We start from the raw sequence: 58,418 nt of genomic DNA, 5'->3' as shown, positions 1-58,418 counted from the left end.
GGATCATTCTGCAAAGTGCACTGAAATGCTCGAAACAATAATACCTGCTTCCTCTGACAAAATTACCATCAGTGTCGAAGAGGTCAGAAAAAAAATTCAGTGCACCAACACCAAGACAGCGGCTGGGCCATATGGGTGCAGCGGTTTGTCTGCTGAAAACCTTTTTCTCTTAATGCATTGCATAAAGATCGGATCGGGAAAAATCGGTATCGGCAGATTGTCAAAATCAAATGATCGGAATCGGATCGGGAGCAAAAAAAGGTGATCGGGACATCCCTACTGATAACAATAGGCGCTTTCACACCGCAGTACTTTTCCCACAAAGGTTCATGAGAACTTAGTTCATCAGAACTCTTTAGTTCTGATGAACTAAGTACAGATCGCGTTCACACCGGAATAAGACCCTGGGGGTGGATTAGGCAAATGAAGCCGCTGACGTCACTTCTTCTTTTTCTGCTTTGGGTTTACTGGCAGGCCGCAAACCACTTCACGGCGTATACTGCCGCCCAAAATCCCCGGCCGGAAGTCCCCGGAGTTGGGGACTGGCCTTCCGAGTAAATCACCAGAACGCCGACACCTCCTCATCTCCACCGTTCCCATGTTTTATTTTGTATTACCATAAGTTAGTCTCTCTGCGTTTCTGCGCTGGGCTAATGCTAATGCTAATAATGCTAATGCGAGGATAATAAAATGGTTGCTTCACAACACCTTTTTTGAGTTTTACGGGGCGTGGTTTGCAATCCGCCCAGCCAATCAGAAATATAGCTCTTTTGTCACAAGAGAGCCGCATGAGAGTCCCTGCTCTCTAGCAGGGATGGAAAAGGGGGTAAAAAGGTTCTCATTAATTAATTTTAGTTCCGGCTCTTTTTGGTGTGAACGCGACATTTCGGAACTATATTGGAACTAAAGTGGGAAAAGTACTCCGGTGTGAACGCGGCTATTGCTCTTGAGATCAACACCAAGAAAACTGAGGAAATCATTTTTGGCTCACCATCTGACTCCCATAAAGTCCCAATTGTCATCCATACAGATGAAATCAAGCAGGGAGTTTCATACAAATAGGTGGGTGTAATGATTGACCATCCACTGTCATGGAAGGATCACATTGAATATCTGTGCAAAAGGACAAAACAAAGAATTTATTTTCTCCGCCGTCTTAGGTCTTTTGGGGCGAGCAGAGAAATTCTTCTGTTGTTCTTTACATCTGTGATATTGTCTATTCTGCAGTACTGCAATACTACCTGGTACAAATGTTTGTCAACAGCTTTAAAATCAAAACTGCTCCACCTGTTAAAAATCTGCTCAAAGATTGTTGGTCAACCCTGTCAGAGACTCTATGACTCAGCCTATCATAACAACCTAGTGAGGCTGTCCAACAACATCATCTCTGACCCAAACCGTGTTCTGAAGAAAGTCAGACTGAAGCACTCCTTTGTGCATCAGACAATTCTCACAGTAAATACAGAGCTAAATCCCAGATCAAATGCACGCTGAAGGTTCTTTGAGCATGTTTTCTCTCACTGATTGTGCTGTTATGTTAAATGTTTGTTTTTGTGTTTCATGTATTGTGTCTGGATACTTGTCTGTTGATGTTGGACATGGAGCTGCTGTGACGCAAGTCAAATTTCAGACTTGATCTGACAAATAAAGTAATATTGTATCGTATCGTATGTCAGTGTTTAATTTATGTTGTTTCTTGATTATTTTGTATGTTGCATTTTACTGCTGTACATGTTCAAAGTTGCGCTTGTATAAATGATTATAGATGAGGGAACCTGCTAAATATTAAAAAGTGTGTGTGTTTTCTATATACAGTACAGTACCAGTCAAACGTTTGGACACCTTCTCATTCAATGTTTTTTGTTTGTTTTAATTGGTTTCAGTGTTTACCCTATATACAAATAGTGGCGGCGCAGCTATATAATATGTACGATGTAGCACCAGAGGAAAGAATACACTGGACCGAGTGTATTCTAACCTGAAGCATGCCTACAGAGCGGTACCACTCCCCCATTTAGGTCTATCTGACCACCTCTCACTGCTTCTCATCCCAGCTTACACCCCCCTCAGAAGTAACACCAAGCCGGTGGTCAAATATATCAGAACCTGGCCCGAGGGGGCACTCTAACAACTGCAAGACTGCTGCGAACACACAGCGTGGGACATATTTGAACAGACAGACTTGGAGGAACACACAGAGCCCTTCTTATCCTACATCAAGTTCTGCACAGATACTGTAACTGTGGAAGAACGCATACGGGTCTACCTAAACCAAAAGCCATGGATGACAAGAGCAGTGCAGTCTCTCCTGAGTTCCCGTGACACAGCCTTCAGGACGGCTTGGCAAGGGAGAATCTGAGGAGAAGCATCAAGGCTGCAAAGGAGGACTACAAGGAAAACGTGGAGGAGAATCTTGCTCATAAAAACTAGGCTAGCAGACCCCCCCACTTTTATACTCTGCCCCTGCCCCTGCAAACTACCAGCTCCATACCACCTCCCACTCTCAAAGAACATCAGGTGACGCTGAGGTCTGTGAATCCTGGAAAAGCCGCAGGACCCGATGGAGTACTCGGCAAAGTACTCAAAGCTTGTGCTGACCAGGATATTCAACCTGTCCCTGTCACAAGCTTGCATTCCATCCTGTCTGAAAACGGCTATTATTCCTGTCCCCAAAAAGACACCAGTCAGAGAGCTCAATGACTACAGGCCCATAGCCCTAACAGTGCATGACATTAAGGATTTTGGGATTTGGGCCCTGTGGGCCATCTCAGCTAATTTACAGTTGGCCCTGAGCCCAATAGAGATTGCCCTGAAAAATGCGTGCGGACGAAATGCCACGAAGGGTTTGGGGGTCCTCCCACTAGAGCATTTCGATTTTTGCAGGTCTTAGATCTATGCCGTCTAGTGCATTCTCTAGACTGAATTATAAGATGAACCAGCACAATATTATATTGTACAATTTTATTCTTCATTTCACTTGTTTGTTCTTGTTTGTGTTTGCTCGCTTGCATGCCCTGCATAGCTATAAGAAATACTTAAGTTGTTGGTCAAGACACTTTCCATCTGATGAAGGCAAATGCCTTCATCAGATGTAAAAAAGTAGAAAACATTACATTCAGTTGTAACTGCCAAAACAAACATTATTTACACTATTATGGCCCCTGTTCAAAATGTTTGTAATGTTATCTACTGTAAGTTGGTCGAACGAATACCTCCTCATCCGGAAGCTGACCGAGCAGCAGTCGAGAGGAGCCGAGCGCATCTGCGAAGCATACAAAATGGCGACGTCAGAGTTCCCGGGTTATGGCCAGAAAGGATCCGTCTAGTGTAAATATGACGTCACGTTCTCGTTGTAACTCTCGTTGTAATCGGAGCGGCTTGGAAACACATCTACAGCAGTAACATGATGCAACATACACATTAATGCAGCAGCAATATTAATAGAGAAACATCAGACTTAATAGTAAAACACTGCAAGGGAACATTGTATTGCACCAGGGGCTATCTTGGGACTTTTACTGCGACAACGTTGACTTGCCTGTGAATAAAAAATAAACCATAGTGTTGGTGATCTACAGTGTTGTCATTCTTCTTTGAACACCAACAAGACCGCTAACACCCTATTTCAACAATCACACTCCCTGTCATTGGCATAATTAATAGATAGTTTAGCTTCTCACCATCATTTGCTGTGGCCAACTGATGTTAACGATCGTAACTGAAAGGCTGCCTGCCAAACGTAAACATTCAGCCACGTGACATTCAGCCAAACTCTCGCGAGAGTTTTACACAAGACGGATCCCTTCTAGCCATAACCGAGTTCCCGTTGGCCGGCAAAATCTAAATCTCTTCGGTCACAATAATTTCCCTTTAGCACAATACCGCTTCAGTTGCGCCACTTATGTGACAGACAAGAAGAGTATGTGACAGACAAGAATAGTCAATTCTAATGTCTAACACTTAATGTGGAGAAAGAGATGTCCTGTATGGGTTGATTGTGCGTTGATCTGTTGGTAATGCCTCGGGGTTCCGGTAGGCATGTAAACAAATGCATAATGCTGCGCTATACTTTGTGGCCTCACCCAGTTGCATAGCGACACTTATTGTTTAGGTGTCTTTTAATAAGCAGGTAGTCCCATCATTAGCTAGAACTAGCTAGATCTGATCAATATGGACATCAACGCGAGTGAAGTCTAATCTGACGGGAGAGAGAGATCAGCTGCTGCTGATGAGTCGACACGCAGTTCTGCATGATCACATGCAGCGGTGAGCGGACAAAACACACACCTCAGGTTAGAATATCACACGTAGCTATTTTAATTACCTCTCAAACTACCGTAACTAGTTATAGATATGTTTAGTTTTACTGTCGGCTCACTCATTACTGGATCGGCGAGCTGCATGATACTGGCATAATAGATTGCCCGATTGGGCAACCAGCAGGTGAGGCTTCATTGCCCGAGCTAAATACTAGATGGCCCCGGGCCATCGGGCAGCCCTTAATGTCGAGCCCTGCCTAACATCAGCGGTGATGAAATGTATCTAAAGACTGATAGCCGACTACATCAAAGCCAGCCTCGCACCCTCCCTCGACCCTCATCAGTTTGCCTATAGACTATATAAGGATGCCGTTTGTCGATTTTAGCTCAGCTTTTAACACCATCATACCTGACATACTAGTGGAAAAACTGTCAAGCCTAGGTTTCCCCTCCATCTTATGCGCATGGATTAATCATTTCTAGGGATGTCCCGATCACCTTTTTTTGCTCCCGATCCGATTCCGATCATTTGATTTTGACAATTTGCCGATACCGATTTTTCCCGATCCGATATTTATGCAATGCATTAAGAGAAAAAAAAGAAAAAAAGCATTCAAGTTGTCCCTTAAGGTTATTTTTTTATTTAAATTGGATATTCTATCCAACATGGATATAGCTTCTTTTTTTTCACAGCAGCATTGGATCAGTTCAGTTATGCAGCATTGGATCAAAACAAAATAAAGCTTATCAGTACTCGTTAGCTTACTGCTACAATTAGACACTGCGCCCTGCCCACTCTGTTGCCAGATTTGAGAGAAATAGGTCTATGAAAACAAGCCCCAAAGAAGCAACACAAACATGATGTTGTGTAATTTGAAACCAAAACTAAGGCCTCAGGATGACTTTAAGACTTGAAGATGGTCATTTTTGTTTTGTAACATTGAACACAAAATAAAAAATATATATATTAAAAAAAAAAAAAGATCCCGATCCCCGATTTTTTTTCTCCCCATTCCGATCTTTTGAAAATCACGTGATCGGCTCCGATCCCCAATCACGTGATCGGATCGGGACATCTCTAATAATTTCCTTACAGACCGTCCTCAGACAGTGAAAATAGGCCCCTCCTCCACCCGCACCCTCAGCACTGGCTCCCCGCAGGGCTGCGTGCTGAGCCCTCTACTCTACACTCTCTACACACACGACTGCTCTCCCATTCACCCCTCCAACTCCATTATCAAATTTGCAGATGACACCACTGTGGTCGGCCAAATATATAAGGGAGACGACGAGTCGGCATACAGAGGCGAGATCCTGAAGCTGTCTGGGTGGTGCTCAGCTAACAACCTACATCTGAACACAAGCAAAACAAAATAAATCATCATAGACTTCAGAAAGCACCGTCCAGAACCCGCCCCCCTTCACCTCAATGGAGAGAGAGTGGCGAGGGTCTCCACCTTTAAGTTCCTGGGGGTTCACATTTCGGAGAGCCTCAGCTGGACAGCACACACCACTGCAGCAGTTAAGAAGGCCCAGCAGTGACTACACTGCCTGAGGGTGCTTCGGAGAAACCGACTGAACAAGAAGCTGCTGATGTCCTTCTACCGGGCGACCATCGAGAGCGTGCTGTCATACTCCATCTCGGGATGATATGCAGGATGCTCAGCTGCGGACAAGAAAGCCCTGGCTGACCCCTGCCTTCTCTGGAACACATCTCCACCTCCCGCTGCCCCAACAGAGCTAACAAAATAATAAAGGACAGCTCTCACCCAGGTCACAGAGTGTTCTCTCTCCTGCCTTCTGGGAGAAGATACAGGAGCTTCAAGTCACGGACAAACAGACTCAAAAACAGTTTCTACCCCTGGGCCGTCAGGCTGCTTAACCACCACACATAATGCAATAACCGTAACCATTCTCACACATACACATCTTTTTAAATGCACTTTATATACAATTTGTATATCAATATTTGTAACTATGTATTCCCCCGTATGATTGTTTATGTTGTATGTACTATTGCCGTGTTTTTTAGTGTTATGTATGTGTTTGTATTTTTTGCTCACCGGGACAGAGTTGCAGTCTGAATCTCCTTATACTCTGTGTATAATGACAATAAAAGGCTTTAACTTTAACTTAAATATATATACAGAATATATTATAAATACATGTTGGCAATAATTGATGGATGAGATTTTACATTAATTTATATTAATGTTTTAATTACTTAATGACCTTTGTAGTAGTTCCCCTATTCTTTATCAAGTAACATTTTAGATGTGTTTAATTTATTATTGAACGTGTATTCATTGATTTCTTCATGAATTATTCTCGCGCAATTTGAATTAATCCAAAGTATTTGTTTTCATTTGCTTTTACACATTTAAAAAGAAAAGGTGAATAAAGAAGCACATTAAAACTAAAGTATCAATGTATGTCAGATTTAACCAACTAGTGCCTACATGGGTAATATTTAAATCAGTACATTAAATGGCATATTATTCAATGTATGTATTTTTATAAATATATTTATTTTGGTAGGTTTGCTCTTCCGTAATACATTTTAATTATTATAATAAAGTAGATGTGTCTAATAATACTTACATACTTTTACTTAAATAAGATATGAATGCAGTACTTTAACTTGTAATGGAGTATTTTCACAGTGTGGTGTTTGTACTTTTACTTCAGGATCTACTACCTGCAGCAAGTGCTGATAAAGGGTCTAAAGTGTTATTAATGTGATAATAAAGTGCTACTGAAGAGTGTAAAGTGTTGATTAAGGGTAAAGGGAACTGACCTGCTCTGTGTATCCGAAGCTGAGGCTGTAAAACAGCGTCCAGTAGTTTCTGGAGTCTCTTGTTGTCCTCTTTGGAAAGAGACAGCTCCTCCTCGAGATCTGCTATGGTCTTTTCAAACAGAGCATATAGCTCTTCAGCAGCAACAGTGAGTCGCTGCTTCTTCAACGACAGCAGCATTTGGACTTTACTCATGTTTCCTAGATCACCTTTTCCTGCAGACTCCGTTAAACACACCGTTTCTCTCTCCATCAAACTCTTAATCGGACTAGTGTTGCTAACGTGTTTCCAGCTAGCATGCTAAGCTAGCTCCGATAGTCCGATTTAAACGCTCCAGAAAAAAGAGCACACAGTCCATTCAGAGGTTTATCCAAACACACAGATGATGGACCAGTAGAGCTGGAGCTCACACACACTTTCTCAGGAACACAGATTGAACCGTAGAGACGAGACGCCACGTGGATCCAGGTTCAGGTTCTTCTTCTTCTTCTTCTTCTTCTTCTTCTCTTGGTTTTTGGCAGATTGCAAAAAGCTTTAAGGTGCATACCGCCACCTACTGTACAAGAGTGTGTTTCACCATATCATCCTATCACCACTTGTGGAATTATACCACTGTATTTACAAATTCTTCCAATCAATCCTGTTTCACTCAAATACTTAAGAATGGCCTTCCTGGTAGCTCTTACCCCCTCACCTTCTGTTCCCAGGGTCCCCATCAGGCTCCACTCCCTGCCTGCCTCTCTGACCCTGTCTCTTAGTGTTTCCCTCTCTGTTTTGTACATGTTGCAGTGTGATTTGTTCCACATTTTCTTTCACTCCACACCCCCTGCATTCTTCAGCTTCTCTTTTTCCCTTTAAAAACATTGTGCCGTTTAATCCTGTATGATCCAGTCCGAGTCTAGTGATTGTGATCTCCTCCCGTCTGTTTCTTTCTGTAAGGACTTTATTATGACTGATTTGTGTAACTTGTGGTATCTCCTCCCTTTTTGATCTTCCTCCCACCTTTTCTGTTATATTTCCATACCCTTCTTCTTATTGCTTTTCCTTCTCCAAGTGAAACTGGTATTGCCATTTCCTTTTGTAACGCCTCTTTTGCTAACTTATCAGCATGCTCATTCCCTTGAACCCCCTCATGTGCAGGCACCCAGCATAACTGCACATCTATTCCCCTCCTCTGAAGTCTCAGTAAGCAGTGGTTAACCCTCTGGAGTCTAATTGTTTTTTTCTCAATTTTTAGATGTTTTCTTAAATCACCTTTTAAATGTATTTCTTCGAACATTGCGCCCCATTTGTTAAATATCAAAATGTTCCGGACAATCTCTGGTATTGCTATTAATGCTGTCAAAATTATCGTGTTAACGGTGGTAATACATTTTTTGAATTATGCGTTAAAATATTTAACGCATTTAACGCATGCGCAGAATGGCCCGCCCCATACATCCCACCAGTGGCAATGCCAGGGTATGCCTGGGGTAGGCTACAGCCATATGGCTTAGCCCCACCATGAAAAATGATGTTAAAGTAAGCTAAATAAAGTCCGCCAACTCGCGCGGAGTAAATTGCACAGACAGCAGTTAGTAAGATTTATTTCAGTTGCCACTTGTCTGGAAATATCGAAGACTAGAAACGGTTTTGAAAACTTTTGTCACGTAGTGATCATCTTCTCAATAGAACATCTTTGATCATGTCTTCTGGCCAATCAGAATCAAGATAACGGCGTGGTGTTGCTGCAGGAAGACCCGACGGAAAATACTTTTGCTGTAGTCCATCTCTGCTCTATACATCGATACAACATTACGTGTTGAGTAATGAAATAAGACCCCACGGTTTGATGATTGATAGGTGCAGGGTCGGCTCCAGAACAAATCGAATGGGGGGGGGGGCAATCATTTACCACGGGGGGGGGGGCACACACCTGCTGTAAAGTCTCTTGTCTCTCACACAGTACGCTTCATTAAGCCAAGTCTCTCTCTTTCTCTCTCTCTCTCACACACACACACACACACACACACACACACACACACACACACACACACACACACACACACACACACACACACACACACCTGAAAGTGTGTTATGTAGCACTCTCTGTTGTTGTACCTATTTCCGCCAGCGGGTCATATTGACCCCACCCCTTTTCACAAAAACATGACGTGTTGCTATAGCAATGCCTTTTGTCTACTGCAGTTCCCACTACAGACTGTATTGAATGAGTGCGCTCCCGCTCACCGGAGACTGCTGGCGCTGCGCTCCGCAGCAAACAGCTGTGGGGCGATTTTAAAGTACGTTATGCTGGCCGGGGTGTCTAAATAATGCTTCCGGGCCATTGGGCCATTTATAATGTCGAGCCCTGCTCATATGAACAGCTGAGACTCCACAGATCAGGTCAGAGGGCCTGGCGAACCACTAGCAAAACAAACATCCAGTAGGTTATTAACCTTACTGTTTTTACTAACAGTAACCAACTAATAATTTTCATAAAGTGCATATTTATTCCAAACTCACAATATATATATCCTTCCAGTAATAAAACGTAATGCACAATGCAATGGTACACAGTATCCAAAGTCTTTAGGCACTGGTTAGAGGCATTCATGTAAGCAGATCTCCAGAATCCAATACTGGTAAAAACGTTACAGAGATCAAATGTTTCCTTGTCTGAAAGGAGAAACCTAATTTTAAAACAACATTTTCAGTGTGTGACTTGAAAGATAAGTTCTGATCAATAATAAAACCTAGATATTTGTATGTAGTGACCCTTTCAATGTCAATGTCAGTCCCTTGAACAGTACAAATGTTGGGGAGAAAATAAGTTAACTTTTTGCCATTTGAAAATATAATGAGTTTGGGTTTGTCTGCATTTAATACTAACTTGAGTTGAGATAAATTAGATGCAATAACATCAAAGGCAGACTGGAGGAAATCAAGACTTTGCTCTATAGAAGAGGATGAACAATAAATAACAGTATCATCTGCATAAAAATGGAAGGCAGCCTTTGATAAATTATTATAGAGATTATTTACATGGTGAAATTATTGGTCGGGTTCCATCTACTTTCAGTGTGTAAAAGGAGTCTCCTATTTCCTCCACGATAGCCTCAGTCACCACATTGCTGAGTGTACTTATGAGTTCATTTTGCATTTCGTGACAAGTGTAAGTGGCGTTTCGAGGGATTGATTTCACTACGTCAGCCAATTTGGGGTCTTTTTTTACCGTATAGTCCAGCAGGTAGAGGAAAAGGCCACTGCCCCCCTCTGACATGTTATCAAAAGCCTCTATCTTCCCTCCTAAAGGCAGCTGGTTTTCCACCAGAAATCAATAAGAGAGGATATAATACCTGTTTTTTCGTAGTTGGTCTGCGTTAACAAGTGTAGAAATCTCCTTTCCAGTGCTAGCACGTCTCTCTCGCTCCTTCCACATTGCATAGCAAGAGAGATGCTCCTTTGAATTTGCATGTTTCTGAAATCCCTTGTCTCTCTCCACCGTATTTTTCCAGTTACGGAAGCCAACAGAGATAAATGAATCCATTCTCCGGGTTTTGCGAGACTGCCGACAGCAGAAACAAAATGCAGCATCGGCCTTGACACTGTATTCAAGCCAGTCTCGGTTGTGATACCGAGCAGAGACAAACGAACGCCTCCTGCCAGTGAGGATGCTGTAAGGGTACTGTTTTAAGAAGATTTGTTTGGGCTGATCAGTTCCAATATCATCTAAGGCAGAGGTGCCCAGTACGTCGACCGCGGTCGACCGGTCGACCGCGGGGGCAATGCTGGTAGATCGCGAGTCATTCATAAAAAATAAAAAATCCAGCTCCGTTAAAATAGACAAAACAGCTTTTGATTCCTCCTCCCTTGGCCTCCCTGCCACTTAATTCAGGAGTTTACTTGATTGACAGAAAAAGCGACCTATTGCTTTCCAGTCTGTTAACCCAGAATGCAAAGCGATACAAAATCAGTCAAGTGCCGGGAGAGACAAACAACAAAATGAGTGCGGGAACGAGCAAAAAGCTAAAGACATACCACTTCCACACAGAATGGGAGGGAGAATCTTTTTTTGTGATGTCACATTCAAAGGTTATTTGCCTTATTTGTAAAGCGAGCGTCTCTCTGCCAAAGAAAGGTAACGTGGAGAGGCATTATCGGAGTGTTCACAAGGCATATGACAGCGACTTCCCTCCGAGTAGCGAGTTGAGAAAGAGAAAGGTCATGTATTATTGCTACACAAACATTATCTCTTTGTCTTAGTGTCGCCAACTCGTTTCTAACATGCAAAAAGACAAACAAATGCGTCTATGGTCGGTGTATTTTCTATCTTTCCAATCCAGAAGAGATCTCTCTCTCCCCCGTCTGTTTGCAAGGGGGCGGGGCAGTTTACACACACGCAGCTGCTACATGCAGCAACACACGGAGGAGATGGTGGAGAGAAGCGCTCCAAGGTGTGGTTACATGTTACCCGTCTTGAGGTGGACAATGCTCGTCACCAAAAGTGTTTAGCATGTAAGGGCGGTAACACGAGCAATTTGTCTAAACATTTAGCAAAAATGCACCACATTCAGACGGACGAATGCACCGGGTTCGACTGTCTTTCTCGTAGCTCTGTAGCCCCATCCACGAGTAACGTTTCCACGTCAGGTGTTATGTATGCTAGCAGCAACACACGGAGTTAACTACATTATACAAACATGGGTTAATGATTAGAGGTAACTGAGTTATTTATTTTGTTAAAGTTTCAGCTATTCTGTTTACAGTTCTGTCATCACATTATTTAATACGATTTGTTAAAACATTGTTGTTTCTTTTGATGTGAAATATTATTTATTTAATTCAAATAAAAAGCAATGTTAATTTTGTTCACAATTTGTTCAGTTAATTTAATAATATATGTATTTTTGAATCAAGTATTCATCTTTATTGTCTTCATTGTTAGTTTCCACATGCCTAAAACAACCTCAAACTAAATCTAAAAGTTGATGGCTAAATAAGAGCGTTTGAGAAATTGTGCAAGGCACACAGCAGTAGTCCGAATAGTCGATTAATCGTTTCATTAATCTATAGATTAATCGATAATCAAATTAGTCGTTTGTTGCAGCCCTATTGTAGTTATCCCATGTAAAAATAAAACGTGTTATTCAGCAACCCTTGCAATTTGGGATTTTATTTTTGGTTGGTAGACCTCGGTTAGCTGGTCATTTCAAAAGTAGCTCACCAGCCAAAAAAGTGTGGGCACCCCTGATCTAAGGGTTGTTGAATTCCAGCGCTAACTTTAGCTGCAGCAGGTGGATGGGCTTGGCTAGCAGGTTGGCTGGTTGAAGAGCACGGCTCCAGCTATTCAGAGGTGGTGCCGCCGGCGATGCTGGAGATGGGTGCATTATTCCCTTCGTTTTCAGGAGGTGGAGGAGGTGAAGGAGTTGGAGGAGGCCGTGTAGCAGCTGCACCTTGCAGCCATTTACGTATATCCATTACTTTATTACTGTCCGATAGTCCGAGCATTAGCTTCGTCTCACTGACTTGCTAATTATCAGCGCATTTTTTTAATTAATAACAACAAATCAAAGGCCGGGGTCATTGGTCAAGAAACACACCAATCACCAGTGAGCACACCTCAGGCTGTGTTATTTATTTATATTCTTTATTTCTGATTTATTTCACACAAAAAAGATTTAGTGGAAACGTTTTCACTTATAATATGATAAAAAAGAAAAGAAAAGAAACGGCAAAGTGGCAGGGCTTGCCTGGCCTGGCAGGGGGGGCACAGTGACTCATTTGGGGGGGCATGGCCCGCGAATGCCCACCCATGACGCCGACCCTGGGGTAGCATAATGGTTAAAAATCACATAATAAAACAAGGCTCTGGCAAGTGTTAGGTAAGAAAATAGAGGTCACGGGCACATGTTTCTTCTCTGGTTTAATAAATAGGATAAAACCAATGCTGTTATTTTTATAATAGAAAAGGCGTTGAAATTAATCCTAAGGGGTAGGAGAGTTTGAGGTTAGGCTTTGGGAAGGAAAAAAGGTTAGGATTGGGTAAGAGGCTGGGAAGTGGTTATGGTGAGGGAATGCTCCGGTTTTGGGACAAAATCAACAAGGGATCACTCCGATCATTGTACGTACTTCGTCTCACTGGAATATTAACGGTCAGATTGAATACAAGATCGACCCAATTTCTCTGGTCAATGACGGGAGAGTTTTGAAAGTGACAAAACACTGTTCCACACATTTAAAAACACTTAAACAATGTTTACCCAGGATTCAGGCACCTTCCCTTTCTTGTAAAATGCGCTGATGCGTCCTGGAGGTATCAGACTATTTAAAACATGTATACCCAGGATTCAATCACTTCTCCTGACTTGTAAAGTGCTGTGAAGTAGCCTGTTCTCTGGGTGCAGTCTGGGTGCAAGAGCCATGTGCTGCGAGGAGCTCTGCGCTCTGTGGGTCTCGCAGCCCGCTCCTCTCTGGCTGCGCTCTGTCTCTATTCACACCGCTTTTCCCCAGGTTTCAGACACTTTTTGCTGGGTAGAAAAGCCATGTGCTTCACCCTGGATCTCTGCATGTGTGCCTGTGAGTCTGAGACCCTAGCAGTGACTCTGCTGTTTTTACCTTCTTGTACATTTCGTGAGTCAAATATTAACGAAATGGACAGATTTCCGTCCACATCAGCGGCTGTCGAATTAAAACAGTTTAATGCACTTTTAAAGAGCAACTTGCAGGGTTTTTTTCTACATTTATGCTTAAACTTGCTTGAAAATTACAATTAAAAAAGTGAGTGCAGGATTTGATATGTTTTAGCATAAGGGCAGGAATTCAGAGGGAAAGGAGCAATTTTGAGCTCTGCTCTTCAAAACGGCTTTTTTTTTAAGGTCATACGTCAAACGCGTCATATTACATCACAAAGGGGACACATCTCCGCTCTCTGACCGCGGGAATAGTTAGTAGTTGCGTTAAGCAGTTGTGTTGAGCAGTTGTGTTTTAGTGAGCTGGTATTTTTCGGTAGTTTTACATTGTATTTCAACACTGTAGGTATGTCATGCGTGCTAGCAGCCCATAATCCACACTATATACATACAATAAATCAATGTGAATTCTGTTTCCAATTTGTTTAATTGTTCCCTTAAAATAAAAAATAAAAAATGAAAACACTGTTAAAGAACCGGATCGTAACAAGTATTTGTAAATGTTTCAATCAGGCCTCATTATTTCACAGTGGCACAGGATCATCTGCCAATACAAGCACTTCTGTTCATGTTCAATCCATAATAATATATAAAATAATATATCTTTTTGTCTCGTTATTATTAGCAGAGAAAATGTAACGTTCGTACAATTAATACATTACAATTAATTCTAACAATCTAAGTGGGAACTGGGTTAGGGAGGGCTCGCAAATATTTCCAATCACGGAAGGACAGAATACCTGCTCTGTGATCCAGGTACACTCCTACTCTGGAGGACAGAGGACCTGAGACGGGAGTTTGGATACGGTTGTAAAGAAATGAATAACTGTTTTTGTCACAATATAACGCCCAAGATTTGTCATTGTTTCCAAATCCACATTCATTCCCACCCCCTACATTGCTGATATTCCTGTATGCGACTGCTACTTCAACTTCTGCCCCTCTCCACTCCACCTCCCAGTAACAACGTCCAGTCAGACTCTCTCTACTCAGGACCTGAGGATATAAAGTGAATCTGTCTGGGTGACTAGAATAAGACTTTTGTGGTTTCATGTATGTTGCTTTTCTGCTCCCCTCAGATAATACCAGCCGTGTGTTTGCTGTGTTTGGATCCAGAGTGATCTCCTGTGAATATTTTAAGAACCCAGCTCTGGTGGTGGGCTCTGCTGCTGACGGTAAAACATCCACTTCAGTCGGTGAGAAGTTTGTCCATTCCTCTCTCAGGACGTCCTGTAGTTTGTCTCTGACTGCTGACAGGGCCGCCGTCACGTCCTCAAAGTAGCTCAGAGGACGGATGTTGATGCTAGAGGAGTGTGTAGCTTCACTGAGGGCTGACAGTGAGGGGTAGCTGTGCAGAAACTGGTTGTGATACTCTGTGTGAGACAGCAGCTTCAGCTCAGCGTCTCTCCTCTTCAGCTCCAGCATAGCAGTGATCAGCAGGAGCAGCTTGGAGTCCAGTCTTCTCCAGCTCCTCCACTAAAGCAGCTAGCATGGTGTTTTCCAGCGGGACAAGCCTCGGTGTGAAGCTCTGCCTACACTGAGGGCAGCTGTAGATCTTCTTCTCATCCTCTCCGTCCCAGAAGCCTTTAATACACTTCATGCAGTAGCTGTGTCCACAGGGAGTCGTCACCGGATCCTTCAGTAGATCCAGACAGATGGAACAAGAGAAGGTTTCCCGGTCCAGCTGAACTCCTTTCTGCGTCATCTCACCTCTCAGTGGCAGCGAGTGTCTGAGTTTCACTTCCTGAGAGCTGAAACTATGTGAGCTGTGATCTGATCAGCATGTGTGTGAGCAGTGAATGTGGCCGATCAGCTCTTGTGCTTTACCCACATGTTGGTTACACCCATCCTCCTCAGCGTGGATCTGAAGGACAGGAATTTACAAACTGAGCCTCGCTTACAACCTGCTCTACATTTGAAAACAGTCTTCAGCTGTAAAGTGTTTGTTTTAAATTCAGGCTTTTGTAGCACACGGCTCCACACTCATGGTAGCAGTGGTGTAAGAAGTATTCAGATATTCTACTAAAGCAAAAGTACAAATACTACAGGGTAAAAATACTGTTTTACAAGTAAAAGTATAAAAGCATTGGTATCAAAATATATTTAAATTACCAAAAGCATGTGTGTTTTATCACAGTTAGTAAATGTAGAGCTAATTTGAATAACCTTATGTCCTGCTGCTGGATATCTTATCCAATAAATAACTGTCAAGGTGTATTTAATAATTGATTTATATTTTTGAATGATCTAATCATCTATATCTACCTAGTAACTAAAAGCTGTGAAATTAATGCAATGGATTAAAAAGTACAATACTGTCTTCTAAAATGTAGTAAAGTAGAAGTATAAAGCAGCATAAACTGAGACGTATTGGCATCAACCACTACTTACTACTTACTACTTACTGTGCGTAATGTCCCATTTTAGAATCATATATATTGAAATACTGGATTATTTCATTTTTTATAGATTAATGTGTTTGTTACATCCCTAATAAAGTGTAGGGAAATGGAGACAGTAACACACAACAACCAATAACAGTCAGGGTGAAAGAGAACACAAGTTTATTTATTTACACCAAAGAAAATGCCCAGCTGCACAGGCAGGAAGTGATCAGCTGATTAGATGCAGTGAGGAAAAGGGGGTGAAGAGAAAAGAGCAGGAGGGAAGGTCAGTCCACCTTAAATGAGCAGTGGGTGATCAGCAGGTGAAAGGCAGGACACGGGAACTTGGTCCTGAGGAGATGTAACGATTATTAAACAAGAAATAGTCGAGTCAAGGGGTCAAAGAAATGAACTTTTCTGATTATTAGTGAATCGGTTGCCGGCGGGTGAAATGAGGCTTAGGCAGTAACGTATTACATGTAACGGCATTAGGTCATCAGGATACAAAATAGACAAATGTATTCCCTTACAGTTACAGAAGCAGCTGACGACCAACACACTTGTGTCTTTTGAAACGATTACGCCAATTAAATCTTTTGTCACAAACTCTGCAGCTCTATTTTTCCTCCCCTGTGTGGACTCTCATGTGTGACTTTAGATGTCCACTATGTGAAAAAGCTCTCTTACAGACTGAGCAGCTGTGTGGTTTCTCTCCTGTGTGGACTCTCATGTGTGTCGTTAAATGTACACTCACTGTAAAAGATTTGGTACAAACTGAGCAGCTGAATGGTTTCTCTCCTGTGTGGACTCTTATGTGTTTCTTTAAACTTCCACTCTCTGAAAAAGCTTTTTTACAGACTGAGCAGCAGTGTGGTTTCTCTCCTGTGTGGATTCTCATGTGTTTCTTTAAATTTCCACTCTGTGAAAAAGCATTCTTACAAACTGAGCAGCTAAAGGGTTTCTCTCCTGTGTGGACTCTCATGTGGTCCTTTAAATGATTACTCCGTGAACAAGCTTTCTTACAAACTGAGCAGCTGAATCGTTTCTCTCCTGTGTGGACTCTCATGTGTGTCTTTAAATGTCCACTCTGTGAAAAAGATTTTTTACAGACTGAGCAGCTGAATGGTTTATGTTCAGCACTACGTCGTGGATCACTGACAGATTCATGTCTATTTTTCAGTGAGTTTGAGCCTAATGCTGGTTCTCTGGTCTCTTTCCAATCAGCACTGTCTTCAGTGTCAGATTCCGAAGAGTCTCCAGGTTCAGGTTCAGAAGAGTCTCCAGTGTCATGTTCAGAAGAGTCTTCAGTTTCAGGTCCAGAAGAGTCTTCAGTGTCGTCCTCAGTCTTTGGTTGTAAACTGCTCTCTGGATCTGAGTTCCTGGCTGGTTCTGGTCCTCGACAGTCATCTCCATCAGCTTCTGTTTCCATGTGTTCAGTTTGTCTTTGATGAGGCTGAGAGGACTGAGGTTTCTCTTTATCATCTTCACTCTTCACAGGGTCAGGAGTGAAAGTGGACTTGGTGATATCAGCCTCCTCCAGCTCCTGAAGCTGCTCTCCCTCCTGTTCCTGCTTAATGTGTGGGGGGGGCTCTGGGTCCTCCTGGTCCAGACTGGTGCTCCTTTCCTGCTGTTCAGGGAGAAGCTCTTCTTTAACCACCACCAGCTGCTGGACGTCTGCAGGAAACAGGAAACACACAGTCAGAACAAACTGTTAAGTGTTAGCATTTACAAATCTAATCACCATTACAATTGGAGACATTTTGCAGCCCTAGTTAATGCCTTTGTTTTTATATTTTCACATTATCTTTCTTAGTCCCACCTATTGTGTATTTGTTTTGGCTCAATTCACCTCATGTAGCCCAGCCCTTTAAAAATGAAAAAGGGTTTTTTGTTCTGGCGTAGCACTAGTCACAATGTAAACAATGAATTGTATTTGAGATCGTTCACAGATACACTACGCCTACAGTATAGAATTAAAATCCTGCATTCAAACCTTATTTTACAGCACGTTCTTATGTAAAAGTAATGATGGTGCAGTAAAATGTTCCCTGTTTTGATTGGACAGATTGGGACATTTTTCAGGAAGGTTCACTAGATGAAATAACTACTGTTACCAATGACTATATCAACGTCTGTGTAGAAGTAGTTGTGCCCGCTAAAGAAATACAAATCTATCCAAATAATACATCTTATGTGACTGAGGACATTAAAACCGTTATAAATACCAGGAAAATAGCTTTCAAAACAAAGACTATGGAGCACTTAAACAGACAGAGAAAGAACTGAAAGTCAAATTGAGGGAATCAAAACTGGCACACAGAGAGCTTTTGGAAAATGCTTTTAAAGCCAAAAACCCCCAAAAGGTATGGGACACCATGAAAACCATGACAGGAATGTCATCCTCAGCTAAACCTATTGTGACGAACAATGAGTTTTGTTTTGCTAACGAACTAAACACGTTCTTTACCCGTTTCAAGTCACTGGATCATTCTGCAAAGTGCACTGAAATGCTCGAAACAATAATACCTGCTTCTTCTGACAAAATTACCATCAGTGTCGAAGAGGTAAGAAAAACATTTCAGTGCACCAACACCAAGACAGCGGCTGGGCCAGATGGGTGCAGCGGTTTGTCTGCTGAAAACCTTTTTCTCTTAATGCATTGCATAAAGATCGGATCAGGAAAAATCGGTATCGGCATATTGTCAAAATCAAATGATCGGAATCGGATCGGGAGCAAAAAAAGGTGATTGGGACATCCCTACTGATAACAATAGGCGCTTTCACACCGCAGTACTTTTCCCACAAAGGTTCATGAGAACTTAGTTCATCAGAACTAAAGTGTTCTGATGAACTAAGTACAGATCGCGTTCACACCGGAATAAGACCCTGGGGGTGGATTAGGCAAATGAAGCCGCTGACGTCACTTCTTCTTTTTCTGCTTTGGGTTTACTGGCAGGCCGCAAACCACTTCACGGCGTATACTGCCGCCCAAAATCCCCGGCCGGAAGTCCCCGGAGTTAGGGACTGGCTTTCCGAGTAAATCGCCAGAACGCCGACACCTCCTCATCTCCACCGTTCCCATGTTTTATTTTGTATTACCATAAGTTAGTCTCTCTGCGTTTCTGCGCTGGGCTAATGCTAATGCTAATAATGCTAATAATGCTAATAAAATGGTGGCTTCACAACACTTTTTGAGTTTTACGGGGCGTGGTTTGCAATCTGCCTAGCCAATCAGAAATATAGCTCTTTTCTCACAAGAGAGCCGCATGAGAGTCCCTGCTCTCTAGCCGGGACGGAAAAGGGGGTAAAAAGGTTCTCATGAATTAATTTTTGTTCCGGCTCTTTTTGGTGTGAACGCGACAATTCAGAACTATATTGGAACTAAAGAGGTGAAAGTACTCCGGTGTGAACGCGGCTATTGCTCTTGAGATCAACACCAAGAAAACTGAGGAAATCATTTTTGGCTCACTGTTGATGTTGGACATGGAGCTGCTGTGACGCAAGTCAAATTTCAGACTTGATCTGACATATAAAGTAATATTGTATCGTATCGTATGTCAGTGTTTAATTTATGTTGTTTCTTGATTATTTTGTATGTTGCATTTTACTGCTGTACATGTTAAAAGTTGCGCTTGTATAAATGATTATAGATGAGGGAACCTGCTAATATTAAAAAGTGTGTGTGTTTTCTATATACAGTATAGTATCAGTCAAACTTTTGGACACCTTCTTATTCAATGTTTTTTTTTTGTTTGAGTTGTTTTCAGTGTTTACCATATATACAAATAGTGGCGGCGCAGCTATATAATATGTACGATGTACCACCAAAGGAAAGAATACACTGGACCGGGTGTATTCTAACCTGAAGCATGCCTACAGAGTGGCACCACTCCCCCATTTAGGTCTATCTGACCACCTCTCACTGCTTCTCATCCCAGCTTATACCCCCCTCAGAAGTAACACTAAGCCGGTGGTCAAATATATCAGAACCTGGCCCGAGGGGGCACTCTAACAACTGCAAGACTGCTTCGAACACACAGCATGGGACATATTTGAACAGACAGACTTGGAGGAACACACAGAGCCTGTCTTATCCTACATCAAGTTCTGCACAGACACTGTAACTGTGGAAAAACGCATATGGGTCTACCCAAACCAAAAGCCATGGATGACAAGAGCGGTGCAGTCTCTCCTGAGTTCCCGTGACACAGCCTTCTGGACGGCTTGGCAAGGGAGAATCTGAGGAGAAGCATCAAGGCTGCAAAGGAGGACTACAAGGAAAAAGTGGAGGAGAATCTCGCTCATAAAAACTAGGCTAGCAGACCCCCCCACTTTTATACTCTGCCCCTGCAAACTACCAGCTCCATACCACCTCCCACTCTCAAAGAACATCAGGTGACGCTGAGGTCTGTGAATCCTGGAAAAGCCGCAGGACCCGATGGAGTACTCGGAAAAGTACTCAAAGCTTGTGCTAACCAGCTTTCAGGGGTCCTGACCAGGATATTCAACCTGTCCCTGTCACAAGCTTGCATTCCATCCTGTCTGAAAACCGCTACCATCCTTCCTGTCCCCAAAAAGACACCAGTCAGAGAGCTCAACGACTACAGGCCCATAGCCCAAACATCAGCGGTGATGAAATGTATCTAAAGACTGATAGCCGACTACATCAAAGCCAGCCTCGCACCCTCCCTCGACCCTCATCAGTTTGCCTATAGACTATATAAGGATGCCGTTTGTCGATTTTAGCTCAGCTTTTAACACCATCATACCTGACATACTAGTGGAAAAACTGTCAAGCCTAGGTTTCCCCTCCATCTTATGCGCCTGGATTAATAATTTCCTTACAGACCGTCCTCAGACAGTGAAAATAGGCCCCTCCTCCACCCGCACCCTCAGCACTGGCTCCCCGCAGGGCTGCATGCTGAGCCTCCTACTCTACACTCTACACACACGACTGCTCTCCCATTCACCCCTCCAACTCCATTATCAAATTTGCAGATGACACCACTGTGGTCGGCCAAATATATAAGGGAGACGACGAGTCGGCATACAGAGGCGAGATCCTGAATCTGTCTGCATGGTGTTCAGCTAACAACCTACATCTGAATACAAGCAAAACAAAATAAATCATCATAGACTTCAGAAAGCACCGTGCAGAACCCGCCCCCCTTCACCTCAATGGAGAGAGAGTGGAGAGGGTCTCCACCTTCAAGTTCCTGGTGGTTCACATTTCGGAGAGCCTCAGCTGGACAGCACACTGCAGCAGTTAAGAAGGCCCAGCAGCGACTACACTTCCTGAGGGTGCTTCGGAGAAACCGACTGAACAAGAAGCTGCTGATGTCCTTCTACCGGGCGACCATCGAGAGCGTGCTGTCATACTCCATCTCGGGGTGGTATGCAGGATGCTCAGCTGCGGACAAGAAAGCCCTGAAGAGAGTGATCAGGATGGCAGAGAAAACGATTGGCTGCCCCCTGCCTTCTCTGGAACACATCTCCACCTCCCGCTGCCCCAACAGAGCTAACAAAATAATAAAGGACAGCTCTCACCCAGGTCACAGACTGTTCTCTCTCCTGCCTTCTGGGAGAAGATACAGGAGCTTCAAGTCACGGACAAACAGACTCAAAAAAAGTTTCGACCCCTGGGCCGTCAGGCTGCTTAACCACCACACATAATGCAATAACCGTAACCATTCTCACACATACACATCTTTTTAAATGCACTTTATATACTATTTTTATATCAATATTTTTAACTATGTATTCCCCCGTATGATTGTTTTTGTTGGATGTCCTATTGCCGTGTTTTTTAGTGTTATGTATGTGTTTGTATTTTTTGCTCACCGGGACAGAGTTGCACTCTGAATCTCGTTATACTCAGTGCTTGAATTGGGCCGGTACTCACCGGTACGCAGTACCGGCACTTCTGATTTTTACCCATGTGGTACCGGCACTTCTTACTGAGTACCGGCAAGGTGCCGGTACTCAGTAAAATGCCGGTACTCAGCCGCATATAATATACGTATATATTGTAAACGCAACGCAGCGCAAATGTGCGTCTGACTGCCTCACAGAGGGTGACTGGGTGTCTACATGACGTGGCCTGCCGACATTGCCACTTTCATACAGATCATACTAATGCCCTCGATTGGTCTCTGTGTGTCATTCAAGCTCGGGAGGGTGTGTGTTGGTGTATGTGTGTGGCGCGAGCGAGCGAGAAAGCGCGCGCACCGGTTACGTGTATTGTTGTTAGCATCTGGTGCTAGCTAGCTGCGCTAACGGATATAAGGAGCTTTTTCAACAACAAGGTGGAGGGAGGGTCCTTTGCTGTCAGACTGAGAGGCTGATAACTACAGCTCTGGTGAGGTAAATTACTCTCTGAGTCTTTAGATAGTTAACTTAGTTTAAGTTATCTCAGTGGGTCTCAAACGGTTCGGTCACCATTTATGTAAACACATATTTCCATTTGAGGGGGTAGTGATTAGTAAAATATGCATGAATAATACAAACAAAATGTTAACTAGGTGAAAAAAGGTAAGATAAAGTTGTTGAGAGCTAAAACTAGTCTTTGCTGTTGCCTCAAAGAGGAGCAGGGGGGAGAGGAGGGAGACAGGAGAGGCCGATTCAGGAGCCCAGACACACTCACAACTATAAATGAACCAAAAACAAATAAATAAACAAGTTTCAATGTTTTTTCATATTGGATATTGTATGTTATTGGTTATGGCCATGTACTTATGATTTTATGATTATTTAAATGTATACACTTTTGTTTCATATGGATGTAGTCTCTTTATTTCCCCCTCAAAATGCACCAGATTGATGCATTTAAGTCCAACATTTAAAAAAAAATCTTACCGGGGGAGCATGCCCCCGGACCCCCCTATAGGAATTGAGGCCCGGCCCCACTGTTCCCAAATAGATTTGCAATTTTTTTTAAATAGTAACCCATCTCCATATGTTTCTTTTTGTGTAGTAGATTTAAACTAGAGGGCTATCACTTTGTGCAGCAACGCTATTGACAAATAAATCCAGCAAAATGGCACAAAAAACTGGTAGTGGCCTCAGGGACGAGGGCTCATTTAACCAGCCAGTAGGAGTCAAGCTTTACTTTCTTTTATATCTATAAAGAAAAAGTAAATCTGTTTACAATTGTTTCATTATGGATGTTGAGAGGTATCCATATATCTCTTCATTTTGCTCTCAAAGTGCACCAGATTGATGCATCTAACTTCAATATTTTTTTAAAAATGTTCCCGGGGGAGCATGCCCCCGGACCCCCCTAGACTAGAGGGTGTCAGGTCCACTCCCCACTTATAAAAATAGCACTTTACCACTGCACCCCCTCTAATCTCAGATGCACCCCGAGTCATTTTGTTTAAGTACAGTGAGCCTTTCTAAAATATACAGTAAAGAGACAAACCCACCAGCATTATAGGATATACTATGACTTTGTGCGAAATACTTGTTGCTGATTTAGAGTACTGGCACCTTTTTTATTCCAATTCAAGCACTGGTTATACTCTGTGTATAATGACAATAAAAGGCTTTAACTTTAACTTAAATATATATACAGAATATATTATAAATACATGTTGGCAATAATTGATGGATGAAATTTTACATTAATTTATATTAATGTTTTAATTACTTAATGACCTTTTTACTAGTTCCCCTATTCTTTATCAAGTAACATTTTAGATGTGTTTAATTTATTATTGAACATATGTATTCATTGATTTCTTCATGAATTATTCTCGCGCAATTTGAATTAATCCAAAGTATTTGTTTTCATTTGCTTTTACACATTTAAAAAGAAAAGGTAAATAAAGAAGCACCTTAAAACTAAAGTATCAATGTCTGTCAGATTTATTTAAATCAGTACATTAAATGGCATATTATTCAATGTATGTATTTTTATAAATATATTTATTTTGGTAGGTTTGCTCTTCCGTAATACATTTTAATTATTATAATAAAGTAGATGTGTCTAATAATACTTACATACTTTTACTTAAATAAGATATGAATGCAGTACTTTAACTTGTAATGGAGTATTTTCACAGTGTGGTGTTTGTACTTTTACTTCAGGATCTACTACCTGCAGCAAGTGCTGATAAAGGGTCTAAGTGTTATTAATGTGATAATAAAGTGCTACTGAAGAGTGTAAAGTGTTGATTAAGGGTAAAGGGAACTGACCTGCTCTGTGTATCCGAAGCTGAGGCTGTAAAACAGCGTCCAGTAGTTTCTGGAGTCTCTTGTTGTCCTCTTTAGAAAGAGACAGCACCTCCTCGAGATCTGCTATCTTTTTTTCAAACAGAGCAAATATCTCTTCAGCAGCAACAGTGAGTCGCTGCTTCTTCAACGACAGCAGCATTTGGACTTTACTCATGTTTCCTAGATCACCTTTTCCTGCAGACTCCGTTAAACATACCGTTTCTCTCTCCATCAAACTCTCAATCTGACTAACGTGTTTCCAGCTAGCATGCTAAGCTAGCTCCGATAGTCCGAGGTAAACGCTCCAGAAAAAAGAGCACACAGTCCATTCAGAGGTTTATCCAAACACACAGATGATGGACCAGTAGAGCTCGAACTCATACACACTTTCTAAGGAACACAGATTGAACCGTAGAGACGAGATGCCACGTGGATCCAGGTTCTTCTTCTTCTTCTTCTTCTTCTTCTCTCGGTTTTTGGCGGATTGCAAACAGCTTTAAGGTGCATACCGCCACCTACTGTACAAGAGTGTCTTTCACCATATCATCACTTGTGGAATTATACCACTGTATTTACGTTGTTTTAAATTCTTCCAATCAATCCTGTTTCACTCAAATACTTAAGAATGGCCTTCCTGGTAGCTCTTACCCCCTCACCTTCTGTTCCCAGGGTCCCCATCAGGCTCCACTCCCTGCCTGCCTCTCTGACCCTGTCTCTTAGTGTTTCCCTCTCTGTTTTGTACATGTTGCAGTGTGATGTGTTCCACATTTTCTTTCACTCCACACCCCCTGCATTCTTCAACTTCACTTTTTCCCTTTAAAAACATTGTGCCGTTTAATCCTGTATGATCCAGTCTGAGTCTAGGGATTGTGATCTCCTCCCGTCTGTTTCTTTCTGTAAGGACTTTATTATGACTGATTTGTGTAACTTGTGGTATCTCCTCCCTTTTTGATCTTCCTCCCACCTTTTCTGTTATATTTCCATACCCTTCTTCTTATTGCTTTTCCTTCTCCAAGTGAAACTGGTATTGCCATTTCCTTTTGTAACGCCTCTTTTACTAACTTATCAGCATGCTCATTCCCTTGAACCCCCTCACGAGCAGGCACCCAGCATAACTGCACATCTATTCCCCTCCTCTGAAGTCTCAGTAAGCAGTGGTTAACCCTCTGGAGTCTAATTGTATTTTCTCGATTTTTAGATGTTTTCTTATATCACCTTTTAAATGTATTTCTTCAAACATTGCACCCCATTTGTTACATATCAAAATGTTCCGGACAATCTCTGGTATTGCTATTAATGCTGTCAAAATTATCGTGTTAACGGCGGTAATTATTTTTTTGAATTATGCGTTAAAATATTTAACGCATTTAACGCATGCGCAGAATGGCCCGCCCCATACATCCCACCAGTGGCAATGCCAGGGTATGCCTGGGGTAGGCTACAGCCATATGGCTTAGCCCCACCATGAAAAATGATGTTAAAGTAAGCTAAATAAAGTCCGCCAACTCGCGCGGAGTAAATTGCACAGACAGCAGTTAGTAAGATTGATTTCAGTAGCCACTTGTCTGGAAATACCGAAGACTAGAAACGGTTTTGAAAACTTTTGTCACGTAGTGATCGTCTTCTCAATAGAACATCTTTGATAATGTCTTCTGGCCAATCAGAATCAAGATAACGGCGTGGTGTTGTTGCAGGAAGACCCGACGGAGAATACTTTTGCTGTAGTACGGTTATGGCTAGAAAGGATCCGTCTTGTGTAAAACTCTCGCGAGAGTTTGGCTGAATGTCAAGTGGCTGAATGTTTACGTTTGGCAGGCAGCCTTTCAGTTACGATCGTTAACATCAGTGGGCCACAGCAAATGATGATGATAAGCTAAACTATCTATTAATTATGTCAATTACAGGGAGTGTGATTGTTGAAATAGGGTGTTAGCGGTTATGCTGGTGTTCAAAGAAGAATGACAACACTGTAGATCACCAACACTATGGTTTATTTTTTATTCACAGGCAAATCAACGTTGTCGCAGCAAAAGTCCCAAGATAGTTCCTGGTGCAATACAATGTTCCCTTGCAGTGTTTTACTATTATTTCTGATGTTTCTCTATTAATATTGCTGCTGCATTAATGTGTATGTTGCATCATGTTACTTCTGTCGATGTGTTTCCGAGCCGCTCCGATTACAACGAGAGTTACAACGAGAACGTGACGTCATATTTACACTAGACGGATCCTTTCTAGCCATAACCCTGGAGTACATCTCTCCTCTATATACATCGATACAACATTACGTGTTGATAGAAATCAACACGTAATGAAATAAGACCCCACGGTTTGATGATTGATAGGTGTTTGGGCTGTCTTTCATTTTGACACACAGAAACATGTTATAATAAACATACATACTGTATGTTAAATGGATATTTCCGCCTTCTTTTATTTATTTGTCCATTCCCACAATAATATGCATAAAGAAATTGCATATTTTGGACATAGTTCGAATGGTGATTAATCATGATTAATTAATTTAGAAGGTGTGATTAATCTGATTAAACATTTTTAATCGTTTGACAGCCCTAATTGCTATATATGCAAATGACTCACCTTAGAGCACTGTTTGATGAGATAAGTAGCTCGAAAGCTTAACATTTGACATCCGATTTTCTGAAAATCTTCAAAACTCTTGTGAAAACACAAATGTACTCATGTGATCGAATTTTTTTGGTGTTTTAGATTTGGTTACCAAAGTCTTAGGATCACAAAAGCAGTGAAATATTTGAATTACACTGTATATAAATGTGTTATTCATGTCTTCTTTTTTGTATGTATTGTGAACGCAACGCTGCGCAAATGTGGGTCTGACTCTGCCTCACAGAGGTTGACTGGCTGTCTACATGATGTGGCCTGCCGACATGGCCACTTTCATACAGATCATACACTAATGCCCTCGATTGGTCTATGTGTGTCATTCAAGCTCGGGAGGGTGTGGCGCGAGCAAGCGAGAGAGAAAGCGCGCGCACCGGTTACGTGTAGGCTATTGTTTTTATTAGCATCTGGTGCTAGCTAGCTGCACTAATGGATATAATGAGCTGTCAACAAGGTGGAGGAGAGTCCTCTCCTGTCAGACTGAGAGACTGGTAGCTACAGCTCAGGTGAGGTAAAGGACTGAGTGTTTAGATAGTTAACTTAGTCTAAGTTCTCAGTGGGTCTCAAACGGTTTGGTCACCATTTATGTAAACACATATTTCCATTTGAAGGGGGAGTGATTAGTAACATATGCATGAATAATACAAATTGTTTTTAACTAGGTGAAAAAAGGTAAGATAAACTTTAAAAACTTGTTGAGAGCTAAAACTAGTCTTTGCTGCTGCCTCAAAGAGGAGCAGGGGGCAGAGGAGGGAGACAGGTGAGGCTGGTTCAGGAGCCCAGACACACTCACAACCATAAATGAACCAAAAACAAATAAACAAGTTTCAATGTTTTTTCATATTGGATATGGTATGTTATTGGTTATAGCCATGTACTTATGATGTTATGATTATTTAAATGTATACAGTTCTGTTTCATATGGGTGTAGTCTCTTTATTTCCCCCTCAAAGTGCACCAGATTGATGCATTCAAGTCCAACATTTAAAAAAAATAATCTTACCGGGGGAGCAAGCCCCCGGACCCCCCTAGAGGATTTGAGGTCCACCTCCACTTAAAATATGTTCACAATGATAGGTTCCTAAATAGATTTGCAATTTTTTTTTAAATAGTAACCCATGTCCAGTCTATTCTGGGGTAGTAGATTTAAAGTTTAGGGATATCACTATGGGCAGCAACGCTGTAAATATTGACAAATAAATCCAGGAAAATGGCACAAAAGAAAACTGGTAGTGGCCTGGCTGGGTGTATAATTCCCGGCCTGACTTATTGTCCCAGTCCTGCCCTGCTTTCTGCTGAGGTGTATCTTGACCTGGTGGCAGCCGCAGATGGAGGTGGAGGCAGCTGTAGTGATGGCTCTGGTGAAGGCCCTTGAGCCAGCCAGCCAGCCAGCCAGCCAGCCAGCCAGCCAGCCAGCCAGCCAGCCAGCCAGCCAGCCAGCCACACACATTTCCAGTATACTTTACATTCAGAATAAAATCAAAGAGACACATATAACATAGGCTATCTGATTACAAAGTCTCATCTGTACAGGACGGTAAAATAACAACAGGCACACATATAAATACATCTATGACAGCCTCATCTGTACAGAACAGTATGATAAAATAATCGATGGTCGGTTTAAAGTTTTATTATTGGGGGCTGCTGGTTTAATAAAAGAGGTTAACAGTTGTGCTTTCCTCGTCATACCGGGGGGTGGAGATCCCCGGCGAGCTGCATCGTCGAGGATCTCAACATGGTGGATGGCCTGGACAATTATGTGAGGTCCCCGTCTCATACTTACTATTGATATAAGGAGAATATTATAACTCTTTATATCTGTTCCAAATTGAAATGTTGGAAGGTAGCTTCAAGATTTGAACCCAGATACCATCATGCATCACACAGTTAAGCAGAGTACACCAAGATGTTCTCAACCCTCCAAGTTGGTCTGCATTTAGATTTAACATTTCCAAGTTTAATTTGGATATAATGTTTTTTAGTTCTTTGTGATCCAGGAAAAACATCTTTAGTAGGTGAGAGTCTCTTGAGATTTCCAATGAATTGGATTTTTATACACATAATGTCTGACCTGTACATATTTTTAGAAGTCTGTATTTTGTAAATGGTAATTAAAATGTTGTAAGTCTTTCACTGTCAAATATCATTCTGATAATACCTGCTCTTTGCTAGAGTCTAAAATATGGTCTTTAGCTTCTTCCATGACCACTAAGCATTAGTTATCAAAAGATTTTGCTTAGCAACGGGGGGGAATTTGTTCATTGTCTTAGAGCAGATTGACAGGAGAAACTCCTTACATGTTTACCACTAAATCCTGTACTTTCTACTTCTTACATTTTCAAAACCAACCCGTTACTTTAGTTTTAATCTGCATTTGGTCGAGGGATCATTATTATTTTGAAACATTGAGAGCCTATCTTTTGGTGGCTACGTCCAGGGGCGGACTGGGTCTAAAATTCAGCCCTGAAAACTGACCCAGTCCGGCCACATGAAATGTCAAATGTTAGAAATCCACTGTTTATTATTTAAGTACATTTTACGTCCGATTCGCTCATTTTTTCCTCTCTGTACACAACTCCACTTTGGGCATTGGCCTGTCATCAGATTTCATTTTTAGTTGCTTCTGTGGCGTAAATTTAGTAAAATAGTTTTTGATGAAATACTCCAAATCTCCACCCTCCATAATTGCACTTTCTTCAGTTGCTTGCTAGTTTCTAAGGGCGGTGATGATTTACAGTACGAACTGAAGTTGATGCGATTTGATTGGATTGTGAGGCATGACGTGAGCCTCATCTGATTGGTTAATCCCTCCATTTTTTTCACCAAGGGAAGCCAATTTCGGCGAGCCTCCTCTCGCAACAGAGAGTGCAATCTACTGTTTCACCATAACATCTAGAGGGGCGCTGTTTCACTCTTTGTAAAATACTCAATGAGAATGGGGGTGAAGGGCCAGCAGCAACACACAGCACAGAAAAATTACCGAAACTAAACGAACAAAGTGTTTTTATTTATTTATTACTATTATAACTAAAATCCAAAAAAACAGGGGAAGCCTGGCTTCCCTTGGCCTCCAGGAGAAAACGCCACTGAGTTCAAGGAATAATTCTCACCCACCTCTTGCTCTTGCCCTGCACTTCTATGTGCCAGCTCATGAGGTTGGCTGTATATCTGAACTCGCGCCCTCATCATCCTCTTCATCATCTTGCACTTGTTATAAGCTGCTGATGATAGTGCTTACCAGCGCTGCTGCCAACAAGGTCTGTCAATTTGCGACATTTATCTGCTTCACCTGCGAGTGACTACACCTTTTTTTCTCTTGCCTTCTCGGCCCCACCTTTTTCTTTGAGTTTTCTTTGATTTGTATCCATGTTTTTTCATTCTCCCTGTCTGCCGCGGCGTCTAACCCCTCTAGAGATGGGCGACTCCTGATTCATCCGGATCATTAACCCGGATCCTAGAAATGAGCTGGTCGTGACGAGTCTCCCCTCTCCATTAACCCGAGTCCTTTGAGTCCTACACCTGGTGTGACGTACAAATTAAAACTATAAATTGCGTCACTCGCTACTCTCTTTATAACATGTAAAATAACATTACAACGTACCCCAGTCCATCTGCCTACCCTTTAGCAAGTAGGATAGCTTCCAGAAGTTATCGTTTGGCAAAGGGGAGGGGACGCGGATCAGTGAAACTTCCTGCAGACTCGTGGGGATTCAGAGCCGCGGGAGCCGGGAGCCGAGTCAACAGCAGACTCAGAGATTCTCAAATCCTGACTCACTGTGCTAAACATAGCAGACTCGTGCGGACTCAGAGCCGCGGCAGCCGGGAGCTGAGTCAACAACAGAGTCAGAGATTCGCAAATCCTGACTCACTGTGCAAAACATAGCAGACTCGTGCGGACTCAGAGCCGTAACCGTATAGCAGCAGATCCAGAGATCCAGCAGATTCGTCGTCATGAACGAGTCAACAGCAGACTCAGATTTGCCAAATCACAAAATAACTCTTTTTTTTGTGATCAACATTTTTTATTAAAGCAAAAGGCACTGTGTAGTGGAGGTTAATATAACGTCAGTTTAATATGCTCGTGAAATGCAACAACTTTTCGGTTTCACCGGTAGGATTTCTACTGTCTTGGTGATGCTGACTCATATTACTCAAATGACTCGTATGATCCGGATCTCTTTAATGACTGACTCATAAAACTCCAAATCCATAAAAGGATCCGGATTTGCCATCTCTAATCACTTCTCTTTTTTCTTCTTCGTGTGTGATTATTTGACAGATAAGAACCACACAACTGCATCAGCGGCCGCTGTCGCCCTCTGTCGGCCATCATTGCAACTTAAATGATGACGTTAAAGATCTTCTCTTTTTTTTTCAACGGCCGTTCTGTGGTTTTCCAGATTCTACAGATGGCCAGTCCGCCCCTGGCTACGTCCCAACATTGAGACTAATCAATCAAACATGATAAGTGCTATTGTACTGTACATGTTCCTTTTTTTAACAAAGCCTTTTGGGAAGAGGCGTTTGAGGCTCTTAAAAAATAAATCAAACGCATCACAATTCATGCCATCTTTACTTTTTTCTTACGGTTTTCACTTCACTATCTAAGAAGAAAACCCTTAAAATGATTTATGTTTAAAAGTCATTCCACACTGAACTATCTTTAATGCACTTCTCTCTAAAACCTTGGATTAAAGGACCCTACACACTTTGAGATAATCAGATGTAGTTGTTGACTGCGGCGCTACGACGTGTAGAAAATTCTTCTTTGATTCAGTTCAACTTTAGAGAGCGTGGGAAAAAGAGGGTCAGAAAAAGGATGAGGGCCACATGGGGATTTATTTTTTGGATCATTAATGCATTCAACACATTGAGACTTAGTCAAAACTAAAAGACCTATTCAACAAATATTTAGAGCAAAGTTTATATTTTCATGCAGAGAAATCTCAGTTGAGGTTAACAGAAATCGTCCTGAGCAGTGACAGCCTCCATGGCTAAACAGACACAGGAAGGAGCGCCGCCTAAAGAAACTCCAACATCTACAGAACAACTCATGAGAAGATGTTAAAGCACATCCCATAATGTTTGATTGACAGCTGATCTCTGTGCAGTGAAGACATGAACAACCAGCTCTCAGCAACTATGATGGACACACAATGAGTTTAAGAAGTAGAAGAGTTCCTCAAATGACTTCAGGCTATTTCAGTTTACAGAACTCAGCTGTGGTTCCATTAGGATAATAAAGCCCAACTCCAGCATGTAGCGGCTGAGTGAATGTGGTCTGGACTCTGTGGAGGAGAGTCATGGTTTCAGAGACGCTGTAGAAGGACAGAATACCTGCTCTGTGATCCAGGTACACTCCTACTCTGGAGGACTGAGGACCTGAGACGGGAGTTTGGATACGGTTGTAAAGAAATGAATAACTGTTTTTGTCACAATACAACGCCCAAGATTTGTCATTTTTCCAAATCCACATTGATTCCCACCCCCTGCTCTGCTGATATTCTTGTATGCGACTGCTACTTCAACTTCTCTCCACTCCACCTCCCAGTAACAACGTCCACTCAGACTCTCTCTACTCAGGACCTGAGGATCTAAAGTTAATCTGTCTGGGTGACTAGAATAAGACTTTTGTGGTTTCATGTATGTTGCTTTTCTGCTCCCCTCAGATAATACCAGCCGTGTGTTTAGTGTGTTTGGATCCAGTGTGATCTCCTGTGAACATTTGAAGAACCCAGATCTGGAGGTGGGCTCTGCTGCTGACAGTAAAACATCCACTTCAGTCGGTGAGACGTTTGTCCATTCCTCTCTCAGGACGTCCTGTAGTTTGTCTCTGACTGCTGACAGGGCCGCCGTCATGTCCTCAAAGTAGCTCAGAGGACGGATGTTGTTGCTGGAGGAGTGTGTAGCTTCACTGAGGGCTGACAGTGAGGGGTAGCTGTGCAGAAACTGGTTGTGATCCTCTGTGTGAGACAGCAGCTTCAGCTCAGCGTCTCTCCTCTTCAGCTCCAGCATAGCAGTGATCAGCAGGAGCAGCTTGGAGTCCAGTCTTCTTCAGCTCCTCCACTAAAGCTGATAGCATGGTGTTTTCCAGCGGGACAGGCCTCGGTGTGAAGCTCTGCCTACACTGAGGGCAGCTGTAGATCTTCTTCTCATCCTCTCCATCCCAGAAGCCTTTAATACACTTCATGCAGTAGCTGTGTCCACAGGGAGTCGTCACTGGATCCTTCAGTAGATTCAGACAGATGGAACAAGAGAAGGTTTCCCGGTCCAGCTGAACTCCTTTCTGCGTCATCTCACCTCTCAGTGGCAGCGAGTGTCTGAGTTTCACTTCCTGAGAGCTGAAACTATGTGAGCTGTGATCTGATCAGCATGTGTGTGAGCAGTGAATGTGGCCTATCAGCTCTTGTGCTTTACCCACATGTTGGTTACACCCATCCTCCTCAGCGTGGATCTGAAGGACAGGAATTTACAAACGGAGCCTCGCTTACAACCTGCTCTACATTTGAAAACAGTCTTCAGCTGTAAAGTGTTTGTTTTAAATTCAGGCTTTTGTAGCACATGGCTCCACACTCATGGTAGCAGTGGTGTAAGAAGTATTCAGATATTCTACTAAAGCAAAAGTACAAATACTACAGGGTAAAAATACTGTGTTACAAGTAAAAGTACAGAAACATTGGTATCAAAATATACTTAAATTAGCAAAAGTATGTGTGTTTTATCACAGTTAGTAAATGTAGAGCTAATTTGAATAACCTTATATTCTGCTGCTGGATATCTTATCCCCTATAAATAACTGTCAAGGTGTATTTAATAATTGATTTATATTTTTGAATGATCTAATAATCTATATCTACCTAGTAACTAAAAGCTGTGAAATTAATGCAGTGGATTAAATAGTACAATACTGTCTTCTAAAATGTAGTAAAGTAGTAGGGAAATGGAGACAGTAACACACAACAACCAATAACAGTCAGGGTGAAAGAGAACACAAGTTTATTTATTTAGACCAAAGAAAATGCCCAGCTGCGCAGGAAGTGATCAGCTGATTATCTGCAGTGAGAAAATGGGGGTGAAGAGAAAAGAGCAGGAGGAGGGAAGGTCAGTCCACCTTAAATGAGCAGTGGGTGATCAGCAGGTGAAAGGCAGGACACGGGAACTTGGTCCTGAGGAGATGTAACGATTATTAAACAGGAAATAATCGAGTCAAGGGGTCAGAGAAATGAACTTTTCTGATTATTAGTGAATCGGTTGCAGGCGGGTGAAATCAGGCTTAGGGAGTAACGTATTACATGTAACGGCATAAAGTCATCAAGATACAAAATAGGCAAATGTATTCCCTGACAGTTACAGAAGCAGCTGACGACCAACACACTTGTGTCTTTTGAAACGATTACGCCATTTAAATCTTTTGTCACAAACTGGGCAGCTCTATTTTTCCTCCCCTGTGTGGACTCTCATGTGTGACTTTAAATGTCCACTCTGTGAAAAAGCTTTCTTACAGACTGAGCAGCTGTGTGGTTTCTCTCCTGTGTGGACTCTCATGTGTGTCTTTAAATTTACACTCACTGTAAAAGATTTGGTACAAACTGAGCAGCTGAATGGTTTCTCTCCTGTGTGGACTCTGAGGTGTTTCTTTAAACTTCCACTCTCTGAAAAAGCTTTTTTACAGACTGAGCAGGAGTGTGGTTTCTCTCCTGTGTGGATTCTCATGTGATTATTTAAACTTCCACTCTGGGAAAAAGCTTTCTTACAAACTGAGCAGCTAAAGGGTTTCTCTCCTGTGTGGACTCTCATATGGTCCTTTAAATGATCACTCCGTGAACAAGCTTTCTTACAAACTGAGCAGCTGAATCGTTTCTTTCCTTTGTGGACTCTCATGTGTGTCTTTAAATGTCCACTCTGTGAAAAAGCTTTTTTACAGACTGAGTAGCTGAATGGTTTATGTTCAGCACTACGTCGTGGATCACTGACGGATTCATGTCTATTTTTCAGTGAGTTTGAGCCTGATGCTGGTTCTCTGGTCTCTTTCCAATCAGCACTGTCTTCAGTGTCAGGTCCAGAAGAGTCTTCAGTGTCGTCCTCAGTCTTTGGTTGTAAACTGCTCTCTGGATCTGATTTCCTGGCTGGTTCTGGTCCTCGACAGTCATCTCCATCAGCTTCTGTTTCCATGTGTTCAGTTTGTCTTTGATGAGGCTGAGAGGACTGAGGTTTCTCTTTATCATCTTCACTCTTCACAGGGTCAGGAGTGAAAGTGGACTTTGTGATATCAGCCTCCTCCAGCTCCTGAAGCTGCTCTCCCTCCTGTTCCTGCTTAATGTGTGGGGGGGGCTCTGGGTCCTCCTGGTCCAGACTGGTGCTCCTTTCCTGCTGTTCAGGGAGAAGCTCTTCTTTAACCACCACCAGCTGCTGGACGTCTGCAGGAAACACACAGTCAGAACAAACTGTTAAGTGTTAGCATTTACAAATCTAATCACCATTACAATTGGAGACATTTTGCAGCCCTAGTTAATGCCTTTGTTTTTATATTTTCACATTATCTTTCTTAGTCCCACCTATTGTGTATTTGTTTTGGCTCAATTCACCTCATGTAGCCCAGCCCTTTAAAAATGAAAAAGGGTTTTTTGTTCTGGCGTAGCACTAGTCACAATGTAAACAATGAATTGTATTTGAGATCGTTCACAGATACACTACGCCTACAGTATAGAATTAAAATCCTGCATTCAAACCTTATTTTACGGCACGTTCTTATGTAAAAGTAATGATGGTGCAGTAAAATGTTCCCTGTTTTGATTGGACAGATTGGGACATTTTTCAGGAAGGTTCACTAGATGAAATAACTACTGTTACCAATGACTATATCAACGTCTGTGTAGAAGTAGTTGTGCTCACTAAAGAAATACAAATCTATCCAAATAATACATCTTATGTGACTGAGGACATTAAAACCGTTATAAATACCAGGAAAATAGCTTTCAAAACAAAGACTATGGAGCACTTAAACAGACAGAGAAAGAACTGAAAGTCAAATTGAGGGAATCAAAACTGGCACACAGAGAGCTTTTGGAAAATGCTTTTAAAGCCAAAAACCCCCAAAAGGTATGGGACACCATGAAAACCATGACAGGAATGTCATCCTCAGCTAAACCTATTGTGACGAACAATGAGTTTTGTTTTGCTCACGAACTAAACACATTTTTTACCCGTTTCGAGTCACTGGATAATTCTGCAAAGTGCACTGAAATGCTCGAAACAATAATACCTGCTTCCTCTGACAAAATTACCATCAGTGTCGAAGAGGTCAGAAAAACATTTCAGTGCACCAACACCAAGACAGCGGCTGGGCCAGATGGGTGCAGCGGTTTGTCTGCTGAAAACCCTTTTCTCTTAATGCATTGCATAAAGATCGGATCGGGAAAAATCGGTATCGGCAGATTGTCAAAATCAAATGATCGGAATCGGATCGGGAGCAAAAAAAGGTGATTGGGACATCCCTACTGATAATAGGCGCTTTCACACCGCAGTACTTTTCCCACAAAGGTTCATGAGAACTTAGTTCATCAGAACTAAAGAACCAAGTACAGATCGCGTTCACACCGGAATAAGACCCTGGGGGTGGATTAGGCAAATGAAGCCGCTGACGTCACTTCTTCTTTTTCTGCTTTGGGTTTACTGGCAGGCCGCAAACCAGTTCACGGCGTATACTGCCGCCCAAAATCCCCGGCCGGAAGTCCCCAGAGTTGGGGACTGGCCTTCCGAGTAAATCGCCAGAACGCCGACACCTCCTCATCTCCACCGTTCCCATGTTTTATTTTGTGTTGCCATAAGTTAGTCTCTCTGCGTTTCTGCGCTGGGCTAATGCTAATAATGCTAATGCGAGGATAATAAAATGGTGGCTTCACAACACTGTTTTTGAGTTTTACGGGGCGTGGTTTGCAATCCGCCCAGCCAATCAGAAATATAGCTCTTTTCTCACAAGAGAGCCGCATGAGAGTCCCTGCTCTCTATCAGGGACGGAAAAGGGGGTAAAAAGGTTCTCATGAATAAATTTTAGTTCCGGCTCTTTTTGGTGTGAACGCGACATTTCGGAACTTTATTGGAACTAAAGTGGGAAAAGTACTCCGGTGTGAACGTGGCTATTGCTCTTGAGATCAACACCAAGAAAACTGAGGAAATCATTTTTGGCTCACCATCTGACTCTCATAAAGTCCCCATTGTCATCCATACAGATGAAATCAAGCAGGGAGTTTCATACAAATACGCGGGTGTAATGATTGACCATCTGCTGTCATGGAAGGATCACATTGAATATCTGTGCAAAAGGACAAAACAAAGAATTTATTTTCTCCGCCGTCTTAGGTCTTTTGGGGCGAGCAGAGAAATTCTTCTGTTGTTCTTTAAATCTGTGATCTTGTCTATTCTGCAGTACTGCAATACTACCTGGTACAAATGTTTGTCAGCAGCTTTAAAATCAAAACTGCTCCACCTGTTAAAAATCTGCTCAAAGATTGTTTGTCAACCCTGTCAGAGACTCTATGACTCAGCCTATCATAACAACCTAGTGAGGCTGTCCAACAACATCATCTCTGACCCAAACCGTGTTCTGAACAGTGAATATGAACTGCTGCCATCTAATCGGAGATACAGCATCCCACGATTCAATAAAGTCAGACTGAAGCACTCCTTTGTGCATTAGACAATTCTCACAGTAAATACAGAGCTAAATCCCAGATCAAATGCACGCTGAAGGTTCTTTGAGCATGTTTTCTCTCACTGATTGTGCTGTTATGTTAAATGTTTGTTTTTGTGTTGCATGTATTGTGTCTGGATACTTGTCTGCTGATGTTGGACATGGAGCTGCTGTGACGCAAGTCAAATTTCAGACTTGATCTGACATATAAAGTAATATTGTATCGTATCGTATGTCAGTGTTTAATTTATGTTGTTTCTTGATTATTTTGTATGTTGCATTTTACTGCTGTACATGTTCAAAGTTGCGCTTGTATGAATGATTATAGATGAGGGAACCTGCTAAATATTAAAAAAGTGTGTGTGTTTTCTATATACAGTACCAGTCAAACGTTTGGACACCTTCTCATTCAATGTTTTTTGTTTGTTTTAATTGGTTTCAATGTTTACCCTATATACAAATAGTGGCGGCGCAGCTATATAATATGTACGATGAACCACCAGAGGAAAGAATACACTGGACCGGGTGTATTCTAACCTGAAGCATGCCTACAGAGCGGTACCACTCCCCCATTTAGGTCTATCTGACCACCTCTCACTGCTTCTCATCCCAGCTTACACCCCCCTCAGAAGTAACACCAAGCCGGTGGTCAAATATATCAGAACCTGGCCAGAGGGGGCACTCTAACAACTGCAAGACTGCTTCGAACACACAGCGTGGGACATATTTGAACAGACAGTCTTGGAGGAACACACAGAGCCTGTCTTATCCTACATCAAGTTCTGCACAGACACTGTAACTGTGGAAAAACGCATACGGGTCTACCCAAACCAAAAACCATGGATGACAAGAGCGGTGCGGTCTCTCCTGAGTTCCCGTGACACAGCCTTCAGGACGGCTTGGCAAGGGAGAATCTGAGGAGAAGCATCAAGGCTGCAAAGGAGGACTACAAGGAAAAAGTGAAGGAGAATCTCGCTCATAAAAACTAGGCTAGCAGACCCCCCCCACTTTTATACTCTGCCCCTGCCCCTGCAAACTACCAGCTCCATACCACCTCCCACTCTCAAAGAACATCAGGTGACGCTGAGGTCTGTGAATCCTGGAAAAGACGCAGGACCAGATGGAGTACTCGGCAAAGTACTCAAAGCTTGTGCTGACCAGCTTTCAGGGGTCCTGACCAGGATATTCAACCTGTCCCCGTCACAAGCTTGCATTCCATCCTGTCTGAAAACAGCTACCATCATTCCTGTCCCCAAAAAGACACCAGTCAGAGAGCTCAACGACTACAGGCCAATAGCCCAAACATCAGCGGTGATGAAATGTATCTAAAGACTGATAGCCGACTACATCAAAGCCAGCCTCGCACCCTCCCTCGACCCTCATCAGTTTGCCTATAGACTATATAAGGATGCCGTTTGTCGATTTTAGCTCAGCTTTTAACACCATCATACCTGACATACTAGTGGAAAAACTGTCAAGCCTAGGATTCCCCTCCATCTTATGCGCCTGGATTAATAATTTCCTTACAGACCGTCCTCAGACAGTGAAAATAGGCCCCTCCTCCACCCGCACCCTCAGCACTGGCTCCCCGCAGGGCTGCGTGCTGAGCCCTCTACTCTACACTCTCTACACACACGACTGCTCTCCCATTCATCCCTCCAACTCCATTATCAAATTTGCAGATAACACCACTGTGGTCGGCCAAATATATAAGGGAGACGACGAGTCGGCATACAGAGGCGAGATCCTGAAGCTGTCTGCGTGGTGTTCAGCTAACAACCTACATCTGAACACAAGCAAAACAAAATAAATCATCAGACTTCAGAAAGCACCGTCCAGAAAAAAGAATATTTTTAACTATGTATTCCCCCGTATGATTGTTTATGTTGTATGTCCTATTGCCGTGTTTTTTAGTGTTATGTATGTGTTTGTATTTTTTGCTCACCGGGACAGAGTTGCACTCTGAATCTCGTTATACTCTGTTTATAATGACAATAAAAGGCTTTAACTTAAATATATATACAGAATATATTATAAATACATGTTGGCAATAATTGATGGATGAGATTTTACATGATTTTATATTAATGTTTTAATTTCTTAATGACCTTTGTACTAGTTCCCCTATTCTTTATCAAGTAACATTTTAGATGTGTTTAATTTATTATTGAACATATGTATTCATTGATTTCTTCATGAATTATTCTCACGCAATTTGAATTAATCCAAAGTATTTGTTTTTATTTGCTTTTACACATTTAAAAAGAAAAGGTGAATAAAGAAGCACATTAAAACTAAAGTATCAATGTATGTCACATTTAACCAACTAGTGCCTACATGGGTAATATTTAAATCAGTACATTAAATGGCATATTATTCAATGTATGTATTTTTATAAATATATTTATTTTGGTAGGTTTGCTCTTCCGTAATACATTTTAATTATTATAATAAAGTAGATGTGTCTAATAATACTTACATACTTTTACTTAAATAAGATATGAATGCAGTACTTTAACTTGTAATGGAGTATTTTCACAGTGTGGTGTTTGTACTTTTACTTCAGGATCTACTACCTGCAGCAAGTGCTGATAAAGGGTCTAAAGTGTTATTAATGTGATAATAAAGTGCTACTGAAGAGTGTAAAGTGTTGATTAAGGGTAAAGGGAACTGACCTGCTCTGTGTATCCGAAGCTGAGGCTGTAAAACAGCGTCAAGTAGTTTCTGGAGTCTCTTGTTGTCCTCTTTGGAAAGAGACAGCTCCTCCTCGAGATCTGCTATCGTCTGTTCAAACAGAGCAAATATCTCTTCAGCAGCAACAGTGAGTCGCTGCTTCTTCAACGACAGCAGCATTTGGACTTTACTCATGTTTCCTAGATCACCTTTTCCTGCAGACTCCGTTAAACACAACGTTTCTCTCTCCATCAACCTCTCAATCTGACTAGTGTTGCTAACGTGTTTCAAGCTAGCATGCTAAGCTAGCTCCGATAGTCCGAGGTAAACGCTCCAGAAAAAAGAGCAGACAGTCCATTCAGAGGTTTATCCAAACACACAGATGATGGACCAGTAGAGCTGGAGCTCTCACACACTTTCTCAGGAACACAGATTGAACCGTAGAGACGAGACGCCACGTGGATCCAGGTTGAGGTTCTTCTTCTTCTTCTTCTTCTTCTCTCGGTTTTTTGGCGGATTTCAAACAGCTTTAAGGTGTATACCGCCACCTACTGTACAAGAGTGTGTTTCACCATATCATCCTATCACCACTTGTGGAATTATACCACTGTATTTACGTTGTTTTAAATTCTTCCAATCACTCCCTGCCTGCCTCTCTGACCCTGTATCTTAGTGTTTCCCTCTCTGTTTTGTACATGTTGCAGTGTGATGTGTTCCACATTTTCTTTCACTCCACACCCCCTGCATTCTTCAACTTCACTTTTTCCCTTTAAAAACATTGTGCCCTTTAATCCTGTATGATCCAGTCTGAGTCTAGTGATTGTGATCTCCTCCCGTCTGTTTCTTTCTGTAAGGACTTTATGACTGATTTGTGTAACTTGTGGTATCTCCTCCCTTTTTGATCTTCCTCCCACCTTTTCTGTCATATTTCCATACCCTTCTTCTTATTGCTTTTCCTTCTCCAAGTGAAACTGGTATTGCCATTTCCTTTTGTAACGCCTCTTTTGCTAACTTATCAGCATGCTCATTCCCTTGAACCCCCTCATGTGCAGGCACCCAGCATAACTGCACTGCACATCTATTCCCTTCCTCTGAAGTCTCAGTAAGCAGTGGTTAACCCTATGGAGTCTAATTGTATTTTCTCGATTTTTAGATGTTTTCTTAAATCACCTTTTAAATGTATTTCTTCTAACATTGCGCCCCATTTGTTACATATCAAAATGTTCCGGACATTCTCTGGTATTGCTATTAATGCTGTCAAAATTATCGTGTTAACGGCGGCAATTAATTTTTTGAATTATGCGTTAAAATATTTAATGGCACGCCCCATACATCCCACCAGTGGCAATGCCAGGGTTTGCCTGGGGTAGGCTACAGCCATATGGCTTAGCCCCACCATGAAAAATGATGTTAAAGTAAGCTAAATAAAGTCCGCCAACTCGCGCGGAGTAAATTGCACAGACAGCAGTTAGTAAGATTTATTTCAGTAGCCACTTGTCTGGAAATACCGAAGACTAGAAACGGTTTTGAAAACTTTTGTCAAGTAGTGATCGTCTTCTCAATAGAACATCTTTGATAATGTCTTCTGGCCAATCAGAATCAAGATAACGGCGTGGTGTTGCTGCAGGAAGACCCGACGGAGAATACTTTTGCTGTAGTACATCTCTGCTCTGTATACATCGATACAACATTACGTGTTGATAGAAATCAACACATAATGAAATAAGACCCCACGGTTTGATGATTGATAGGTGTGTGGGCTGTCTTTCATTTTGACCCACAGAAACATGTTATAATAAACATATACTGTATGTTAAATGGATATATCCGCCTTCTTTCATTTATTTGTCCATTCCCACAACAATATGCATAAAGAAATTGCATATTTTGGACATAGTTCGAATGGTGATTAATCATGATTAATTAATTTAGAAGGTGTGATTAATCTGATTAAACATTTTAATTGTTTGACAGCCCTAATTGCTATATATGCAAATGACTCACCTTAGAGCACTGTTTGATGAGATAAGTAGCTCAAAAGCTTAACATTTGACATCCGATTTTCGGAAAATCTTCAAAACTCTTGCGAAAACACAAATGTACTCATGTGATCGAATTTTTTTGGTGTTTTAGATTTGGTTACCAAAGTCTTAGGAACACAAAAGCAGTGAAATTTTTGAATTACACTGTATATAAATGTGTTATTCATGTCTAAAATGAAAAAAATTAAATTCAAATTTTGAGTAAAATAGGTGTTTATCACTCTACTTTCACCACAGCAAGGACTGAGATACATTAGGACTGAATAATGACTTCATATTACTTACCAAGGTTCATGTGATGTGTACAAATAGAAATTGAGCATTCAAACTTTTTTTTTCAAACAACAATTTATTATAAATATGCTTTTTTCCACCAACTATTTATATAAATATAAGAAACTGGAAAATGTCACTATTTACAATATTGAACATCAGAACTTTCAACCAACTATTCATTATAAATTTCAAGACAGTGTCAAGGTCTGTGTCTGTCTTCCAAGACAGTGGGTCTGGCTGATGTGAAGATGGGGGTGATGGTGCATTGGCTGCTGTGTAGGTGGGGGGTACAAGTGCTATACGAGACCTCCACGAGACCTCCTTGCTGGCTGGGTTGAAGGTGATGGCTGTGGTGGAGCCTTTGTGCCAGGCCCGGATTGGCCATCGGGAGGACCGGGAGGCTTCCCGATGGCCTGGCCTGTTAAGTGGGCTGCTGGCCTGAGGAATTTTTTTTTGTATGTATTGTGAACGCAACGCTGCGCAAATGTGGGTCTGACTCTGCCTCACAGAGGTTGACTGGCTGTCTACATGATGTGGCCTGCCGACATGGCCACTTTCATACAGATCATACACTAATGCAGGGATATTCAACTGGCGGCTCGCGGGCCAAATCCGGCCCGCGGGGAGCTTTCTCGTGGCCCCTGGAACGCACTCCATATTCCAATATAAAAAAAAAATTCTAATTACAGAATTAATTTTTATAATCATTTAAATAAATGTAAATATATGTTCGCTATTATGTTATCCGAATTAAATGAGTCCAAATTATTTCTCCTTCAATAGCTCTTAAAAGGCAATCTTGCATTGGACTGATCAGCGTGTAATTATCGCGATATCGTGTCAATCTCGTTACTCTCGCTACTGATCCAAAATGAGCGGAGAGAAACGGCGGAAAATTGACGGTGAAAACCGACACTTCAACCCCAAATGGACTGATGATTTTGTATTTATTTTACCATCGCACGCCAATCCTAGACCTTTATGTTTAATATGTCAAATAACTGTTTCAGTCTGCAAGGTTGCTAATGTGAGGCGCCACTATGAGACCAAGCATGCTGCTAACTTCAATGCTGCTTACCCGCCTGGTAGCACAGCTAGACGTGGTAAAATAGAAATACTTAAATCTTCTTACACTGCATCAACCACTATTCTTACAACTGCTTCTACAGCCCAGGAAAAGGCCACTGCTGCTTCCCTACGAGTGATGTTCGCTTTAGCCAAAAAGAGAAAGCCATTCACTGACGCTGAAGTTGTGAAGGAGTGTACTCTTGAGATGGTGGATGAACTTTTTGCAGGAGATAAAAACAAGGAATATATAATGAACCGTTTAAAGCAAGTACCGCTCTCTGACACATCGGGAAGTCGAAGAGTAGAGGTACTGTTTGAGGACTGTTTTTCAGCATTAATTGCCGATCTCAAATCGACAGAGTACATGTCACTCGCTGTCGATGAATCGACCGATGCAACAGATACGGCACAGCTCTCGCTGTTTGTGAGGTACTTCGATGGTGACGTTTTTAAAGAGTTGTTATGCCTTTTACCACTGACAACCAGCACTACAGGTGAAGTGATTTTCGCTGCAGTTTGGAGTTTTTTTGAAGAGAAAGGTTTGGATCTAGGTAAGATCAACCTTCTCGTTACCGATGGCTGCCCGTCCATGATTGGGAAAGAAAGGGGCTTTGCATCTCGCTTATGTGCAGAGCATCCCACAGTGAACACACTGCATTGCATCATACATCAATCAGTTCTGTGTGCGAAATTGTCAGGGGAGTTGAAAGAAACAATGGAGACTGTCGTAAAAATTGTGAATCATATTCGCTCGACGTCAGGTCTGCAGCACCGACTGTTCAAAATGCTGCTTCAAGAGCAGGAAGCCGCATACTCAGACCTATTGCAACATAACGATGTCCGCTGGTTGAGCCGAGGACGTGTTCTCGAACGTTTCTTTGCACTGCGAAAGGAGGTGAGTGAATTCCTCTCAAGCCAGAAATCAAGCAAAGCTAAAGACCTACTTGCACGCATGCAAAAGCCGGATTTCATTGCACAGATTGCCTTTTTGTGCAACATCATGGGCCACCTAAACACACTCAACCTGCAGCTACAGGGGGGAGGGTCAAGTGTGGCTGAGATCATTGAGAAGGTTAGTGCGTTTCGGGTGAACCTGGACCTCTTTCTACCTGACGTAATGGGGAGGAAGATCCACTTCCCAACACTACGCAACGTCCCCGTGAGCAGCGCAGCAATGGCTGGAATGAAGGGACTTTTGAAAAGCTTGGCTGAAAACTTCACAGAGCGATTCAACAACTTCAAGATTCCAAAACAGGTTCTTTTATTTGTGCGCAATCCATTTGCGGTCGATGTTTCCGGGTCCTGTCCAGCCGAGGCGAAAGCCGTGATGCCGGTATTGACGAGGCTGCATTCCAGCTGGAGTTGGTGCAAATTCAGAGCTCTGATGTGCTGAAAGCAAAATTCGGAGAAGAGGGACTGTGCGAGTTTTGGGCTCATTCTACTCATCAGTTTCATCACTGCCGGAGACTGGCTATCTACCTGTTAACCATGTTTGGATCTACTTACATATGCGAGTCCGGATTTTCGACAATGAACTTGATAAAGAATCAACATCGCAATCGACTCACGGATGAACATCTCAACCAGTGCATGCAGCTTGCTCTGACCTCGCACCGACCTGAATTCAGCAAACTGGCTATGGCTCGGAAATGCAACTTCTCACACTGATTTGTCAGGTAGCTTCTATTTTCATTTATTTTGTAATGATGGGACGCTGCCTATGCTTGCATCTTTGTTAATCTCGGACTTCTAGGCCTCCTCTGCCTCTTACTGATCGCATTTGCTATCCTAGGCCTAGCATTATTTTCTGGTATTTGTTGCCACCCAGCATTTTGGTGTTATAATACACAAATCTATATGGATTCATTAGAATAAAGTAGCTGTGGTATGGGGGGGCGGGCGTGGTTTAGCGGCAGGTTGTAAAGCAGGGGGCGGAGCGGCTAATTGCCTGGGATTGACGTAGCTGTCAAGTGGATTAGAATGATAGGAATGCGGTGGTATTTAACCACGTGTGTTTTTGTTCTCTCAGTAGGAGACTGGCGGACAGACGGAAAGACGAACGTTATGCCAGGACGAGAATCCAGACCCCTGCCAGTTATCATTTGCCCGTTGAGGGATTGTTCTGTTTTAGCCACCTCGGGAACCTTGTGTGAAATAAATATCCGTTTACCCGACTGCGTCTCGCTCTCCCTCCTTATATTCCGCAGCAGACCACAAATCTGCCACAGTAGCCTACATTACTATTTTGGTTGCCTATTTTACTACTACTACAATAATAATAACAATATCAATAATAATAATAATAATAATAATTTATTATTGCATGGTTGGTTGTACAATAACAATGGCATTTGTTCATTTTCATTGTCAGTCTTGTGGCCCTCGCCTTCAAGACATTTTACAATTGTGGCCCCCTTCCTAATCTAGTTGAATACCCCTGCACTAATGCCCTCGATTGGTCTATGTGTGTCATTCAAGCTCGGGAGGGTGTGTATGTGTGGCGCGAGCAAGCGAGAGAGAAAGCGCGCGCACCGGTTACGTGTAGGCTATTGTTTTTATTAGCATCTGGTGCTAGCTAGCTGCACTAATGGATATAATGAGCTGTCAACAAGGTGGAGGAGAGTCCTCTCCTGTCAGACTGAGAGACTGATAGCTACAGCTCAGGTGAGGTAAAGGACTGAGTGTTTAGATAGTTAACTTAGTCTAAGTTCTCAGTGGGTCTCAAACGGTTTGGTCACCATTTATGTAAACACATATTTCCATTTGAAGGGGGAGTGATTAGTAACATATGCATGAATAATAAAAATGGTTTTTAACTAGGTGAAAAAAGGTAAGATAAACTTTAAAAACTTGTTGAGAGCTAAAACTAGTCTTTGCTGCTGCCTCAAAGAGGAGCAGGGAGCAGAGGAGGGAGACAGGTGAGGCTGGTTCAGAAGCCCAGACACACTCACAACCATAAATGAACCAAAAACAAATAAACAAGTTTCAATGTTTTTTCATATTGGATATGGTATGTTATTGGTTATAGCCATGTACTTATGATTTTATGATTATTTAAATGTATACAGTTCTGTTTCATATGGGTGTAGTCTCTTTAGTTCCCCCTCAAAGTGCACCAGATTGATGCATTCAAGTCCAACATTTAAAAAAAAAAATCTTACCGGGGGAGCAAGCCCCCGGACCCCCCCTAGAGGATTTGAGGTCCACCTCCACTTAAAATATGTTCACAATGATAGGTTCCTAAATAGATTCGCAATTGTTTTTTAAATAGTAACCCATGTCCAGTTTATTCTGGGGTAGTAGGTTTAAAGTTTAGGGATATCACTATGGGCAGCAACGCCTGTAAATATTGACAAATAAATCCAGGAAAATAGCACAAAAGAAAACTGGTAGTGGCCTGGCTGGGTGTATAATTCCCGGCCTGACTTATTGTCCCAGTCCGGCCCTGCTTTGTGCTGAGGTGTATCTTGACCTGGTGGCAGCCGCAGATGGAGATGGAGGTGGAGACAGCTGTAGTGATGGCTCTGGTGAAGGCCCTTGAGCCAGCCAGCCAGCCAGCCAGCCAGCCAACCACACACACTTCCAGTTACTTTACATTCAGAATAAAATCAAAGACAACATAGGCTACATCTGATTACAAAGTCTCATCTGTACAGGACGGTAAAATAATAACAGGCACACATATAAATATATCTATGACAGCCTCACCTGTACAGAACAGTATGATAAAATAATTGATGGCCGGTTTAAAGTTTTATTTTTGGGGGCTGCTGGTTTAATAAAAGAGGCTAACAGTTGTGCTTTCCTCGTCTGGGGGGTGGAGATCCCCGGCGAGCTGCCTCGTCGAGGATCTCAACATGGTGGATGGCCTGGAGGAGTTTAAAATACGTTTTCCTTAAAATCATGCCCTAAGGGATTCTAAGTGTCTCATGGGGGGCCCTAGGCAGGAGAGGCGGCAAAAGGCGAGGGGGAGGGGGGGAGCTAAAACATTAAACTGGTTATAATAAGACGAAGCAGCCACAAGGAAGGTCGGTTGGGAGAGGGGAGGGAAAAAGAATAACAGGGAAAAGGGTAATGCTATAATACCCTAAGGTAAAATATATAAGGTCAAACAGGAGAAAATAAGTTAAGGTGCAACTGTAAGGGTTTACAGTAATATATTTATTTTTAAATTAAAAGGGAGCAGTTCAAAGGAAACAGGCACAATGAATTGGTGAGAAAACAAACAATTTAAAAGACCTTGTTATAATGGCAACCGTTAAAGGTGAGTCCGTAAAGTCCTGTGTGCAAACACTTTGCTGGTAGGTACTCACAATGAAGCAAAAGCCAGAAAAGAGGCCATCCAATTCCCTTTGGCAGGAGGGCTAGCTTGATGGTTAAAGGAGGTTTAGCAGTAGCCAAGGTCCTTTGGTTTGCTGTGGTCCGGATGGATGCGGAGGAAGTCCGGCAGGGCCGCGACGTCCGTAATACAGGAGCCAGAAGCAGGCTATCCAACTGGGCCGGAAATCCGAAGGGTGGAGCTTGTCAGCTTTAGGGGGAACTGATGTTTCTCAAAACGTCCTGTAATCTAGTAACCTCGGTAAAAGGAGGAAGCCAGACTAACCGGAGGCTAAGCATGTGGGCTAGTCAGTTTGGACCCAAAATGTTTGTTTAACCATGTGCCAGCATGAACAGGAAAGTGAAGGACCTATATATAGGGGGAGTGGTGTAGTGCTGTGATAGGGCATCACTTTAGCACCTCCTTCTGGTTTGGCCAATGGCTGATTCTAAAAAAGTAGGAGGAAGGTCTCCTTTAAAGGGACATGGGCTCCAGTATATATATGTATATTGTTTAAAAATAAGATAATATAGTCAAATACATATATGTGTTAAGGAGAGGGGAAGGGATGAGGGAGGAAAAAGGAACAGTAGATAATATCTAGTGGTGACAGGGGAGGGGCACGGGCACATGTTTCTTCTCTGGTTTAATAAATAGGATAAAACCAATGCTGTTATTTTTATAATATAAAAGGCGTTGAAATTAATCCTAAGGGGTAGGAGAGTTTGAGGTTAGGTTTTGGGAAGGAAAAAAGGTTAGGATTGGGTAAGAGGCTGGGAAGTGGTTATGGTAAGGAGGTGCTCCGGTTTTGGGACAAAATTAACATGGGATCACTCCGATCATTGTACGTACTTCGTCTCACTGGAATATTAACGGTCCGATTGAATACAACATCGACCCAATTTCTCTGGTCAATGACGGGAGAGTTTTGAAAGTGACAAAACACTGTTCCACACATTTAAAAACACTTAAACAATTAAACAATGTTTACCCAGGATTCAGGCACCTTCCCTTGCTTGTAAAATGCGGTGATTCGTCCTGGAGGTATCAGACTATTTAAAACATGTATACCCAGGATTCAATCACTTTTCCTGTCTTGTAAAGTGCTGTGAAGCAGCCTGTTCTCTGGGTGCAGTCTGGGTGCAAGAGCCATGTGCTGCGAGGAGCTCTGCGCTCTGTGGGTCTCGCAGCCCGCTCCTCTCTGGCTGCGCTCTGTCTCTATTCACACCGCTTTCCCCCAGGTTTCAGACACTTTCTGCTGGGTAGAAAAGCCATGTGCTTCACCCTGGATCTCTGCATGTGTGCCTGTGAGTCTGAGACCCTAAAAGTGACTCTGCTGTTTTTACCTTCTTGTACATTTCGTGAGTCAAATGTTAACGAAATGGACAGATTTCCGTCCACATCAGCGGCTGTCGAATTAAAACAGTTTAATGCACTTTTAAAGAGCAACTTGCAGGGTTTTTTTCTACATTTATGCTTAAACTTGCTTGAAAATTACAATTAAAAAAGTGAGAGCAGGATTTGATATGTATTAGCATAGTTGTATAGGGGCAGGAATTCAGAGGGAAAGGAGCAATTTTGAGCTCTGCTCTTTAAAACGGCTTTTTTTTAAGGTCATACGTCAAACGCGTCATATTATATCACAAAGGGGACACATCTCCGCTCTCTGACCGCGGGAATAGTTAGTAGTTGCGTTAAGCAGTTGTGTTGAGCAGTTGTGTTTTAGTGAGCTGGTATTTTTCGGTAGTTTTACATTGTATTTCAACACTGCAGGTATGTCATGCGTGCTAGCAGCCCATAATCCACACTATATACATACAATAAATCAATGTGAATACTGTTTCCAATTTGTTTCATTTTTCCCTTAAAAAAATTACAAAAATGAAAACACTGTTAAAGAACCGGATCGATAAGCAGTATTTGTAAATGTTTCAATCAGGCCTCATTATTTCACAGTGGCACAGGATCATCTGCCAATACAAGCACTTCTGTTCATGTTCAATCCATAATAATATATTAAATAATATATATTTTTGTCTCGTTATTATTAGCAGAGAAAATGTAACGTTGGTACAATTAATACATTACAATGAATTCTAACAATCTAAGTGGGAACTGGGTTAGGGAGGGCTCGCAAATATTTCCAATCACCCAAGGGGGACCTGACTGAAAAAGGTTGGGAACCACTGTTTTAGAGGACTAGGGCCATATCCAAGCAGACACAATAGAGGTTCTACTGACACCTGTTGACCGATTGCTGTAGTGATGTTTGCACATGTTGCTCTCCAAAATACTTGAGTTTTGCTGCATTCCCTTATTGCAATGCAGCCTAGTCCCTACATGAGTATCACATGTTGGACAATTATGTGAGGTCCCCGTCTCATACTTACGATAGATATAAGGGGAATATTATAACTCTTTATATCTGTTCCAAATTGAAATGTTGGAAGGTAGCTTCAAGATATGAACCCAGATACCATCATGCATCACACAGTTAAGCAGAGTACACCAAGATGTTCTCAACCCTCCAAGTTGGTCTGCATTTAGATTTAACATTTCCGAGTTTAATTTGGATATAAAGTGTTTTAGTTCTTTGTGATCCAGGAAAAACATCTTTAGTAGGTGAGAGTCTCTTGAGATTTCCAATGAATTGGATTTGTATACACATAATGTCTGACCTGTACATATTTTTAGAAGTCTGTATTTTGTAAATGGTAATTAAAATGTTGTAATTCTTTCACTGTCAAATATCATTCTGATAATACCTGCTCTTTGCTAGAGTCTAAAATATGGTCTTTAGCTTCTTCCATGACCACTAAGCATTAGTTATCAAAAGATTTTGCTGAGCAACAGGGGGGAATTCGTTCATTGTCTTAGAGCAGATTGACAGGAGAAACTCCTTACATGTTTACCACTAAATCCTGTACTTTCTACTTCTTACATTTTCAAAACCAACCAGTTACTTTAGTTTTAATCTGCATTTGGTCGAGGGATCATTATTATTTCGAAACATTGAGAGCCTATCTTTTGGTGGCTACGTCCAGGGGCGGAATGGGTCTAAGATTAAGCCCTGGAAACTGACCCAGTCCGGCCACATGAAATGTCTAATGTTAGAAATCCGCTGTTTATTATTTAAGTACATTTTACGTCCGATTCGCTCGTTTTTTCCTCTCTGTACACAACTCCAGTTTGGGCATTGGCCTGTCATCAGATTTCATTTTTAGTTGCTGCTGTGGCGTAAGTTTAGTAAAATAGTTTTTGATGAAATACTCCAAATCTCTACCCTCCATAATTGCACTTTCTTCAGTTGCTTACTAGTTTCTAAGGGCGGTGATGACTTACAGTACGAACTGAAGTTGATTGACAGCTGATCTCTGTGCAGTGAAGACATGAACAACCAGCTCTCAGCAACTATGATGGACACACAATGAGTTTAAGAAGTAGAAGAGTTCCTCAAATGACTTCAGGCTATTTCAGTTTACACAACTCAGCTGTGGTTCCATTAGGATAATAAAGCCCAACTCCAGCATGTAGCGGCTGAGTGAATGTGGTCTGGACTCTGTGGAGGAGAGTCCTGGTTTCAGAGACGCTGTAGAAGGACAGAATACCTGCTCTGTGATCCAGGTACACTCCTACTCTGGAGGACTGAGGACCTGAGATGGGAGTGTAGATATTGTTGCAATGAAATGAATAACTGTTTTTGTCACAATATAACGCCCAAGATTTGTCATTGTTTCCAAATCCACATTGATTCCCACCCCCTGCTCTGCTGATATTCTTGTATGCGACTGCTACTTCAACTTCTGCCCCTCTCCACTCCACCTCCCAGTAACAACGTCCAGTCAGACTCTCTCTACTCAGGACCTGAGGATATAAAGTGAATCTGTCTGGGTGACTAGAATAAGACTTTTGTGGTTTCATGTATGTTGCTTTTCTGCTCCCCTCAGATAATACCAGCCGTGTGTTTGCTGTGTTTGGATCCAGAGTGATCTCCTGTGAACATTTGAAGAACCCAGCTCTGGTGGTGGGCTCTGCTGCTGACAGTAAAACATCCACTTCAGTCGGTGAGACGTTTGTCCATTCCTCTCTCAGGACGTCCTGTGGTTTGTCTCTGACTGCTGACAGGGCCGCCGTCATGTCCTCAAAGTAGCTCAGAGGACGGATGTTGATGCTGGAGGGGTGTGTAGGTTCACTGAGGGCTGACAGTGAGGGGTAGCTGTGCAGAAACTGGTTGTGATCCTCTGTGTGAGACAGCAGCTTCAGCTCAGCGTCTCTCCTCTTCAGCTCCAGCATAGCAGTGATCAGCAGGAGCAGCTTGGAGTCCAGTCTTCTCCAGCTCCTCCACTAAAGCTGATAGCATGGTGTTTTCCAGCGGGACAGGCCTCGGTGTGAAGCTCTGCCTACACTGAGGGCAGCTGTGGATCTTCGTCTCATCCTCTCCGTCCCAGAAGCCTTTAATACACTTCATGCAGTAGCTGTGTCCACAGGGAGTCGTCACCGGATCCTTCAGTAGATCCAGACAGATGGAACAAGAGAAGGTCTCCCGGTCCAGCTGAACTCCTTTCTGCGTCATCTCACCTCTCAGTGGCAGCGAGTGTCTGAGTTTCACTTCCTGAGAGCTGAAACTATGTGAGCTGTGATCTGATCAGCATGTGTGTGAGCAGTGAATGTGGCCGATCAGCTCTTGTGCTTTACCCACATGTTGGTTACACCCATCCTCCTCAGTGTGGATCTGAAGGACAGGAATTTACAAACGGAGCCTCGCTTACAACCTGCTCTACATTTGAAAACAGTCTTCAGCTGTAAAGTGTTTGTTTTAAATTCAGGCTTTTGTAGCACACGGCTCCACACTCATGGTAGCAGTGGTGTAAGAAGTATTCAGATATTCTACTAAAGCAAAAGTACAAATACTACAGGGTAAAAATACTCTGTTATAAGTAAAAGTACAGAAGCATTGGTATCAAAATATACTTAAATTACCAAAAGTATGTGTGTTTTATCACAGTTAGTAAATGTAGAGCTAATTTGAATAAGCTTATATCCTGCTGCTGGATATCTTATCCCCTATAAATAACTGTCAAGGTGTATTTAATAGGGCCGGGACTTTAACGCGTTAATTAAGATTAATTAATTACACAAAAATTAACGCATTTTAATCGCACTTATTTTTGCACCGCGGAACGTTTCTCACTGGATGAGTTTCAGGGGTACCGATTATACTGGAGCACCAACTAACGTTCATGACTTCAGACAACAACAAACCACAGTGAACAATAGTCAAAAATGAACGAAGAAGCTGATGAGACCGCTTTGGTTGGCCCCGTGGATGGGACATTTTGTTTTAAAAAACGGACGGATGGAAGCGTCAATAAGAGCACGGTTGTTTGCAAATTATGAAAAAAGGAATTTGCATATCACCGCAGCACATCAAGCCTCAAGTATCACCTCAATGCAAGAGGCAGCTAGCGTGGAAGCTAGCGTGGACGTTAGCCCGACTCGGAGTACAAGGACCCACAACCAATTCGCGTTGATCAAACAGTGGCCTATGCAACAGAGAGATTTTATTTTTCATCAGGATATTGGAAGAATAGGAGGGATTGAGGTCAATCACTGGCACTTTTTTATTTTATTTTAAATGGTACAGTACACTTTATGTTGAACTATTTATTATGTTGTTGGTGCAACTGGCACTTTATGTTGAACTGTTTATTGTTTTGGCCAAGGTTATTGAGAGAGTTGGACTGAAATGTATTAGATTTTTTAAATCAACTGTTGGTAAATCAACAAAGTCTGTTATGGCCTCTGAAGCAACAGAGAGATGTTTTCTAATAGTCAGGGTTTCCAATGTTCTGAATGTACTTGAAAGTATTGTGTTTTACTTAAAAAACAAAGTGTTATAGTTTACAGAAGGTCTACCTACCTATAGGCTACCCGAATCTCTGAAATGTACTATATTCCTAAATATGCTATTGCTACACTTTATGGCAAAAATTGCACTTTTCTGTTGGTCTTGGTTAAGTACAACCTTGAAAAAAACAATGTTTTGTTGCTTAAGCTTATGTATTCAGTCATTATTCAATGGTATACTAAAATCCATGTGAAAAAAATTGCTTCTCACTGTTCTCAGGTCAAATATTTATATGTGATTAAAAATGCGATTAATTGCAATTAATTAATTACAAAGCCTGTAATTAATTAGGTCAATTTTTTTAATCGAGTCCCGGCCCTAGTATTTAATAATTGATTTATATTTTTGAATGATCTAATAATCTATATCTACCTAGTAACTAAAAGCTGTGAAATTAATGCAGTGGATTAAAAAGTACAATACTATCTTCTAAAATGTAGTAAAGTAGAAGTATAAAGCAGCATAAACTGAGACGTATTGGCATCAACCACTACTTACTACTTACTGGGCGTAATGTCCCATTTTAGAATCATATATATTGAATTACTGGATTATTTCATTTTTTATATATTAATGTTTTTGTTACATCCCTAATAAAGTGTAGGGAAATGGAGACAGTAACGAACAACAACCAATAACAGTCAGGGTGAAAGAGAACACAAGTTGATTTATTTACACCAGAGAAAATTCCCAGCTGCACAGGCAGGAAGTGATCAGCTGATTATCAGCAGTGAGAAAAAGGGGAAGAAGAGAAAAGAGCAGGAGGAGGGAAGGTCAGTCCACCTTAAATGAGCAGTGGGTGATCAGCAGGTGAAAGGCAGGACACAGGAACTTGGTCCTGAGGAGATGTAACAATTATTAAACAAGAAATAGACGAGTCAAGGAGTCAGAGAAATTAACTTTTCGGATTATTAGTGAATCGGTTGCCGGCGGGTAAAATCAGGCTTAGGCAGTAACGTATTACATGTAACGGCATTAGGTCATCAGGATACAAAATAGACAAATGTATTCCCTTACAGTTACAGAAGCAGCTGACGACCAACACACTTGTGTCTTTTGAAACGATTACGCCAATTAAATCTTTTGTCACAAACTCTGCAGCTCTATTTTTCCTCCCCTGTGTGGACTCTCATGTGTGACTTTAGATGTCCACTATGTGAAAAAGCTCTCTTACAGACTGAGCAGCTGTGTGGTTTCTCTCCTGTGTGGACTCTCATGTGTTTCTTTAAATTTCCACTATGTGAAAAAGCATTCTTACAAACTGAGCAGCAAAAGGGTTTCTCTCCTGTGTGGATTCTCATGTGTGCCGTTAAATTTACACTCACTGTAAAAGATTTGGTACAAACTGAGCAGCTGAATGGTTTCTCTCCTGTGTGGACTCTCATGTGTTTCTTTAAATGTATACTCTGTGAAAAAGCTTTCTTACAGACTGAGCAGCTGTGTGCTTTCTCTCCTGTGTGGACTCTCATGTGTTTCTTTAAATTTCCACTATGTGAAAAAGCATTCTTACAAACTGAGCAGCTAAAGGGTTTCTCTCCTGTGTGGACTCTCATGTGGTCCTTTAAACTTCCACGCTGTGAAAAAGCTTTTTTACAGACTGAGCAGCAGTGTGGTTTCTCTCCTGTGTGGACTCTCATGTGGTACTTTAAACTTCCGCTCTGTGAAAAAGCATTCTTACAAACTGAGCAGCTAAAGGGTTTCTCTCCTGTGTGGACTCTCATGTGGTCCTTTAAACTTCCACTCTGTGAAAAAGCTTTTTTACAGACTGAGCAGCTGAATGGTTTATGTTCAGCACTACGTCGTGGATCACTGACAGACTCATGTCTATTTTTCAGTGAGTTTGAGCCTGATGCAGGTTCTCTGGTCTCTTTCCAATCAGCACTGTCTTCAGTGTCAGGTTCAGAAGAGTCTCCAGCGTCAGGTTCAGAAGAATATTCAGTGTCAGGTCCAGAAGAGTCTCCAGTGTCCTCCTCAGGCTTTGGTTGTAAACTGCTTTCTGGATCTGAGTTCCTGGCTGGTTCTGGTCCTCGACAGTCATCTCCATCAGCTTCTGTTTCCATGTGTTCAGTTTGTCTTTGATGAGGCTGAGAGGACTGAGGTTTCTCTTTATCATCTTCACTCTTCACAGGGTCAGGAGTGAAAGTGGACTTGGTGATATCAGCCTCCTCCAGCTCCTGAAGCTGCTCTCCCCCCTGTTCCTGCTTAATGTGTGGGGGGGGCTCTGGGTCCTCCTGGTCCAGACTGGTGCTCCATTCCTGCTGGTCAGGGAGAAGCTCTTCTTTAACCACCACCAGCTGCTGGACGTCTGCAGGAAACAGGAAACACACAGTCAGAACAAACTGTTAAGTGTTAGCATTTAACAATCTAATCACCATTACAATAGGAGACATTTTGCAGCCCTAATTAATGCCTTTGTTTTTATATTTTCACATTATCTTTCTTAGTCCCACCTATTGTGTGTATGTTTTGGCTCAATTCACCTCTTGTAGCCCAGCCCCTTTGAAAATGAAAAAGTTTTTTTTCTTCTGGCGTAGCACTAGCGGCACTGTAAACAATGAATTGTATTTGAGATCGTTCACAGATACACTATGCCTACAGTATATAATTAAAATACTCTATTACAAATTAAAATCCTGCATTCAAACCTTATTTAAGTTAAAGTATGCAAGTATTAACAGAACATTTTACGGCACCTTCTTATGTAAAAGTAATGATGGTGCAGTAAAATGTTCCCTGTCAGTGTTTAGTTTATGTTGTTTCTTGATTATTTTGTATTTTGCATTTTACTGCTGTACATGTTCAAAGTTGCGCTTGTATAAATGATTATAGATGAGGGAACATGCTAAATATTCAAATGTGTGTGTTTTCTATATACAGTACAGTACCAGTCAAACGTTTGGACACCTTCTCATTCAATGTTTTTTGTTTATTTTAATTGGTTTCAGTGTTTATCCTATATACAAATAGCGGCGGCGCAGCTATATAATATATACCATGTACCACCAGAGGAAAGAATCCACTGGACCGGGTGTATTCTAACCTGAAGCATGCCTACAGAGAGGCACCACTCCCCCATTTAGGTCTATCTGACCACCTCTCACTGCTTCTCATCCCAGCTTACACCCCCCTCAGAAGTGACACCAAGCCGGTGGTCAAATATATCAGAACCTGGCCCGAGGGGGCACTCTCACAACTGCAAGACTGCTTCGAACACACAGCATGGGACATATTTTAACAGACAGACTTGGAGGAACACACAGAGCCTGTCTTATCCTACATCAAGTTCTGCACAGACACTGTAACTGTGGAAAAACGTATACGGGTCTACCCAAACCAAAAGCCATGGATGACAAGAATGGTACAGTCTCTCCTGAGTTCCCGTGATACAGCCTTCAGGACGGGGGAGGCAGCCCAGTACAGCTTGGCAAGGGCAAATCTGAGGAGAGGCATCAAGGCTGCAAAGGAGGACTACAAGGAAAAAGTGGAGGAGAATCTCACTCATAAAAACACACAGTGCTTTTGGCAGGGCCTTCAACAGCTAACCAACTATAAGGGCAAAACATCTGGCACTACTAGAGCTGACGCCCACCTTGCAGAGGAACTAAACCAGGGCTCGACATTATAAATGGCGCGCTGGCCCGGAAGCACTATTTAGACACCCCAGGCCAGCATAACGTACTTTCCACTTGCCCGCTCGGGCCACTAAAAATATTGCTTTAAAATAAAAAATTGTCCTGTGGTATTGGTATTTTGACTAGCAATTTAGTTAAATTGTTTCGTTTATTAACTCTACAACATAGCGTTTCGTGAGGCGGTTGTCTTGTTGGGTGAAAAGCAAACAGCTGTTTGCTGCGGAGCGCAAAGCGAGCAGGCTCCCGTGAGCGGGAGCGCGCTCCTTCTTCACTACAGACTATCCAGCTAACCATTTGCCAAAATGTTTTTAATACCAGCGGTAACCAGCCAAGCGCCGGGCAAAAAACTATCTTCAAATAAAAGAAAGTCACCGGAGGAGTTAAAGGAGAGTGACAGGGAGTATGAGAAGAAGAGGGAGAGAAGGTTTTAGCCACACTGTAACGCGTCCTAAAAACCTTTTATAATCTCGATTAGATTTATGATTCGAAAATTATAAAGTGACAAAACGTACAAAACGTGGAGATTATCCGGCTGAACAAAACGTGCATTTATCAAACAGGTTTGTTTTCCACAGACATTATTTCCAGCTATTTTCCAAAACCCTGTGGAGAAATCCCATTGCATTTTGTCGAGGAAACCAGCAGTTTATACTTCCTGGTTTTAGGACACGTCACTGCACCTCTCAATATGATGCCAATATAACAAGGTCTTCTGTCGGCTCTATACATCAATGCCGACCTATGCTGACAAGTAAGTGAAGAGTAGAAAATATAAAAGGTATTGGCTATAGGGAAATGACCCAGTAGTTTAGGAGAATGAAGGTTGTAATCTAATCTAT

The 58,418-nt window shown here is 42.1% G+C and overlaps 4 protein-coding genes across 5 annotated transcripts in view; all 4 read right to left on the bottom strand.

The window, feature by feature from the left end:
• The window catches only part of LOC307033666 (uncharacterized protein), a 9,754-nt gene extending 2,208 nt beyond the window's left edge, over positions 1-7,546 (bottom strand). For both annotated transcript variants that reach the window (XM_079672205.1, XM_079672206.1), the window contains exon 1: positions 7,057-7,546. In XM_079672205.1, the coding sequence (XP_079528331.1) occupies positions 7,057-7,306 (250 nt within the window). In that variant the 5' untranslated portion in view covers positions 7,307-7,546. The remainder of the gene's footprint in view (positions 1-7,056) is intronic.
• An 8,723-nt stretch (positions 7,547-16,269) lies between these two features.
• Positions 16,270-24,771, bottom strand: LOC307033662 (uncharacterized protein). The gene is made up of 2 exons (XM_079672200.1): positions 24,309-24,771; positions 16,270-17,786 (listed from the first exon to the last, which is right to left on the bottom strand). Exons 1-2 carry the CDS (start codon positions 24,556-24,558, stop codon positions 16,729-16,731), a joined length of 1,308 nt encoding a protein of 435 aa, XP_079528326.1. The 5' UTR covers positions 24,559-24,771; the 3' UTR covers positions 16,270-16,728.
• A 9,180-nt stretch (positions 24,772-33,951) lies between these two features.
• LOC307033679 (uncharacterized protein) lies at positions 33,952-40,561 on the bottom strand. The gene is made up of 3 exons (XM_079672220.1): positions 40,545-40,561; positions 40,338-40,446; positions 33,952-35,389 (listed from the first exon to the last, which is right to left on the bottom strand). Exon 3 carries the CDS (start codon positions 35,142-35,144, stop codon positions 34,404-34,406), a length of 741 nt encoding a protein of 246 aa, XP_079528346.1. The 5' UTR covers positions 35,145-35,389; positions 40,338-40,446; positions 40,545-40,561; the 3' UTR covers positions 33,952-34,403.
• A 14,027-nt stretch (positions 40,562-54,588) lies between these two features.
• Positions 54,589-58,418, bottom strand: part of LOC307032897 (uncharacterized protein) — a gene marked incomplete at its 5' end in the record, with an annotated part of 17,823 nt that continues 13,993 nt past the window's right edge. The window contains one exon of the mRNA XM_079671175.1: positions 54,589-56,252. Within this exon, the coding sequence (XP_079527301.1) occupies positions 55,051-56,252 (1,202 nt within the window). The 3' untranslated portion in view covers positions 54,589-55,050. The remainder of the gene's footprint in view (positions 56,253-58,418) is intronic.

Source organism: Notothenia rossii (genome assembly GCF_949606895.1).
Source record: "Notothenia rossii genome assembly, chromosome: 3".
In the NCBI taxonomy this organism is placed as follows: domain Eukaryota; kingdom Metazoa; phylum Chordata; class Actinopteri; order Perciformes; family Nototheniidae; genus Notothenia; species Notothenia rossii.
The sequence above is the reverse complement of the archived record's forward strand: the minus strand, read 5'-3'. Positions and strand labels throughout refer to the sequence as shown.

Bases quoted from the DNA above. Each gene is read 5' to 3' on its own strand.
- LOC307033662 (XM_079672200.1), bottom strand. From the start codon at position 24,558: ATGGAGAGAGAAACGGTATGTTTAACGGAGTCTGCAGGAAAAGGTGAT. The intron at 17,787-24,308 runs GTCAGTTCCCTT...TGTTTCCTGCAG, and splicing joins GCTTCGGATACACAGAGCAG to ACGTCCAGCAGCTGGTGGTG.
- LOC307033679 (XM_079672220.1), bottom strand. From the start codon at position 35,144: ATGGAAACAGAAGCTGATGGAGATGACTGTCGAGGACCAGAACCAGCC.